Source organism: Camelus ferus, chromosome 11 (genome assembly GCF_009834535.1).
Source record: "Camelus ferus isolate YT-003-E chromosome 11, BCGSAC_Cfer_1.0, whole genome shotgun sequence".
Taxonomy (NCBI): domain Eukaryota; kingdom Metazoa; phylum Chordata; class Mammalia; order Artiodactyla; family Camelidae; genus Camelus; species Camelus ferus.
The window spans coordinates 64,967,658-65,030,553 of NC_045706.1; the positions used below are offsets into that span (position 1 = coordinate 64,967,658).

At 36.7% G+C, this 62,896-nt stretch overlaps 1 protein-coding gene across 1 annotated transcript; it reads right to left on the reverse strand.

The window, feature by feature from the left end:
• Window positions 1-10,602: 10,602 nt before the first annotated feature.
• Window positions 10,603-40,367, reverse strand: ZNF25 (zinc finger protein 25). Its single transcript, XM_032491787.1, has 7 exons — window positions 39,903-40,367; window positions 38,480-38,585; window positions 38,253-38,367; window positions 16,518-16,644; window positions 16,124-16,217; window positions 14,336-14,401; window positions 10,603-13,842 (listed from the first exon to the last, which is right to left on the reverse strand). Exons 3-7 carry the CDS (start codon window positions 38,265-38,267, stop codon window positions 12,792-12,794), a joined length of 1,353 nt encoding a protein of 450 aa, XP_032347678.1. The 5' UTR covers window positions 38,268-38,367; window positions 38,480-38,585; window positions 39,903-40,367; the 3' UTR covers window positions 10,603-12,791.
• Window positions 40,368-62,896: the final 22,529 nt, after the last annotated feature.

The following is a 62,896-nucleotide window of genomic DNA, read 5'->3' on the forward strand; positions in this document are numbered from 1 at the left end:
TCACATTTATTCTGATAGTTTTGAGTAGAGCTCACAAGGTAGATGGACCCTGTGGCAGGTGGAGAGTGCAGTGTAAGCTCTCCTGACACTCAGGCCACATAACCTGGCAGATTAAACAGTCCTGGAGTTGTCTATGGTAGATAACCATACTTTGTTGATTTCTTTGTTAACTGGGGGATTGGAGCTTATATCCCTAGGAACTTGTGGAAAGATAACTTCTGTGTCAGAAGACTTCTTGATATTTAAATATCAGTTCCTAGAGGGCTGCTAGGCGCTAGTCGAGATGGAGCATCTTACCATTAGATAGCAAATAATTCTTTGACTGGAGCTGTCCATTTAGAAGCTGAGTGTTGTCACATTGATTGTCATCCACTATATGAAATAATTGTACACTCAAAATCAGGCCTGAGCATGGTACATTTCCAAAACAGGTGGCTCATACCTTCATGTCACCTACCACTGTATTTTTCTTCAATTTATACCTGTGGCCCCATGGAGGGTGCCCTAAAACTAGGCCTAGTTATGGATGGATTGACATATAGGCCCACTTAAGGATAGCCTTAAAGAACAGTACTGGTGAAAAATCATTCTAGTGCACAGAGTTTCTATATTCCTACTTGGTTGTCAGCTTTGTATGGAAGAAGTATCTGAAGTAATTCATGGACTCTGGGGCCATAGCAAATGTCTTGCCTTGTTTATCAGATGCCCAAAAGAGCAAGACTGGAATATCAGAGAGAAGAGTGTTTGAGGAAATGGCATATTGAAAGACTTATGGGTATGAACATAAAGTGTGTGAAAGTTCACTCCTCTAATTGATACATGCAAGAGCATCCTTCACAGCCAGGCACTGAATAACCAGATAGGCAAGACAACTCGTCTAGTGCATGTCAGCCTGGATCTGTCCTTGGCCACTCTGGTGCTTCTGAAATGGGTCATGAATAGGGTTGTCAGTGGTAATAGGATGCAGGCTGTAGATGGGCCCAGAAGTATGGCTCCCTCTTATAAAGGATAGGCTAGCTATTGCCACTGTTGAATGTCTGATCTGACAGCAACTTATACAGTCACTGAGTCCTCAGTGTAATACCATGCTTTGGCCTCTCAGGAATGAAATTCTGGGTCATCACACCAAGCAAGCTGGAACAGTTGATATGTTGAATAAGGGTGATCAGAATGTAAGACAGTTTGTGTAAGAAAAAGAAAGTATATAAATGAAGGCCATGGGACTAGAATTGCATCTGTGGGAACTGTAGCTTGTTTCACTAACCCTCATTATTATGAGTGGTGCAGTTGGCCACCAGTAAGAGTTGGTGATAGAGAGGAACTAACATGGAACATGAGCAGATTTTAGACATGCAAAGCTTGGATTGCAATAGATCCAATTTTTGCCTCATGTTATAGCCCATCAGCCCACATTTCTTCAGCTTCAGATGTGGAGAACAGTTCCCATGCATGTTGTCTCTGTCACTTCAGGTTTTCACTGCTTTATGAATTCCTGCCTGGAGTTTTTTCCAGGGCCATGGAAGCTCATTCAATAGGTGTGCAGGGACAGCCCAGAAGCGTATGGTAATGTTGCAATGCAGTGCTCCGCTCTTAAGGGATAGGAGTTAGTGGACAAATGTCCCAGATTCCTTTCCTTTTGAAGTACAGTTCTGAGATTCATCCTGCATTGCTCCTTGGAGGGCCCCCTATAGGACTGCATTCCAGTTGTCCGCACTGGAAAGTAATATGTCAGCCTTTTTGGATTGCAGTCCTTCCACTTCTCACATTCCCTACTTCCTCTTCTTTATTTGAAATGAAAAGGGGCCAATCCTACTTCCATCTCTTGGTTCCTAGATCCATTCTGGCTACTAGGCACAAAGCACAATATAACAGCCATGGGACAAACGTATACGGGGTAAAGGAAAGCACTCAAATTTTATAGGATATCACTTCCAGCTGGTAACCATCTTAGTCAGTGGGGGCTGCTATAACAAATTACCATGGTCTCAGTGGCTTAAACAACAATTTATTTGTCACAGTTCTGGAGGCTGGGAAGTCTAAGATCAAGATGCTGGCGGATCTGGTGTGTGGCATCTGTCCCAGCTCTTGGTTTGTCTTCTCATTGTATCTTCACATGATGGACAGCAAAAAGAGAGAGCAAGGTCTCTTGTGTCTCTTCTATCATGAGCCCTCCACCCTCAGTGCATAATTACCCCCCAAAGATCCCATCTCCAAATATAACACTGGGGATTAGGGTTTCAACATGTAAATTTGGGATGGATACTTTTTGTCCATAGCAGTGACTTAGCTAAGGTTCGAAGAGATCATTCCAATCTTCTGTTATGAAACCATCTTCCAAGTGATGTAGTCATATGCCCATTGATGTACCTCCTTCACCTTGAAATGTGTTCATTGGTTTAAGAAAATGTAAGTGGGGTCCCAGGTCAGTGTATCAGATGTTTTGTGAGCCAGTTCTTCAACAGGGGTACTGGTAGAGGAACTGGTAGAGGAAAAAGAAGCTGATGCCTCAAATATTTATCAGCCCCAAGTAAAATGAACTGCTGTTCCTTCCAGGATGGAAGGGGTCCAATGTAACCAATTTGCTACCAATTGCTAGCTAATTGGACTCCTTGAAGTACGGTACTATGCTGAGAACCCAGCATGGGTTTCTGCTGTTAGCTAGGTCAGACGTTTGGCAGCAGCAGTCACTAAATCAGCTTTGGAAGAGGGAGTGCGTGTTGTTGGGCCCATGTACAGCCTCCACTTCTGCCACCATTACTGTTCCTTTAACAAGCTCATTGTGCAAACTCTGGGGAGGCTGAGGGCACAGGTTTTATGATACTTATTGGACGAGTCATTCTATTGAGCTGGTTGTTTAGTGTCTCCTTTCAGGTGGCAGTAGACACAAAACACAAAGAGCCATGTACCTGTGTGCACTCCTATAGGTCACCCAGATCACCTTGTCTCTAATTTTCTCATCTCACTTTTCCTGGTCTCCTAGTCAGCAAGGTATTTGCTCCCACTAAGGAATTCTTGTGTATTCATACTTCAGACCATGTTTCCTGTACCTAAAGTTGACGACAAGGTTTAGTGCTCAAAGCTCAAAGATATGCACACTGAAAGGATGTTCCCTCACCACAGGCAGGCACATACCTCAGGGGGATAGTGGTACAGCAAACAGTTCATTTTTAAACTTTCACTATCATTTTGAGCTAATACAGCCATAAGATAGGCCTAGTTTTTATCCTCCTCTGTCAGCTGGCCACAGGAAACTTCCACAAGGCCATATGTGTGAGTGAGGGGAGAGGCAACGGTGGTAGGTAACACACAGGTCTGGGCCACCTCTGTGTGTAATTCACTTGTGCTCTGTGGAAATTTTACACTTCTATCATACAATAAATTGCTGCTCCAGCTACAAGGCTTCTTATAAGGCTGGATATATCTGATGGCATCTTTATTTGCATAGTTACTTGCCTTGGTCAGACACTGTCTATAAGAGGGCATGGGGCATTCCGAGAGCTCCTTTGCAAATAGGGAAGTGCTCTTTACTGCAAAATGTATTGTCTAGCCACAGGAAGCCTAGGGGTTTTCACTGTGACTCTCCTATTGTGGCTCCCAGAGTTTGCACACAGTAGTCTTTATTTAGCAAAAGACATGGGCTCTGTCATATATGGCCTGAATGGTAGGGCAGCATATGCCATAGTCTGGTCCTTTCTGAAGAATCATCGCTTGCTCTAGGGCTTATTGCCTCAAATAGGCAATAAGTTGGTTGGAGCAGTGCTATATTCTGAATGTGTCCCCGTCAAATTCACATGTGATGGTATTGGGAGATGAAGGTCTTGGGGGGTGATCAGGTCGAGGGTGGAGCAAAAAGAGTCCCCAGAGAGTTCCCTTGCCCCTTCCACTATGTGAGGACACAGTAGAAAGATGGCAGTCGAGGAGGAAGCGGACCCTTCCCAGGTGTATAATCTGCTCTGCCTTGATTGTGGGTTTCCCAGCCTCCGGAACTGTAAGCAGTAGATTTCTGTTGTTTATAAGCTGCCCTGTCTTTGGTATTCTGTCTCAGCAGCCTTAATGGACTAGGCCAGGCAGTGTAGTCAAGTGCTACGTGTCAGCTCTAAAATCCAAAGAGGCTTACCTCTCCCCTTTATCTCGTTCTCAGAGTAGGGGCTGCAGGTGTAGTGATTTGTTCTTTGCCTTGGAGGAGATGTCTCATCACACCCCAGAACACTGTATCTCTACAAGCTTCACAAATGTGGTAAGTCCTTGCCTATATTTTGCATCTATGCCCCACTCTGTTTTGCTCATATTTCTTACCATACTGTCTAAGGTTCTTGCCATTTGCTATAGCTAATCTAATATTATCAAGAGTCTGGATCATGATGTCTCTAGAATTGCATGATAATTAAGGGGATGAAGAAATATATTGTGATGAGAAAAGGAAAATTAAGATAGCCATGGTGTAAGACACTCCATGTGAGGACTTACTGTCCCCCAAGTGAGGACAGTGTTGGTTTTTTTCAATTAAATAAGTCAAGTGGTATCCTCACTGGCTACTAACTGTCTCACGATGGTCTATAAGCCACTGTCACAGATCCCTGTGGATTGAGGCCTCCTACTTACCATTTTGGCCCGGTGCCCTTTATAGTATTTATACTCACTTTACTTTTGACTGTTAGTGCTGCCATGTGGCTTCTGCTGTTTCAAAATTCCATCATCTCCATCGACATTCGTGAGACTAATTCCATAGCAGCATCTCCTACCATTAATCTTGGTCTACAGAGGACAGTCACCATTAAGCTCATTGGTACCAATGCCCCCCTCACTAGTTCATTCCTTACCATCTGGACCCCAAAAAATGGCTATTGAGAGCACCAATCCTATGACCCAGCAGTCCCATACCTCTTTGTAACTAATGCAGATTTGATTTTAAAACTGTGAAGTAATACTTATTAATATGCTGTGAAACTCTTTCAGTGGATTTGGGTAAAATGTTTTCATATATAAGATTGGAATAGAATATAAAATGGAGTGCACTTTAAGTAGTGGGGGAATTCTTTCCAGAAACATTTTTAGGATATATGTTTTTTCGATTGTATTTGTATGTACTGTATTTTTTTCTTGTCTTTAATGCTTTTACTGCACATTTATCAACATTGCTCATTCCCTGTACCCCTCGAGTTTTTTCTCAAGTGTAACATCAGTGAGAACCTCCTTGACCACACACTGTATGAACACCTCCTCCACCACCCTCATCAATTCTCTAGCTTTCTTTCCTAGGTTTTCCTCCTAGAACTTATCACAATCCACCATATAACAAGTAGCTTACATTTTTACCCCTATCATGTCTTCCCCAACTAGAATAAAACCTCCATGAGGGCATGGAGTTTTCTTTTGTTCACTGCTATAAACTCTATGCCAGGAATAGTGCCTAATACCTTGTAAGTACTAAAAAGTTGTTGAATATATGACATATACCTTTATGTTTTTATTGTCATTGAAGAAAAGTACTCTGCTTAAGAGTGGACTGAAGTTAAAAAAAATAGAAAAAAACTTATCTAGAGAAACAATCTGTCTAAGACTTATAGAAGTGTTCATATCAATAAGAAAAAGGGTAAAACAGAACAGAATTGATTAGAAAATATTAAACGTATCATGGATAGAAATGGTATTTTTTCATGAAACACAAATGTTTCAGTTGGTATAAATATATTATTCATTTACTGGTAGATATGTAAATATTATATAAGTATATATAATTACATTATTGAATATAGCATATAGTCACATGTGATATATTCCCACATGTATCCAAAAGTTCACCACTTCATTCTTCAACTATTTGCTGGAATGTCATTTTTCAGTGAGACTTTCCCTGACTACCCTTTTGAATGCCCTCTTTATTATTCCCTTCTGTCTTTTTAAAAATAGCTCTGGCCACCTCATCTACTGTGTATTTTACTTTTTGGTGTTTCTTAGAGTCTGTTCTCCCCTCAGCCCCTGCCCACCACTACAATACAATCATCAATAGGGTAGAGATGTTTTTATTCACTACTATTTCCTCAGTGCCTAAAATAGTTTCTGATGAATGGTAGGTACTCAATAAAAATCTTCAAATTAATTAATTTAAGTGTTTGTGGATGTGTTGGGTCATGAAGTATAATAAATTATTTCTTATGGTGAGTTAGGAGTTTTGAAAAGAATGTTTCAAACACTCTATAAGGAAATTCTTACTCATTTGCAAAAGACATGAGCAAAAATTATATTTCACTATAATACTGATATATATCATCTTACTATATTTCACATAGTGAAATCATGTTTCATGATTTAAGTAATGAAAAATTGGAAAGTAAATGTTCAACTGAAAATATTGTAGTTTTATAGTTTTATAAGGTAGAGTATTATACAATGGAAAAATAATCAACTTAAGCTACACAGATCAACATGGGTTAATCTCAAAACTACAGAATTGAAGAAACATAGCAAGTTTTAGAAGAGCATACATGTTACCAAAATTGATAAAAAAAATTGCAAAGCAAAACATATGTATACTATTTATAGATAAAAACATATAGAGTAAAAGTATAAATAAATAGAGAAGACTGATAAAACACCAGATTTAGAATAGTTGTTGAGGCTGGAAAGAGCTAGAGGTCAGAAAATGATTTTGCAAAGACACGCATGGGCTGAGGTTTTTATAAATTTTTCCTTGTTAACAAGGGGAGGTCGTCGTGTTACTCTCTATTCTTTTCTGTTTGTATGAAATATTGTATTTTTAAAGTCACCAGTCTTCCTGTACCCTAAAAGGGTCTGTAGCTTAGAACCTTACACCTCCCCTGGCCCTAGTGCCTCCTGGGAATTGGACTGGTGGCACCAAGGATAGCAGTCATGGAGATTTCTAGAAATGGTGGTTCTCTAGCTCAATGTGCTCAGACATTTTGCTCCTAGAAGAGGCAGGGATGGCCTGAGGTACTAGGATCTCCCACCACTTCTGGTTGCTCTCATTCTCTGTTCTGGGGAAATTTTGGCCAAACTTAAGCTCCCATAAGGAGAATTCTAGGATGAAACAAACAGGCGAGCACTCTCTGAAAAGCTGAGGCCAGTCTTGTGACAAACATGTGAGATGGGAAGGTAACAATCTTGCAAGGACCGCCCCCACAGTGTGACAAGAGGCTGAGGGGAAGGGGCAGAATCTCAGGCCACGGGGATGATGAGATAAAGGCACGAGCTGTTGCTTATGATGTTGGAACCTCTGAATTTTTGTCTATGATTAGGGAGTAAATATTCTGTCAAAGAACTGCTTTAACAGAATTTTTTTTTTAGCTATTTAGCTTCCTGCATATAAATTTACTCATTCAGAAAGCTGTGCTAAGATACAGGATTTATAGGTGAGGACAAATGGGAAATCACAGATACAGTGGGAACAATGAATCTTATTTTTCTATTTTTTAGGTAAACTGAGTAGTTAGCAGCTAAGAGAGATCAGTCTGGAAAGTCTGTCTTTAGGCAAGCTAGGCAGGACATCCAAGAATATGAGTTAGTTTTGATGGAAACTCTGAAAAAACTTGAGAGTTTAACAACTGAGTACATGCAACAGGTTGTCTCTGTATAATACATGTGAGTGAGTGTCCTTTGATTAGAAATTCCATTAGACCAGATCTATAGCATTTCCCTCATTAGAATTTCTCAGTTTTCCTCATTTTGGTCAAACCAGTTTTCACCATGAAGCCTTTAGTCTTTTTAACACAGAATCATAGTTTAATGTCGGCTGATGTTACTGGCTGTGTAACATTTAAGCATCTGGAAACCAGACACGTGTTCTCTTTTCTGTGCAATATTCAACATCCATTTTATTTCTTAGTATTGCTCTAGCAAGTGAATTTTAGTTTGCAGGGCCTGTACAATTTAAGCTGTTTTGTTATTTGTTCCAAGGTCAGAAATAATGGATCCCACATTCTGGTAGTTTTAGCCATGGTTTTATTCTTGTAGCATTCATTTATAATTAAGAATACGAATATAGGAAATTGTCCTTTTTCGTGTGATTTGAAGTCTGACACTGATTAGTGTCTCTTTCAACATATTGAATCTCATTATATAAGTAGAGATGTTTCTGGTAACTTCACTTTTAGAAATACAGTTTTCACCTCTTGGGCATATGACTGTGTACATGACATTAGATATCTGATAATCTCAATTTGGAATCTCACACGTGAGGGGAAAATTCAAACCAAGTCTCAGATCGTTCGGTAACAATTTTATGAGAACTTATAGGGATTTTAAGGTATAATCTCATGGTCTTTATCATTAGGAATAGTTGTAGAACTTTAGGCTAGGAAATATTAAACTTTTTTCAAAGCATAGTATATTAATAATTTTTTAAATTTTTAGTATGTTTTATGATGTTTTGATCTTAAAAAGCTTGCTGGCCAGGGAGAGACTGCCTATCCCACTGCTAGCCAATTCTTAGAGATAGCAAAGGGCTAGAGACAGTCTTGGAGCATGTCTTTCAAATGCAAACCAACCAGTTCCAGCCCCAACCACCTCCTTAACTAACTCTCGCACCAACCTAATATTTCCCCTGCCCTATATCAGCTGAGGCCTTGCACCTCTCAGCTATACACACACCTTTACAGCCCAGAGCTATAATGAAAGAGGGTCCCAAGCCACATATAAACTTTACAGGTAAGGCAAGATCTGGTCACCTGTTGAATCTCTTGGGTAAAATCTTTATTGTTAAAAAAATAAATATATGGATAATCTTCCCCTGCCGTTGGGGTTTATTCTTTGCTATACTAAGTTTCAAGTTCTGGATATAGTTAGGGTGACACCATGCAGTATGAGATAGTCTAATTTAGCCAAGATTGCTTATCTGTCATGGGGACAGATTGTTGTTTTTGGATAAGTCTTTTTTAGAAATCAGATTAAACACTGTCATTGTAGTATTATTGGTGGCAAAACTTCTAAGGGCTACTTATGCTGCACAACTATTAATGTGAAGGAGGCTAACTATTCAACACCTGAAACAAAAGCTTGATTTATGCTTTTGTTTCCGTTATCTATTACTGTGTAACAGAACACCTAAAACTTAACAGCTTAAAACAACAATTTATTGTTTCCTTGTAGATAGAGTGAGTGGGTAGTTTTTCTGCTCCACTTGGCCTTAGCTTGGAGCCTCTCATTCAGCTAGCATTTAGCCGATGGGACTAGGCTGGAAGGTCTAAAACACCTTCACTCACATGTCTTGACATTGTGGGGTTTCACCCCCCCATAGTTTGAGTCTTTTCACAGCTTGATGATCTCAGACTAGTTGAACTTTTTTTTGTATGATGATTTGCTTCAAGAAGGAAAATGGAAGCTATCACACTTCCTAAAGGGTAGGAAGGCCTGGAACTTCTGCCACATGCTGATTTGCCAGAACAAGTCACAAGGCCAGTCCAGATACCAGAGGATGGGAAAATGAATCTGCATCTTATGAATAGCATGTGGGAAGGAATGGATATTGTCCATCTTTGACCATCAGATTAACCAAAGGAGGCCCATAGTTGTAAATCAAAGAAAGTAAGAAATGATACAAGGTTTTGGGAAATGGCGTATTCAGGGATTGGTGGACTTTGCAAAGCAGGAGTGTTCAGGCACTGACTGCCTGTCTTTCAGGTTGTAAAAGTGTAGTCACTGGAGTGAGGCTGTAGCTAACTGACTGACTTGCTGACTTTCCAGAGCATGGTCAGAGAGAAAGCTGCTGTTCATTGACTTTCAGAAATAGGGAGCTGTCGCAGATTGGCTGATCTTCATAAGCATGTGTACTGATGAGACATTTCCTCCAATTAATTGGTATCAATTCTGATCAACTGTCTCTGATCCAGCAGGTTTGTTGGTTACTAATTCATGGTTTGAGGCTATGGCCAAGAAACAGTATCCAGGCTCTCCTGAATTTGGAGACTAGGAACACTTTATTCTTATCAGAGGATTATTTTTTTAAAAGTATTTTCATTAGTACAGGCTTTACCCTTAATAGCAGATTTGCTACAGCTATTGAACTGTCCCCAGAAAGTACTAATTTTTATTTTTGATTGAGAAGCCAAGGAAGGATTGAGAAGTCCAATGTATTTGCTTTCACAACATGCTGAAATAAAGAACTATAAAGGGATTAAGATTCCTCTTAAACCTCCATCAAGATAGTATGCTCACGTCAGAACTGAATAGAATACTGGTATCAATATTTACCGTGGCATATTCAGAAGTTATATAAATATAAAGTATATTTAAGATATATGCAATCACTAAATATCATAATAGGTGCTCATTAGTTTTAAATATCAGACAAATCAGAAGAAGGCATGACTAGAAAGTTGAACAGCATGAAAGTCATCTTCATTGGGAAGGGGAAATGAGACGGCATGATGATATGAAGAGTGGGCAATAAAGTAATTTTACTAGTAATGTAGTAATACTAGTAATAGTAATGTAGCTGGTGGAGGTGGATACTATAAGTTTTGTCATTGCATTGCACTAATTAAGTATGACGTAAAGATGTATTTTACCTTGAGATAGTAAGAAAATTACAAAATGATACAGGAAAAATTGGCCACTGACTTGGAAGAAAATATAGGACTACTGTGGTTAGTGATCAATTAACAATTTAATTTAGACAATGTTTACTTCATACATTTACTGCTATATTTCATCAGGAAATTTGCTTTGATATGACAGAAGGTAAAACACATTTCTTTGGAAAAAAAATTCTAATGCTTAGGCTTGTATCCTATAAATATAATGCATATAATAAATATATTGCAAAAATACACCCACCCACAAATTGCTATTTGCATCATTTCTAAACAAATACCATACATAAAAGTATCTTGACATTGGTTGTGATGTTTTCAGTTCTGAGAAAAACTTGTAAAGCCCCAGAGAGTAACTAAGTTATGCTCTGTGGGCCGTACGGTTTTCTCTGAGGGCTACTGGGCTCTGCTATTGTAATGTGACAGGCAAAACAGAAACAAATGGGTTTTTTTTTTTTGGTGTTCTAATAAAACTTGTATTTATAGATAAATTTGAAAAATCATAGAATTTTCACATGTCACAAGATACAGTTTAAGTTTTTTTTTAACCATTTAGAAATGTAAAACCATTCTTAGCTTGCAGTGGGCCAGATCTGAATCACTTGTGGGAAAACGTACAACCAAACCAAACCAAGGCACCACAGCAATGAAGTGGGGGAATGAATGTTGGCAGCCAACCTTTTATTTTTTGCAGCATAATTCAAGGAGTACAAATGAAAATAATGATACTGTCTAACAGATAGCTCTTCTTGTGTCTCAGACACTATTCTAAGTGCTTTAAGAGAGTTAACTCATTTACACCTCAAAGCAATCCTAACATATTATTACTATCACTTCTCGTTTATAGAAAAGGAAACTGAGGCACAGAGAGGTAAGTGGAATGCCTCATGCTAGAAACTGAGCCTACGCAGGAGTCCAGAGTCCACACTCCTAACTTCCATGTCATGTTGCTACTTAAGAAGAAAAAAGTAGTGAAGAACATTTAGGACTCTCATATAAAATACAAATGCAGGTAACACTGCACCTTGCTAAAACATTGACATTAAGACAGATAATTTCTTTACATAGCATTATTTTTTCTTAATTGTGTAGTGTTTTCAGCGGTTTTAAAAAATAAACTCAGGTCTATCCTATAAATAAATGTATCCCTAATGTAAAATTTAGCTGACCATGAGACAGCTGAAAATGTTACAAAACATCTTTAGCTTTTTCTGAAGGATTAGTTCAGTAATGTCTACATCCATTTAAAACTGTCAGGAAATAGGAGAAAAAGATACATCATAATTTTAAAAGAATATAACACTTAAATACACATTATATTAACAACAGGAGTCACTGCTGAGACTAACGAGAGATATCTTCATATACACAAAAGTTACTGAACTAAGGTTACATACTTCCCTAGGTACGATTATGGATGGGTTCACATGCACAACACCCACAATTTGTGTCCTGTGGCACACTGACATTCACACAGAAGTCCTGCATATTAAAGGACTCTTCACGTGTGTTTAGTGATGTCACCTAGTTATTCAATTTATTTGTACTTTTTAAAAAGCTTTATATATTTAGACATTTGCAGGTTTCTTTAAAAGAAAAACCACCACCTTGTAATCACATCTCTGCACCATGACTTCTACTACAAATGTTTCCCTCAGTACAGATTCTCTTAGAATGTTTGTTAAAAAGCTTTCACATATTTAAAATATCTAGAAAGATTCTAGTACTTTGTATCAGCGATCTAACATTCACCAAAACATTTCTTGATAAAGCCTTCCATGTATGTTGCAATCTTTGTGATTATCCCCTCTGAGGGTTCTAGTATGAGTCCATCTGACATAAAAAGATTTCTGAATGCTCATGATACTGACAGGAATTTATCACTCCTGTGAGCTGTTGGATGTTTAAATGATGGCCACCCTGATAGGAAATTTCCTGACATACATTTTACTTACAGGATTTCTCTTTTGTGTGATTTCTGTGTTGTACAATAAAGTATGACTTCTGAAAGAAAGGTTTCCCTCATGTTTTGCTATTTGTAGTGTTTCTGCCGTCTGTGTTGTCTGATATTTAGTAAAGTCTGATGTATAGGTAACATTTCCTAACACTTATAGAATTTCCCTCTGTGAAGAAACATTGTGGCTGAAATTTTCCTGTATTGATATTCCATAAGATGCCTTATGTGAATTATCTGATTATTCTCAAGAACGAATTCAGACAGAATTTCCCAATTTATACTATTCATTAGCTTTCCCCTTCTGTGTGTGTCTTCTGATGTGCAGTGAGTTTTGATTTCTGGATAAAAGTTTTCCTGCACTCCTGACATTCGTAGGGTTTCTCTCCTGTGTGTTTTCTCTGATGTATGATAAAATGTGACTTCTGAGAGAAGGATTTCCCACAGTCCTTACATTCGTAGGGTTTCTCTCCTGTGTGAGTCCTCTGATGTAATCTGAGGACTGAATTCACAGAGAAAGATTTCCCACATTCGCTACATTCATAGGGCTTCTCCCCTGTGTGCTTTCTCTGATGTTTAGTGAGGTCTGATTTATAGTAGAAGTTTTTTCCACATTTGCTACATTCAAAGGGTTTCTCCCCTGTGTGAGTTCGCTGATGTACTGTTAGGGCTGACTTCTGGTAGAAGCATTTCCCACATTCCTTACATTCATAGGGTTTTTCTCCCGTGTGGGTTCTCTGATGAGTTTTGAGGTGAGAATTTCTAGAGAAGAATTTCCCACACTCCTTACATTTATAGGGTTTCTCCCCTGTATGTGTTCTCTGATGTACTGTGAGGTGTGACTTCTGGGAAAAGGATTTCCTACATTCCTTACATTCATAGGGTTTCTCCCCTGTGTGTGTTTTCTGATGCACCATGAGGTATGCCTTAACATAGAAGAACTTCCCACATTCAGTACATTCATAGGGTTTCTCTCCTGTGTGTGTTTTCTGATGTTCCATGAGGTGTGGCTTCTGGTAGAAGGACTTCTCACACTGATTACATTCATACGGTTTCTCCCCTGCATGGGTTCTCAGATGTCTACTGAGAGATGACAGGTGGTAGAAAGTTTTCTTACATTCTTTACATTCATAGGTTTTCTCTCTGGTTTGAGTTTTCTGTTGCCTCGTGAGGTCTCCATTCCTAGGGGCAGATTTGCCACATTCGCTGGGTTTGTCCTTTGAGTGAGTGTGCTGATGTACTATGAGAGCAGACTTCTGGCAGAAGGACTTTTCACATTCATTACATTTATAGGCTTTCTCTGTGGTATCAGTTTTCTGATGTTTTGTGAGTTCTCCATTCCTAGAGAGAAATTGCCATATTCATTAATGTATAAAGATTTTTTTTTTTGGTCTGCTGTATTTTTCAAGTAGCTCTGACAACTGATTTCTAGAGATTTTTCCCCCAGTGTTCATTAGATTCATAGGGTTTCTCCACTGTGAATATTCTATGTTGACATACATTCTGGTTTAACATTTGGTAGAAGGAACTTCACTTGCATTATATTCACAAGATCTCTCAACTGCCTCAGCTGCTCCCCTCTGTGTGATAAAGCCTCCCTCATTGTGTAAATCAGAAGAATCAAAAATTGTTTCAAAGTTTGATCCTGGTCCTGAATTATGAATAAAGTCTCCATTATGAGAAAGGGTAAACACGTGGATTATGTTCTTTGGAATGTGTTTCAGTGTCAGTTTTCTCGTATTTAGTGTTAACTAGTACTCCCCAACTTGTGGTACCCCCATCAGGACCCTTTCTTACAAAGCTTCTAATCTCAAAATTGAATTCTTGAACTTGCCTTGTATTTTCAGCTTGGCTTTCCTGATTTCTTGGTCCTTGATCATGAATATTCCATAGGTCTTCTACAAAAGAATCACAATTTAATACCGTATACATTTTAACACATTATTATGGTCATAGGGTGGATTCTTAGGCTTCAGGCCAATATCCTCAAAGGAAGGAGTTCTCAAATGCAAACTTCCTCTATCACATTGGTTGAGAAAAAAAAAACAAAACACACACTAATAACTGCTATAGCAGAGGGGAAGGGACCTGGTTATAAACCTAAGTACCTCTGAGACTACAAAATGACTTTGAAAACTTGAGGAGAAAGTTAAGAAAAACAAACAAACAAAGAACAGGGAGCAGAGAACAAAAGGTATTCAAAGTGCTGCTGAACAGGAATGTGGGGCTCACAGAGAATGCTGTGACCCCATTAAGGACAATGAACAGTAAAGAGGGTGATAGGAAAAATCAGTAGACAACTGTGTTCACTGAAAATATCACAGGAAAGATTAAACTGGATGAAGAAGCCAAAGTATAGGTTTTTACCCACTCAAACCTAGTCTACTGTGTTGGGATACCTAGTCGTCAGTAGACAACAAACTACTTCATTCCCTCCTCACCCATTCCACAACAATCCAGATGTCAACACTAACGTGCCTTTCCCAGAACATCCACTTCCTCATGCTTAGAGGGCTAGTCCTGCAGCTTGGGCTCTCACTCTCCATCTAGCTGCCTTAATTTTCACTGGTTCAGAAGACCCAGAAACACATACATCCAAAAGGAAAGACTTTAAAAAAGCAGAGTGCAAGCCATTCTTACAAGAGAATGAATTCCCACTCGTTGCACCAGAGATTTTCAATGCTGACCACCAATTCCGCACCTCCAAAATGGTGTTACCTATGGCTCAACACTAGTCTTATTCTGCTTAAATATCTTAGCTCCCACATCTTTGCTTCAATTTACTACTTGATCTTTAAAGAGTAAACTATTCAACATCATTCTAGAAACTTTACCCACCTTCATATTTATTCATCTTTAAATGCTTGAAAGAAAGTGAAAGATTATGAGCAGAGAATTTGGGTTAGAATTTCATGGCATTTGTGCGGAAAACATAAAAGTTATTTGATAGAGACATGTGCAAGGTTAACCTGGATACTCATGATAAAAGACCTTATGTAGGAAAGACACTTAAGAGAGCAGATGAGATGAAGATTAGCATGTGTTTGGAGGCCACAAGGCAGAATAAGATGCAGTAGGCAATAAAGGGCCAGACTAGTTCTTGACAGAAAATTAAGTGTATTTTGTATTAACTTTGAAATAATATAACTGATGAAAGGCATAATGATTTGTAATCTGATTTCAGAGTTTAAAGACAGAACAGGAAATTAAAACTGGTGCTGAAAAAAACTAAGGCATTTTGTTGTTAACAAAAGGAGGAAAATACATTTGAAAAAAATTTGTAAGGCAGATATATAAACACTTTAAGATTATAGTTGCACATTTCAATGGCAAGGAGTAAATGGGAATTCTAGACAGAAGACAAAATGAAAATTTAGGTTGAGGGTAGTATACAGAAAGAGAAGTAAATTTATTTTAAAAATGTCATACAAAAGAGGGAATTTAGATGGAGAGAATGAAACTTCGGGGTGTGATTTTTGCTGCCTACATATGCAAATCAAAGGTCCAAAATCATTTCCAAAAATACAGGGCATTTGAAAAAGAGATTCCTGAAAAACATATTTCAAAAGGCAGAGGCACCAACCCTCTCAAATAACATGGGCTATTATTTCTCACTTACCAGGGTAGTTCCTGACGTGGAAATTCTACTTCTAATATCCATGGCTCTTTTCCTTGCTTCAACTTGAAGACTGCATTTGGCCTATTCACACGATAACCTATTAACAGAGAAGATAAAGCAAATACTATAAATTGCTTGGAATACAGCAACTCTGAAGGATATGGAAGTGCTGCTTTCAGAGCAGAACAATGAAGTTCTCATGTAAGCTTGGCAAATTTAGATTCTATCAGTGGGGTAGGTGGGGACACCAGTATTTTTCTGGTACCCGAAATGGATTCATCAACTTTGACCCCTAAAACAAAGCCAATATTCAGCCCTGCAGGGGTCTTACAAGTTCCAGCAACTGGGAGAGGAAATGCAAACGGCTGGGAGTGACAGGTGGGGGAGAGCTCCTCACCCACTGAGATCAGGTGGCGGTAGTTCTCCTGCATCACTTCCCTGTACAGGGTCCTCTGAGCAGCATCCAGCAGCTGCCATTCCTCCCGGGTGAATTCCACAGTAATATCCTTGAATGTCACTGGCCCCTGAAACAACATGTTTCTGTTCAAACTGAAGTGATCAGAACAGAGTACCATCAAAAAGACATGTGTAAATTAGCTCTTCATGTGCCAACTATAGGGTTTACTCTAGAGAGTTAAGATACACTCTAACTCTGTACCCTGTTTTATACATACATAAAATATTTCTTCAGTACGTATTTACTGAAATATCACTCCATGCCTGGAACTCTGCTCAACATACAAAGGTGAATGAAAGCAACTATTCTTGTCATTGGGGAGCTTACATTCTGACAAGGAAGTAACTATTAAATTCTTAAATGCAGTATGCACAGCAGATACTTTAACAGAAGTATGTACAAGATAAAAGATGGTCACAAAGGGTGGCCAAGATGATAGAGAAGGAAGACCCTGAGCTCACCTCCTCCTATGGGCACACTGAAATTACAATTTACAGAGCAACTATTTCTGGAAATGACCTGAAGAGTAACAGAAAAGATTCCCCACACTAAATACATAAAGAAGGAACTACAATGAGACAGGTAGGAGGGGCAGAGACAGTACAGTCAAGACCCATACCCCAAGTAGGTGACCCACAAATGGGAAGATAATCAAAAGTAGAGGTTCTCCCCAAGGAGTGAGGGGTCTGAGCCCCACATTGGGCTCCCCTGCCTGGGGATCCTGCACTGGGAAGATGAACCCCCAGAGTATCTGGCCTTGAAGGCCAGTGGGCCTTGCTAACTAGAGAGCCAGAGGGCTGCAGGAAATAGATACTCCACTCTTAAAGGGCGCATGCGAAATCTCACATGCTCCAAATCACACTGCAGAGGAGGTAGTGATTTGAAAGACTGGCTCAGACCCACTTGCTGATCTTGAAGCACCTCCTGGAGAGGCAGAGGCAGCTGGGACTCCCCCTGGACACAGACACTGGCAGCAGCCACTCTGGGGAGCTCTTTCTACCGTGAGGTACTAATAAGCACCATTTTGGAGTCCTCCTTGTAGCCCATTAGTGCTGGAGGCTTATCTGCCCACCAGTGGGCCAATACCCAGGACACCCCAGGCCATGCAGCCAGCCACCCTGGGCCCCAGTCCAGGCATTCCACAGGCTGTGCAGCCAGCCACAGAGGGACCCAGTCCCTTCCAACAGTGGGCCAGCAGCCACTGCACGAGGTAGGGCCTGGCTTCCAACAGGGCTGGGGCCAGCCCTGCCTACAAGTGTCCCCACAACAGTCAGCCCTGAAACAACAGAAGGGCTCGTGCAGCCCATATAGGGGGATCTCCTGGAGCATACAGCTCTGGTGGCCAGAGAGGGGTGTGCTGCCTGGGCCTCATATGACACCTCCTACATAAGATTACTTCTCTATGATTGGGAAATGTAACCAACCTACCTAATGCATAGAAATAAAAACAGAATTAGGCAGAATGAGGATACAGAGGAATGTGTTCCAAATGAAAGAATAAGACAAACCTCAGAGAAAGCTTAGAGAAGTGGATACAGGCATTCTACCTGATAAAGAGGTAAAAGTCCTAAAGATGCTCACTGAACTCAGAAGAAGAATGGATGAACAGTGAGAATTTTAACAAAGTATTAGACACACAGAGCTGAAGGATACAATAAGTGAAACAAACAAAAGAGACACTAGAAGGAATCAACAGTAGATTAATGGATCAGTGAACTGGAAGACAGAGTAGTAGAAATCACGCAAGCCAAACAGAAAAAAGAAAAAAGAATTTTAAGACTGAAAATAATTTAAGAAACTTCTGGGACAACATCAAGCATTCACATTATAGGGGTCCCAGAAGGAGGAGAGAGAAAGAGAAGATAGCTGATAATTTATTTGAAGAAACAATAGCTAAAAACTTCCCTAACCTGGGAAAAGAAACATATATCCAGGTTTAGGAAACACAGAGTCCCAAGTAAGAGGAACTCAAACGAGATCCATACATTATAATTAAAATGGAAAAATTAAAGATAAAGAACCTTAAAAGCAGCAAGAGAAAAGCAACTAGTTATGAACAAGGGAATTCCCATAAGACCAGCAGCTGACTTTTCAGCAGAAACTTTGTAGGACAGAGGGAGTGGCATATATATTCAAAGTGATGAAAGACAAAAACCTACAAATAGGAATACTTTACCCAGAAAAGCTATCATTCAGATTTGAAGGAGAAATAACAATCTTTAAAGACAAACAAAAGCTAAACAAGTTCATCACCACAAAACCGGCCTTACAAGAAATGTTAAAGGGATTTCTCTAAGCAGAGAAGACCATAACTAGAAATAAGAAAATAAGAAAGAGAAAATATCTTACTGGTAAAGGCAAACATACACTAAAGGTAGTGGATAAACCACTTATAAATCTAACAGGAAATTTAAAAGACAAAAGTAGTAAAAATCATCTATATCCACAATAAGTAGTTAGGGGATACACAAAACAAAAAGATTTAAAATATGCAGTCAGAAACATAAAATGTGGATGGGGGAGTAATGCAGATTTGTTAGAATGTGTTTGAACTTGAGAAATCATCAACTTAAAATAATCATACACACACAAGTTCTTATATATATCATGGTAACACAAACCAAATAGCTATAATAGATACATTAAAAAAAGAGAAATCCAAACATAACACTAGAGACAGTCATCAAATCACAAGGGATGAGAACTAAGAAAAAGAAAGTATACAAAAGAATTACAAAACAATAAGAAAACAATTAATAAAATGGCATTATATATATACCTATCAATAATCATGTTAAATGTGAATGGACTAAATGCTCCAATCAAAAGATACAGAGTGGCTGAAAGCCTACAATGGACTCAAGATCTCAACACACAGACTGAAAGTGAGGGGATGGAAAAAAGTATTCCATGCAAATGGAAGTAAAGAGAAAGCTGGGTAGCAACACTTACATCACACAAAATAGACTTTAAAACAAAGACTGTAACAGTAGACAAAAGAGCACATTACATAATGATAAAGGGATCAATCCAAGGAGATACAACAATTATAAGTATATATGAACCCAATATAGGAGCACCTAAATACATAAAGCAAATATTAACAAGCATAAAGGGAGAAGTTGACAGTAACAGTAATAGGACAGGACTTAAACCCCCTACTTATATTAATGGACAGATCATCCAGACAAGAAATCAATAAGGAAGCACTGGCCTTAAAAGATACACTGCAGCAGCCTGACTTAATAGATATACAAAACATTCCACCTGAAAGCAGTAGAATACACATTATTTAAAAGCATACATGCAACATTCTTCAGGACAGATTACATGTGAGGCCACAAAAATGTCTCAATAATTTTGAGAAGGTTGAAATCTTATTAAGCATCTTTTCTTACCACAGCAGTATGAGACTAGAAATCAACTATAAGAAAAAACTGCAAAACCCACAAATGCCTGGAAGCTAAACAACATGCTACTAAACAACCAATGGCTTACTGAAGACATCAAATTGAAAGTTAAAAAAATACCTGGAGACAAAAGAAAGTGGAAACACAACATGCCAAAATCTATGGGACATAGCAAAAGCAGTTCTAAGAAGGATGTTTATAGTGATACAGGGCTACCTCAAGACACAAGAAAAATCTCAATTTAACCTTACACCTAAAGTGACTATAAAAAACTCTGAAGTTAGTGAAGGAAAGAAATAATAAAGATCAGAGAAGAAACAAACGAAAGAGAGACTGAAAAGACAATAGAAAAGATCAGTGAAACTAACAGGTTGTTTATAAATCAACCACACTTCAATAACAACAACAAAAAAAGGAAAATGCTAGAATTAAAAACACTAAAAACAAAGTACAATTTAAGAAAAACAACTAAGAGCTGGTTCTTTGAAAAGATAACCAAAATTGATAAACCTTTAGCCAGACTCATCAAGAAAAAAAAGAGAGCCCAAATCAATAAAATTAGAAATGAAAGAGAAGTTACAACTGACATCATAAAAATACAAAAGATTTTAAGAGATTACTATAAATAACTATATGCTAATAAAATGAGTAACGTGGAAGAAATGGATAAATTCCTAGAAACAATATTAGGAAGAAATAGAAAATCTGAACAGACAAATTCCAGTGATGAAATCTGAATTGGTAATTTTAAAAAGCTTCTAACAAACAAAACTCCAGGACCAGATGGCTTCACAGGTAAACTCTACAAAGACATTTAGAGAAGAGTTAACACCTCTCCCTCTTGGACTATTCTAAAAAACTGAAGAGGAAGGAATGTTTCTGAACTCATCCTACAAGGCCAGCATCACTCTGATATCAAAACCAGACACCACCAGAAAAAAAAAATCACAAGACAATATTACTGATGAATAGAGATGCAAAAAACCTCAACAAAATAGCAAACTGAATTCAACAATACATTAAAAAATTATACACCCCTTGTATGTATCTTTTTGAGTTAGTTCTTATTTTGTGGTTGGCTTTATTCCTTTGATAACTATGTAAGTTTAAAAAGCTAAAGCTCTAAACGTTCTTAGAAACAATGAACAGTAGATATATGTAAATTAAAAACATATGTGCAGTAAAAAAACCCATCTATCAAGCCATGAAAGACATGGAAGAAACTTAAAAGACATATTACTAAATGAAAGAAGCCAGTCTGAAAAGGCTACAAACTATACGATTCCAACCAAATGACATTCTGGAGAAGGCACAGCTACAGAAACAAGAAAAAGATCATGGTTTCCAGGGTTTGGGGAGAGGGAGGGAGAGAGGAATGAATAGATGGATCACATGGGATTTTTAGGACAATGAAATTATTCTGTATGATACTATAGTGGTGGCTACATGTCGTTATGTGTTTGTCAAAATCCATAGAATGTATAACATCAAGAGAGAACCCTAATGTAAACTATGGACTTTGGCTGGTAATAATGTGCCCATGTTGGTTCATCAATTGTACCAAACATGCCACACTGATGAGGGATGTTGAGGGTAGAGGAGTATACATGTGTGGGTGGGGAGAGCTATGTTTGAACTCTGTATTTTCTGCTCAATTCTGTTGTGAACCTGAAACTGCCCCAAAAGAATAGTCTATTAAAAAAAAAAAAGACATATGAATAAACTACCGATTTTAGTTAATAATAATATATCAATATCAGTTCATTAATTGTGAAAAATGTACCATACTAATGTAAGATAATAATAGGGAAAACCGGACACGGGGTATTTGGGGATTCTTTGTACTATCTTTGCAACTTTTCTGTAATTCTAAAACTATTCTAAAATAAAATTTATTTTTTAAAAAGCCATTCAAGTAGAGATTTAGAAATATAAAGCAATTTGTTAAATCGTTCTTTTCATAATATTAAATGACTTCACACAGTGAAAAACAAATTATACACCCTAATCAAGTGAGATTTATCACAGGGATGCAAGGATGGTTCAATATCTGCAAATCAATCAATGTGATATGCCACATTAACAAACTGAAGAATAAAAATCATATGATAATCTCAATAGATTAAAAAATTCAACATCCTTTTTAAAATTTTTGTATCTTTTCTTCCTTCCTTCCTTCCTTCCTTCCTCCCTTCCTTCCTTCCTTCCTCTCTCTCTCTCTTTTTCTCTTTCTTTTGACTGAAGTCCGGTCAGTTACTCTGTGTCAGTCTCTGGTGTACAGCACAATACCCTAGTCATGCATATACATGCATATATTTGTTTACATATTTTAAAATTTTTTATTTTTTATTGAAGTGTAGTTGAATTACAATGTTACTTTCAGGTGTACAACAAAGCATATATATATATATATACATACCACAAAAAGAACATGTAATCTTTAGAATAGTCAGAAGAATAGGACTTTAAAATAACCTTTGTAAATTAAAGCACAGTTGACAAAACTGTCTTAAGATAGTTTTAGTATAGCCAATCTAGTTACTGTGTTAAGTTTCAAATTGCAGCTAGTTGATAGAAAAATAACTTTAAATAATGGAATTGAATTCTATGGAAATTCTCTAAGGGGCAGCAGTACAAAATTCTCAGCTATATGTGCCTACAGATATTTGTCACCTTCCCAAAATTTCACAAAATACATTCATGTATGTATACATACATACATATATTTTCAGATTCTTTTCCATTATAGCTTATTACAAGAAACAGAATATAGTTCCCTGTGCTATACAGTAGGTCCTTGTTGTTTATCTTATAAATAATAGTGTGTATCTGTTAATTCCAAACTTCTAATTTATCCTTCTCCCCTCTTCCACTTTGGTAACCATAGTTTTTCTATGTCCACGAGTCTAATTCTGGTTTGTAAATAAAATTTATGTCTTTTATAGATTCTACATATAAGTGATATCATATGATATTTGTCTTTCTGTCTTACTTCACTTAATATGATAATCTTTAGGTCCACCCATGTTGCTGCAAATGACATTATTTCATTCTCTTTTATGGCTGAGTAATATTCCATCACATACACACACACACACACACACACACACACACACACACACACACACACACACACTCTCTCCCCACATTGTCTTTATCCAGCCATCTGTAAATGGACATTTAGGCTATTTCCATGTCTTGGCTATTGTAAATAGTGCTGCTATTAACACTGGGGTGCACATGTCTTTTCAAATTATAGTTTTCTCCAGATATATGCCCAGAAGTGGGATTGCTGGTAAGTCTATTTTCAGTTTTTAAAGGAATCTCCATACTGTCCTCCATAGTCACTGCACCAATTCCCACCAACAGTGTAGGAGGGTTCCTTTTTCTCCACAATTTCTCCAGCATTTATTTGTGGACTTTTTAATGTCAGACATTCTGACTGGTCGTGAGGTGATACCTCATGTTAGTTTTGATTTGCATTTCTTTAATTAGTGATATTGAGCATCTTTTCATGTGCCTGTTGGTCATTTGGATGTCATTTGTAAATATTTTTTCCCATACTGTAGGTTGTCTTTTCAATTTGTTTTCCTTTGCTGTGCAAAAGCTTTAAGTTTAATTAGGTCCCATTTGTTTATTTTTGCTTTTATTTCCATTACTCTAGGAGCTGGTTCAAAAAAAAAATATTGCTGTGATTTATATCAAAGAGTGTTCTGCCAATGTTTTCCTCTAGGAGTTTTATAGTATCCAGTCTTATATTTAGGTCTTTAATGCATTTTCAGTTTATTTTTGTATCTGGTGTTAGAGAATGTTCTAATTTCATTCTTTTACATGTAGCTGCCCAGTTTTCCCAGCACCACTTATTGAAGAGATTATCTGTTCTCTACTGTATATTCTTGCCTCCTTTGTTGTAGACTAATTGACCATAAGTGCATAGACTTCTTTCTGGAATTTCTATCCTGTTCCATTGGTCTGTGTGCCTATTTTTTGTGCTGGTACCATACTGTTTTGATTACTGATGCTTTGTAGTATAGTCTGAAGTCAGAAAGTGAGATTCCCTAGCTCTGTTCTTCTTTCTCAAGACTATTTTGGCTCTTTGTGGGTTTTTTGTGTTTCCATACAAATTTTAAATTTTTTGTTCCAGTTCTGTGAAAAAAGTCATTGGTAATTTGATAGGGATTGCATTAAATCTGTATATTGTCTTGGGTAGTATAGCCGTTTTAAAACATTGATTCTTACAATCCAAGAACATGGTATATCTTTCCCTCTTTGTATGTCATCTTCAATTTATTTCATCAGTGTCTCATTGTTTTTGGAGTACAGGTCCTTTGCCTCCTTAGATAGGTTTATTCCTAGGTGTTTTATTCTTTTTGATGGGATGGTACATGAGATTATTTCCTTAATTTCTTTTTCTGGTATTTTGTTGATAAGTGTTTAGATATGCAAATGAGTTTTGTATATTTATTTTGCATCCTGCACTTTACCAAACTCAGTGATGAACTCTAGTAGTTTTTTAGTTGCATCTTTAGGATTTTCTATGTATAGTATTGTGTCATCTGCACATAGTGACAGTTTTCTTCTTTTCCAATTTGGATTCCTTTTATTTCTTTTTCTTCTCTGATTGCTGTGGCTAGGACTTTCAAAACTATGCTGAATAAAAGTGGTGAGGGTGGCCATCCTTTCTGACAACATTCATTTCTGATTAAAACTCCAGCAGAGTGGGTATAGAGGGAACACACCTCAACATAATAAAGGCCATATACAGCAAGTCCACAGCTAACACACTCAATAGTGAAAAACTGAAAGCAATTCCTATAAACTCAGGACCAGACAAAGATATGAACTCTTGCTGCTTTTATTCAACATAGTACTAGCGGCCCTAGCCATAGCAATCAGATAAGAAAAAGAAAGAAAGAGAATTCAAATAAAAAAGAAAGTAAAATTGTCCCTGTTGCAGATGACATGATACTATACACAGAAAATTATAAAGACACCACCAAAAAAACTTTTAGAACTAATAAATGAATTCAATAAAGTTATAGGATATAAAATTAATGTACAGAAATCTGTTGTGTTTCTACACACTAACAATGAACTATCAGAAAGAGAAATTTCATTTACTATTGCATCAAAAAGAGTAAAAGGCCTAGGAATAAATCTAACCAAGAAGGTAAAACAGTTGCACTCAGAAAAATTAAGACACTGATGAAAGAAACTAAAGATAGCACATAAAAAAATGAAACAGTATTCTGTACTCATGGATTGGAAGAATTAATATTGTTTAAGTGACAATACTACCCAAGGCAATGTACAGATTAAATGCAATCTCTATCAAAATACCAAGGGCACATTTCATAGAACTAAAACAAATCATTCTAAAATCTGCATGGAAACACAAAAGACCCCAAACAGACAAAATAATCTTGAGGAAGAACAATAAAGCAGGAGGTATCATGCTCCCTAATGTCAACCCATACTACAGGGCTACAGTAATCAAAATGTATGACACTGGCACAAAAACAGATACATGGAGTAATGGAACAGAAAAGAGAGCTCAGAAACAAACCTACACTTAAATCGTTAACTAATCTATGACAAAAGAGTCAAGAATATACAATGAGGAAAAGACAACCTCTTCAATAAATGGTGTTGGGAAAACTGGACAGCTACATGCAACAGAATCAAACCAGACTACTTTCTCATACCATACAAAAATAAACTCAAAAATGGATTAAATACCTAAATGTAAGTCTTAAAACCATAAAACTCCTGGATGAAAACATAGGCAACATAGGCAGTATACTCTTTGTCATCCATCTTAGCAATTTTTTTTGGATTTGTTTCCTCAGGTTAAGTGTAACAAAAGCACAAATAAACAAATGAGACTACATCAAACTTAAAAGGTTTTGCACAGCAAAGGAAATTATCAACAAAATGAAAAGGCAGCCTACTGAATGGAGGAGATAACTGCAAACAATATATTCCCAAAGAGGTTAATATCTAAAATACACAAAGAACTCATACAACTCTATATCAAATAAACAAACCCAATTTTAAAAATGGGCAGAGAACATGAATAAACAAAGACCTATAGGTGGCCAACAGACAAATGAAACGATGCTCAACATCATTAATCATCAGGGAAATGCAAATAAGAACCATAATGAGGTCACCTTGCACCTGTCATAACAATTATCATCAAAGAGACAACAAAGAACAAGTGTTTGCCAGGATATAGAGAAAAGGGAACTGTTGTGCACTGCTGGTAAACTGAGGTAGCTGCTAGAAAAAAATTATGGAGGTTCCTCAAAATATTAAAAATACAACTGCCATATGATCTAGGAATTTCACTTCTGGGTAGTTGCCCAAAGAAAACAAAAACACTAATTTGAAAACATACATACACTTCAATGTTCATTGCATCATTATTTACAATGGCAAAGATATGGAAGCAACCTGAGTGTTCATGGAGAGATGAACAGATAAAGGAGACAAAGATATAGATATAGACACACATATATATGCACACACACAATGGAATCATAGTCTTAAAAAAAGAATGAAATCTTGCCATCTGCAACAACATGGATGGATAGAGTAGTAGCTTAGTGAAATAAGAGAAAGGACAAATACTACATAATTTCATTTATATGAGGAATCTAAAAAACAAAACAAACTTACAAAATGAAAACAAATTCATAGATACAGAGAACGAATGGTTATTTGCCAGAGGGAGGCTGTCTCAGGTGGGTGTGGTGGGCAAAATAGGTGAGGGAGATTAAGAGATACAAACCTCCAGTTAAATAATAAGTAAGTCATGGGATGTAATATACAGCATAAGGAATATGGTCAGTAATACTGTAATAACCTTGTATGGGGTCACATGGCACTAGACTTATTGTGGTGATCATTTCATAATGTATGCAATGTCAAATCATTATGTAGTACACCTAAAAGTAACAATATTGCACATCAACTATATTTTAATCAGAAAAAAGGTAGCCATAGATGGGGATAGTTATTTGCATTCTTTATTATCAAGTTAGATTTTATTAGGGATCAAACTGACTAATGTAAACTTTAGGAATAAAGAAAATAGAATGGGCAAAGGCATAGATGTATGAAAAAAGTGACAATTTAGGAAACTACATATAAGACAGTATGAGAATAGGGTATAGGACCAAGAGTAATTAGAAGGTGATAGTCAAGTCAGGTTACAGAACATGAAGTAAGTCTGAATTTGTCTTTTAAATATATTTTGTATACTCACTAAATTGATATCTGCTTATTAATTTATCATACATTTACATATATTAGTTCATTAAAAACTGACAAGTTTTCATTTATTTTTGTATTTATGTAAAAGAAAAATATGAATAGATATTCTTCTATTTCATACTATGTGGACTTCTCTTATACACAATAGAAGAGGCAAATAGCACATCAGAAAGATGTTAGAAAATTAGAATACATATATGAGTGACTTACATTAAAGTGACAGCAGTGTGGGACAGAAGCATAATAACCTGGTAATTAATTGGAAATTCATCGATTAACTACTGGGAGAAAGTGGGAGGCTAACCACCCCAGTGTCTGTATGGTTTGGTAATGGCTATAGCCATAATGCTAATTATTTTCATTCTTTCACTTTTATCGACAGAACTATTTAAGGCTATAAAATTTCCTCCAATCACTGCTTTATTTATATTTCATAGAATCTGAAATGTAGTTTTTTCATTTGAAGAACATCTTGGCTGCATATAAATTCTTGCTTCACACTTTCTTAAGAAAAAATACTCAGTTCTACTACCCTTGTTTTATGTATTTATATGTTGCTTACAAGGATTACGTCAACTTAATGTTCTCCCCTTGCCAAGTAATTTAGATATTTTTCCCTGAGACCCAGAGGACTTTTTCTTTTTTTAACTTTTAAATAAGTCTAGTGATTTTATTAGAATCTCTCTTGGTGTTTCCCACTCTAGGTCAATTCTCTTTGGCACACAGAGCCTTTTCAATATGTAAATTCAGTTTTCCTTTTCTTTATGGGAAGTTTCCTTGGATTATAGTTTTAAGTATTAGTTATCTTCCACTACTTAGTTTTTGTTATTTAGGGATTCTACTTTTTCTTACTCTCTTCCTCATCCTTGTCCAATCTTATTTTCCCCCACCACCATGGTCTCTTCCCATTCCTCTCCTGTATGCCATTTATTGTACTTTGGCTCATCTTTCTTCCCCCTTAGGTACACTGTAATTTAACCTTTTTATCTGAGATGTTCTCTGCTCTACTATTTCTTTCCTGAGTTAACTCATCTACTAACATTCACTTTTTCCCAATTTCTATCATACATCTTCAATCTCTGGTTTTTAAAGTTCCTTCCTATCTGAAATTACTTAATACTGAAGAGTTGTGTGTTCCTCTACTTTGTGTTTATATGGGGAAAGAATATACCAACTAAAAACTTGTTAATTCACATTTTCTGCTTTCTTCTTATGTTAGTATTATATGGATCTGAGCAGCTTTTTTTGTTCATGAATCAAATGTAGATAAACATTGATAGAGGGAAGAAATGAAAGGGTTACTCTAGTTCTTAACTCAAAAGCTCTCTCTTCTGTTGGTATAATATTTTCACAGCCTTTAAGAAACTAGCACATTGGGAATGGTTTGTAGATTCTGTGATACTGTATTCTTTGTTTTTAGGTCACCAGATTTCAGTTATTTATTTTCTTACTTGCCTTTACTACCAAGCAAGCAAGCGATTCCTTCTTTTCCTCTGAGTTATTGCCTGTTCCAAGCTGCCACCGGTGTTCCTGCATACACTTTAAGTCCCTTCTTTTCTACTTCTAGTGCTAGTGCTTGGGTCCCACGGGTTTCAAACCTCTTCCACATCTTTCTCCAGTCAGAGTAAGAGCCTCTGCTTCTGGCAGTATGCCTACTTGATCTTACATTCCTTTAGAGCTATGGCATCACCATCTCTTTTCTCCCATCAATTCCCTCCTGACTTACTGCTCTGGAATGAGCTCACAAGCTGTTTCTGCTATTCTGACAATGATCTCCCAACTTACACATAAATTAGTTTCCTGTCTCCTAGCTACTCAGTAAGAGCAGGTTATGGTGTATGGAGATATTTGTTACCAACTAACATTATTCTCTGGCAACTAGGAAATCCATAAAACAAGTTGGGAAAACAAGAAAAAAAGTAAGTTGGGCAAAAGGAGGCAATCAGGTGAATTTATTCATTCTGTGTCTGACATGATTGTGGAACATATAGCTGGAACTGTCCATTCTGGAAGATATGCATGTAAGTAAATTTACGTAAATTATATTTTCACATATATGAAAAATAGGGTTCTAGAAGAGTCCCCCCCCCAAAGGATATGCAGAAGCAGCAATATTTGAGATGGTGGCAACAGAAACTAGGCCAAGACCACAAAGCCTGATAAAACTTAGCTAAATCTAAGGAGGCCAGGAGAATGTTTAGAAAACCAAAGAAAGAAGAGTGTCACAAATAAAGGCCAGTTCTAGCTCAAAATTCAAATGTAAAAAGTCCAAGTAGAATAACTATAAAAGCACAGCAAAGGAGTGAAAGCTGTAATTAGTAAATAAGACAACTTGAGACATTTTTGGAAGATAAAGAACTCACAAGGTGAGATAAGAGAAGCCATCTTTTGGATACACATCCTAACAGAGAACTCAGGAAAGCTTCTCTCTGCTCAGAGTTGAAGGGCTACAATTTGACAAGGACAGCAGAGAGACAGGTTTGGCTAGGAAACTGAAATTAATGTCAAGCTTATGTGATTCCTCACTTAAAAAAAAAAAGCAAAGATTATCCAGCATAAAGCAAAAGCTGATGAGAAGAGCTCACCACATAAAGAAGAGGAACTAATAAAGGCCACTGAATATGGGCACAAGACAGCAAAAGAGAAAAACACAAAACTGTATTACACAGAGAGATGATTTATTCTTTTGTAATATATATGGGTTTTAAAAAAAATAACACTTCTGATGAAGTAATTACAATTACTATTTTCTTACCATATAGCAATATCACATAAGCAATTAACAGGATATGAATAAAACTGGCATGTGACTTCTTGTATATAGAACCAAACGCTAAAAGGCAAAGAAGGGATACACATATATTTTTAATGGAAAAAGTTTTGAATCTAAAATTCCATGCCCTGCCAAATTTTAATTCAAGGATTAAGAAAAGATGTTTTCATTAACATAAGGATTTCAAAAGCATACAAATGATGCACCTATTCTGCACAGCCCTAGATTACACTTCAAAGAAACCAAGAAGGAAAAGAACATGGCAAACTAGAAATAATAGCCAACAGATAAAAGAAACTAATGAGAACTTATTTCTGGAATAGCCATAACAGGAAACTATGGAAGTTAAAATGGATTGTTTACAGACACAGTGAAAAGGAAAGACTATTCTATATACTAAACAACCACACTGTCCTTCCAAGATACTAAAAAATATGGTAACAAAGTGCTCACATCTTTTCATGGGATACTCATTCAGATACTCATTGAAAGACCATTTTCTGGCCAGATGACAAATCTCAAGCTCAAAATAATTGAAATTATTCAAATAAATTCTCTGACTATAGCCAATTTAAACTGAAAATCAGTAACAGAAAGATACCTGAAAAAGTTACTTGGAAACAACAGCTGAGCATTTGGTTTATGTTATTGGAAAATAACAATGATAAATGTTGGTTCTCTTAGAGATCAAGAAAATTGAAAAAGCTGTATCTAGAATGACCAAGAAAACAGAAACTAAAAGTTAACAATGTCAAAAGTGAAAAGGAGGACAGTTATTACATACCTCATAAACATTAAAAGGATAATAAGGGCACACTGAACAATTCTATGCATATAAATTTGGTATCTTATGATGAAAGATGAAATGGACCAATTTCTTGAAAGAAACAAACTACCAAAACTCACTCAGGAGAAATACCTAAGCTGAATAGTCCCATATCTATTAAATAAACTGGATTTGTAGTTAAAAACCTTTGAACATGAGTGATGTCATAAGAAATGGTAAAGTGGAGAGCTTCAAGAATTGGTCCCTCCAATGAGGCAACCATTAAGGTGGAAAAAACTGACAGAAATCAACGTTTTTCAGAACTCTAGAATCTAAGAAAAAGGTGTGTCCATTTAACATGCCCACATCACTTTGTTTTTGAGCACTTCCTTACTCTCTGATACTACGGAATGCTCTGTGCTTATCTTGTATACCCTTGCCTTAGACCTACAATCAATCAATCTCTCCATGGAATTCTGGTTCCTGTTACTGTAGAATGATATTTTAAAACCAAGATCTGTGTGCTAGGTTTGCTACCGAGGTGTCACTGCTTACAGGCCCTCTCAGCAGACAGTAAATGTATGTTTGTATATTAACTCATGCATATACACATATCTATAATTATTTCTGTATCTATCATATACACAGTAAGTTAATACGTATTAAGATAACATATATACATTTGCTTTTCAATAAATGGCACTGTAAAAAATGGGCATCTGTATACAAAAATGAACCTCAGCCAATAAGTTATACTTTATACAAAAATCAACTCAAAATGAATTATAGACCTAAGTATAAAATGTAAAACTACAAAATTTTTTAGAAGATAGGAAAAGTCTTTGTGACTCTGAGATAAGCAAAAACTTTTTAGAGATGACACCAAAAGACACTAAGAAGAAAAATTTGTTTGGAGTTCATCAAATTTTTGTGAAAGACACTTTTTGGTGAGTAAAAAGAATAGCCACAGATAGTGAGGAAAATATTTGAAAATCACAAATCTAACAAAGCACTTGTATCCAGAACATATAAAGAACTCTCAAAATCATTAACAAAACAACCCAATTTAAAAATGAACAGAAAATTTGAATAGACACTCACAAAAGAAGATATATGGATAGCAAATAAGCACACCAAAAGATATTTTCAACATCATTAGTCATTAGAGAAATGCAAATTAAAGCAATAATGGCATACCACTGCACACCTATCAGAATGACTTAAAAAAAAAAAACCCTGAAATACCAAGTGCTGACAAGAATGGGAAGCAAGTGGAACTCTGATACATTGCAGTAAGAATACACAGTAGTCAGGAAAAGTCTGGCATTTTCTTATAAAGTTAATTATATATTTACCATGTGACCCAGTAGTCACATGCCTAGGTATTTACCCAAGAGAAATGAAAATCTGTGTACACCCAAATATCTGAATGCAAATGTTTGTAACAGCTCTTTTCATAATTGCCAAAAAAACCAGAAACCCAAATATTTTGAACTGATGAATAGATAAATAAATGAGCTAGACACATATAACTGAATACTATTTAGCAATAAAAAAGAACTAACTATTGATACATCCAACAGCATGATCAAATCTCAAATGCACCATGCTAAATGAAAGTAGGTAGTCTCAAAAAACCACATACTATATGATTCAATTTATATGACACTGGGGAAAGGCAGAACATTAGGGATGAAGAATAAATTGGTGATTTCTAGGAATTAGTGATGGGAAAACTACACAGAGGGAACCAAGGAAATTTTGAGGTGATTAAACTGTCCCGTATCTTGGCTGTGGTGATGATTACATGTCTTATGCACGTGTCAAAAGTCACTGAAATTTACATCCAAAAAGAGTGAATTCTGCTGTAAGTTAAAAAGCAAATAAAATAAAAATAGAGCACAAACCACTTCACACCCATTAGGTGGCTACTCTCAAAAAAAAACACACACACACACACACAATGTAAAAGAGAAAATATCAAATATTGGCAAGGATGTGAAGAAATCGGAACCCTTGAGCATTGTCAGTGGGAATGTTAAATGGTGCAGCCACTATGAAATACAGTATAGCAGTTCCTCAAAAAAAATTAAACACAGAATTACCATATGATCCAGAAATTCCACTCCCAGTTATGTATCCAAAAGAATTCAAAGCAAGGACTCAAACAAATATTTGTAAGCCAATGTTCATGATAACAGCTACAAAGTCTAAGCAACCCAGGTGTCCATCAAGAAAGGACTGCATAAAGAAAACGTAGTACATCCACACAATGGAATATTATTCAGCCTCTAAAAGGAAGGAAACCCTGTCATGTGCTACAACATGGATGAACCTTGAAGACACTGTTCTGAGTGAAATAAGCCAGGATGAACACTGTATGATTCTACTTATATGAGGTACCTAGAGTAGTCAAATTCATAGAGACAGAAAGTAGAATGGTTTTTCCCAAGGTGTGGGGTGAGGGATATTGGGAAGTTAGTGTTTAATGTGTGGAGTTTCAGTCTGGGATGTTGAAGAGTTATGGAGGTAGGTGGCGGTGATGACTGCACAACAATGTGAATGTGCTTAATGTCACAGAACTACACACTTAAAATGGCTTACGATGGTAAATTTTTATGTATATTTTACTACAATTGAAAAGTAAATAAGTCAAACTTCAATTTACAAAAAGAAAAATAAAAGCAAAAACAAAATCCCCCTAACACATGAAAAATAGATGTACAGAAACATTAAATATTGAACTAAGCACCAGAATTTAAGGGACCAAGATCTAAGAAAAAAGTGAAATTAACTGGGATGAGTCCTACATATCTGCTTAGAATTTTCAGGGCATTTTCAAATTTCATAGCCAGGGCAAAACTATAGAGCAGAAAGCAGTTCAGAGGTAGCATCTCTAGAGTAAGGATAAAAAACAAGTTTTGAATAGAATGTAGAGAAGCAAAAGGGAAGTTGATCTCATCTTAACAACGAGAACAAGCCCCTAAACTAGAAAGTTATGTTTTCTAAAAGCAGAGATCTGAGAATCCAAAGGTGAACAAAGGAAAAAATTCAGAAGAGACAAATATTTCAAAAGAGAAAAGAAAATCACAACTTACAGAAACAAGTCCAACTTTCAACAACTTTTAATGTTTGCTTGTGGGCTTGTGTGATGTATTAAAAGTCCCAAGTGCCCTAGTCACAAAGCAAGTCAACAGCTTGCCTTTTGATACTACCTGGTGACTGACTGGTGATTTCATATTCAAGAGGCCCCCAAACAGAAGCTTAGTTTCTGTAGGACTTCTTTTATGTCCCATTAAATGTCTCAAAAGTAGTAAGTTTATTTTAAGCTGGGGAAGCAGTTTCTGGAACCAAACAGAAGGCTGCATAATTTACATAGCTGCTCTGAAATATGAACATGCAACCATTTTTTTCGCCATGGGCCTTCACTGAGTGTGTGGCAACAACCCTCCGAAGGCTGGGAGCAGAGCACCAGGGCAGGGAGGGATGTGTCGGGCAGTGAAATCGCTACAGGGCAGGAACCCCTCAGTCGCCCCAAAGAAACGCCGGTTGCAAGCTGCAAGCACATCAGTGGAGCTCTGGTGTGTTCACAACCGAAGCCCTGCTGAAGGCAAAGCCTTGACCCTGCCCTCAAATCATCTGAAGCCAGTGGTGAACTGTATCTAGAATAAAGCTCGGGGCCAGCTCAACGACACACTGACGGACTTAGCAAACAGAGGAAGGGATGTGCCTTTTTCTGCAGGTATTATGTACTTCAATCTCTACTGTACTTTTATACATAATGTCTAACACACAATAAAGAATTATGAGACATGCAAAGAAGTAGAAAATTTTGATTCATACTAAAGAATGAAGCCTATTGAAGCAGATCCACAGATAACCTAGATGTTGATTAGCAGATAAGGACTTTAAAGTAATTACAATAAAACTTTTAAATGACCTAGTAATAAAAAATTGGAGAATATAAATGAAATGATGGGGAATCTTAGCAGAGAAAGAAAAACAAAAAGAAAAAAACAAGAATTTTTAGAATTGAAAGATACAATGTCAGAAGTGGATTCTGTGGGCTTATGAATGAAGAGAACTAACAGAACAAAAGAAGAAAGCCATGAACTTGGAAAAAAGTCATCTCAATAGAAATATCCAAACTAAAAGACCAAACACAAAAAAACCCCAAACTAAATACAGAATCTTAACATTTGGGACAATATATATGTAGTTCAACATTTGTATAATTGGGATTTTAGAAAGAAAAAAAGAGAGAACGAAGCAAAGAAAATATCTGAAGAGTGTCCAAGAATTTTCCAAAATGATAAAAGGCCCATAAAACTCTATTATCCTTCAAAAGGGATAAATGCAAAATAAACTCTACCTACACACATCACAGTCTATTGAAAACTAAAGATAAAATGAAAATCTTAAGCACAGAGGAAAAAGACACATTATATTTAGGTGGCTAACAGTAAGATGAAGACTAGCTTCTCAACAGGAACAACAGAAACCAGAAGAAAAAGATATCCTAAAACTACAGAAACAAAGAAAATTCTTGACATAAAGTTCTATATCTGGCAAAATATCCTTCAAAAACCAAGGTGAAATAAAGACATTTTAAGAAAGGCAAGCCAAGTTAATTTGTCACCATCAGTGCTAAGCGACATGAAATGGTAAAGTGAGTTGCTTAGGCTGCAGGGAATAGGTATTAGAGAGCATCCCAGACTGAGCAGGAAGGAATAGAGAGTGCCCAAAGCAGATAAGTACATAAACATAGAAGACCATCTTATCTGCGCACGCACACACGCACGCACACGCACCCACACACACACACACACACACACACACACCTATTTCCTTTAAAATATTAATATTGTTTAAAGTAGAAATAAAAATATTTGGGGTTAAAAATATATGTACAAGTGAGATATAAGACAAGGACCACAGGATGGGAAGGGTGTAAATACAATTATACGTATGAGTTTATTACATTATTCATGAGTAAATATAGTATTATTTGAAGACACCGTCATGTTACTGGTGCTTGTTGTAATCTCTAAACTAAGCAGTAAACAAAATAAAGCAAAAAAAAAAAAGTCAATAAAGGAGGTCCAATGTAATACTCAAAACACTTAAATTCTCAACCCAAAGGAAGTACAATAAATCTCATTAAGATAAAAAGAAATACACATATAAACATATTAGAATAAAAGATATCTTAAAAAGCAGCTAGCTCAAAACAGACAGATTTATTTCAAAGGTCTGATAAACTAACAGATGAATTTTCAACAGCATCAGTAGTAGAAGACAGTGAATGCTTTTCAATGTTTTGAAAGGAAAGAACTGTCAACCAAGATTTCTATGAACAGTGAAAAATTTCATGAATATTTCGTATAAAGAAAACTAAGAATTTTCTGCCAGCAGACCCTCACTAAAGCAAACAAGCAGAATGAAAACATTAACTGTAAAGAATGTTTTCAAACAGAAGAAATTTATGCCAGTAGAGCTAAAGAGATTCGGGAAGGAATAAAAAAAGGGATCTTCTTCTAATCAGGCCAAATGCCTAAGAACAAACCAAAAATCCAATTATCTGCATAAAATAAACTTTTCCAAGAGTTGGTAGTGATGACTACACTCAAAATTGCTTCAAAAAACAAAAAGGCTCATTAGTCATTTCTGCTGTCCCCGACTGGCCATTCAGAGACCAGTTACAGAGCATAAGGTAAGGAAAACATGCGGCGCCCCTGAATGAATCCTGGATCAGGAAATTCCCACATAAAACATACAAACGTGTTCAAGACTGACTGAAGAAGAACTGTAGAATAGGTTAAAGTAGGAGAAAGCTCAAAAAATTTAACTTTATTTCTCCCTCTTTCTAGAGTCTCTCTCCACCATCATGTCCAAAGGTTATGACACTTAATTAGAAACAGATAATGTCCACACTGAAAATTTATGGTATAGTAGTAACACTTCAAAAGGTGGCTGTAAGGATTATGTTAGACAGCCTATGGCAAGTGCTTAACAAAGGGCTGGGCATTTAATTACTTGCCAAATACACTGTTTCATTTTGAAAAATTAAGTTTAAAAAGCAAAGAAATGGTTACCACAGAATTTAGGGTTCCTTTTCTCTGGGAGATGGTGGGATGAGATTAAGGAAGGGCACTTGGGCTTCAAAGGTACAAGTAATTTCTATTGCTTAACCCAGATAGAGGATACACTGGGGTTTACATATCAATGCTCCCTAAATTATACATATACATTATATACATTCCTTTGCTTGCATAAAGTATGATTTTTAAAATTTTTAACTAATCAATACATAAAATCTCTCTAGTTTCGGTGTCCTAAATACTGTTTCTGAACATGCCTCAGGATGTATGTGTTTGCCGTTCCTTTTATGTAGAATGCTCTTTCTCCAGGGATCTACTTGGTTGTCTCTAATCTACTAGACATTCCTCAAATATTACCTTTTAGAGTGGCATTCCGTAACCGACTTATTCCCTGTTCCTTACTTCTACCGCTCTGTCCTCTTAAACAGTTTGAGTTTGCCTCTGAGCACATACATCAGAAATGTTACTCAAATGTTGACATATTTAATTTAATATTGAAAAAATCGCATTTGTTAATAACCTCTCCAATTTCATCAGAAAAGTCTTTAAGTATTAGATTTTGTCAACTTCACAGTGGTAGACATTCTCATTTTCACTTGAAAGCTGAACTTTTAACACCAGCAACAAATCCTAACAGTTATTTTCCTTGAAACGACAGGCTCACTTCACTCATTTTTAAGAAAATGTTTGAATACTCTCTAAATAACCATAGTTGGTCCGCCAGTTGCTCTTTCAAGTAAAAATGGTATTCCATGAAAAAAGTGGCTAGGTGAGCTCACAAATCAAACAATTGCACACATGCTTTTTCCTCAAGGCAACCAACCATCATACTTCAGTACACAGCAGAAGTGCTTTCTGTGAATTTCCCATTTCATCACACTGAATATTAAAAAGATGTGTACTCAGGGGTCAAGATTTAATAAAATTAATAACTTTTACTGTTTCATCAAGGATATCCTTAAGTAAAGGTGGCAATTTTTTACTATGTGTACATTGCAGAGGAATACAGTGTCACTGGTGTCACTGTCCTGATTCATGCAAAACAGGCGGCAATCTGTTGCTTTTACACCATCAGTGCAAATGTCATCAGTGTGAAAGGCAATCTGCATCTTGGTATTATGTTTTGACGTCACAGACCCATTGAATGGGTCTTGGGGTTCCCAGGGGTTTGCAGACCATACCTTGGAAATGCTGTAGTATTCAATCAGTATTTTCCCTAAGGGTGATTTTTAACTATTTCCACTTCTCTAATTTAATATAATGGCTCTCTTCCATAAAAGTTTCTAAACACACACACACACGTGCACACACAGTGAAAAAAAAGTAAGAGCTAAAAAAACGACTCACCCGGAATTTGTTCATTTTCTCCTGCTATTGGGAAAGTATAGAACTATGAAGCCAGAACAGGGAAAGACGGAAGACAGAAGTCATAAGAGACCTTATCTTGCAGCTCAGGAATCACCTGGGAGAAATTTACATACAACATTTTAGTAAAAGATAAACCTCTGGGAAAATGTCCCTTTGAGTCTTGAGAAGGAATAGGAAGGACCGTGATAAGATAAGGGAGTACCCACCTGTCCACTGGTGACTCTGATATAATCTTGATGAAACTGGGACATTTTTGAGTGAACATAAACCTTTCTTTCCTATTGGCCGTTTTGCAAATTATGTGTCCATTTACTAAATAACACAAAAAAATTGAAAACTTAAATGGCCAATAATAGCAGATTAGGTTAATCAAGGCAAATAATACATACCCACAGTGTGGAGCTCTATGCTGGCAAGTGATGTTGAAGAGAAATATCTATTGATATGGAAAAGTTTTTAAGTTACATGTTATAACGATTTATTCTATTAATATTATAAACCCCACAAGGTTATGACGTCTTCAGAGCTGTCAAAAATAAGATGTTTCTTCTCCCTAAATTTCAGTTTTTTCAAAATCACTTCTCTAGGAACCTTGTTTTGACTAAAATAATGGTATAGTGGACCAGGAGACCAATTCTATGCTAAGCCCTGCTACTAACAAACTTGGTGACTGTCTTAGTTTCAATGCTATTATCTTAAACATGAAAAGGAATTAGGGAATTTCGAACAATCATGTACAATTCTGATTCTACAGGGCTTCAATTCAGCACCACAAATCCAACAGTACCCTGGAATTCACTGTCCTCTCCTAGGGCAAAATTTAATTAGGCTTTGATGAATTCTGACTTGGCCATCTAATCTGCTGACAATGACACAAATCTAACTTCTAAAATAGCTATTCAGCACCATTATCCCAAAACAGGCACTTCATGTACAGAGCAAAAGGTAACTAGATGCCATAATGCCTAGGTCCTTCTCATACACAGAAGAAACCACTTCCAGTGCTGCCCTGATGCTTACAAAATGCCCACTTAATTTGCCGAGATACACCAGCCAATAAGGCATTATGTATGACATCACTTTCATAACATGGAGCACAGATGAAACAGCAGTTTTCTGTTTTAAAAAAGTCTGTCCCGTTTCTTCTCTCTAGAAACTAGTCTCTGGCCTGAATAAGATGCTCAGCTTCTCCAGTAAAACTTAAAATTCAGCGTTTCAACTATGGTTTAAATTTACATGTTTAACAATCGTCTGAAAATAGAAAAGGTTAGAGAACACAGGAAGGGCCTTACTTAACCTTTTACCCAGGAGTTCTGAGGAAGCCTCAAGAATATTTGGAAATAGAATACTACATGGTAAGATTAGGTCCACTCCACTCCGGTGATACTCAAGAGACAATCACTGCACTAAATACAACTTAAGACTGTGGATTTTAGGGTGGGAAACAGCATGAACTACAGAGCAAAACAAGTGAGAGTTGAATCCCACCTACTAATTCAAGGCAAGCTAATTTCTCTTTGAACCTTTAGTATTCGTATTTATTAAAATGGAGGTGGTTAATACCGATTCAAGGGATGGTTACGATGATTAAGATGATTAAATGAGCCAATAATGAAAAGAACAGCATACCTTGTAATGATAAAAGCAGCTCACCTTTATTGAGTCCTTAACATGCTTTGTATAAACACTACCCTATTCAATACAAAAAGCGACCCTAACGGTTATCATAATTATGCAGATGAGTATCCGAAGTCGTACCGAGGTTAACCGGCCCTATTTACTGGCGGGCGCTGGAGCAGAGCCCAGGTCCCCCAGGCTTGACAACGCCACGTCTCCCGCAGCCCGCGCCGCCGCCACGCCAGCCCGGACGTGACGGGCTTGGCACCCACGTCACAAGCGGCCGTCCCCTCCGCGCGGCCGTCCCCGCTATGCCCGGCGCCCCGGGCCTCCTCGAGCCGCCCCTCGCGCGCAGGGCGAGAAACGTGGCTTCTTGGGAAGGATCCCGACTGCGGACGACCAGCCTCCCCGCCGGGCCGCCGGCCTGGCTCCCTCCCCAGTCCTCCTCCGCGGCCAGGCCGGCGCTCATAGAGGGGCGGCGGCTTCCAGGTTCTCCGACTCGGCGCAGCCGCGGAGACCCGGCTTCCCCCCGTCCCCGGCCTCGCGCCCGCGGAGAGGCCTGCGACACACCTGCAGGGGCTCGGCCTCGGCTCAGGCCCGCGCAGGTTCCGGGCCCCGCCCTCTGCGGCGCCGCGCAGACCTGGAGGCTCCTGATCCTCTCCCCCCTGGGGTGTGAGACGGAGAAAATGGCGGCGGCGGGAAGGAGCTGGGACTGCTCATGCGCGGCAGGCGCCCCGGCGCCGCGCGCGGGAGCTCCGCTTCCCAGGAGCCTCCGCTGCGGCAGCCTGGCGGCTGACGTCGTGAGGTTCGGCCTCGTCCGGCGGTCTGAGTGTTTGCTGCTGGACAGGTCCTTTCGTTGCTCACAGTGGTAGCTGACTAGAACTGGCAATCCTCAGCCTGGGGCCTTGAAAACAGAAAACTATCTTGAGTTGGTGCGATGAATAGCGATAGTAATTTAAAGAAAGCCCTTGGAACCAAGTACAGTAGTGCAAAGAATAAGGCCCTGTAACAGCTGACTTTATCTTTGAAATACAAGCTTGCAAAATTATGCAACTGATACACGAAACATGCAAGGAAGAGAAAACATATAAACTGAAACGGAAGAGGAATCCCACTCATATCATCTTTACAAAAGAAAAAGAAAGCTTAATGTTAGGTGCGCACTCGCATGAGATTTTTACTCTAATATTATGCTAATGGTATAAAATATTTTGACTGTTCACTAAGGAATAATACTGAATGTATGCTGATTTCCTGGTCAGCAATTTTATGACATCAGTTTACTCTTGTGCCAACTATTGAGTTTTCACTCAAAGTAATTAAAAAATACTAAATTTTTATACTAGAACTATAGTCAGGCTCTTTATTACAATTCATCCCCGAGGTTTGATAAATGTGCTGTGTTTTATTTAATTGATTTCAAAGTTGTTTTAGTAAGCTGTTACATTCTGTGAAGCCTGCAGCTTGAAAATGGTAAGAGAGATGCGGCTTCTATAGAATGCCTCATTTAAGTCATGACTGTACAGTGGAGAAAAATGCCTGGTTGAGATTCAACCAACAATCACAAGGTAGAATCCAGGATCCTAGTGTCTGTTACAATTTATGTCAGAGTTGAGACACACAATTCAATTTTAGGCACACAGATAGGTCTGGGCCAAAACCCATGACCCGAACACATGATCCAGAGAAGGACCCTTGTTCCACACTCCTGTCCCTGAACACCAATTACACTCAATTCAGTGCTATTTCCAGCTTTGGTCAGTTAAATCTGTGGCAGAGGCAGAGGCAGAGGCTCAGGCCAGACCCAGCAAGTGCGGCATAAAACAGCAGAGCTCAAAGCACATGCTTCCCATCAGGCAACAAAACCAGTTAGCTAGACAAAAACAAGAAAGAAAGACCTCAAGGTCGTGGTGGTCATTCTCTAGATTATTCTGCTCCCAGGATGGAAGTGGCCCCACAGAGGACAGATTAAAACCACTCAACCCCAAATTTGGTTTGGGTGTCAAGACACACATGCACCAAGAGAATGTAAAAAGATTTTTTACTCACATCATGGGACTCTCTGGGCAGAGCAGGGTAGCACCCAAGCTGATCCAGAACTTACCTGAGTGATTTGAAAAAGTGTGGGAAGGAGTGGCCTGGTTTTTATTGCAGTTAGGGGCTAGGGTTGAGAAAGAGAACATGCATATGGCTTTTCTTGTCAGTTTGCCTGGATGTGGGGCAGAAGAGAAAGGTAAAAGTTGGTTTGAAGACTACCATAGTCAAAATTTAAAAATGGAGTCAGACTCTTTATTACAGTGTGGATATACCACCTTTTGTTTATCCAATCCTCAGTTGATGGACATTTGGATTTTTTCCTTTTTTTTTTTTTTTTGGCCACAATGAATAATCCTGCTATGAAATATTGTATATAACTTGTTAGAAGAAAATAGAGACCAGGCTTGAAAATCCCCTGAGCAGACAAAACCAGTTAGGCCACATAAGTAGATCTTAACATAGGTTATTTCTTGTAATGCCTCTGATCATCATAAACAAACTTAAGTCATATTCCTAAAGTGGTGTAAAATAATCACTTTTAACTAATATCCTGTTGTCTGGAAAACCCCATTGTAATAATTAATTGTTATAAAGGCATGTAAGGACATGCCTCCATGCTTCTTGTCACTGTCAGTTTGAAGTCTCCCAGTTCACGGTCTGTTCTTTTGAATGCACAAGAAACTTAAAATTTTAGCTTGCTCTGAAACTCTTTGTGTGGATATATATATGTTTTCCTTTCACTTGGGTAGATACCTAGGGGTGGCACTGCTGAGTCATTTGGTAACTCTGTGTTTAACATTTTGAGAAAAATGACAAACTTTTCCAGTGAATATGAACCATTTTACATTCCCTAAAAGTGGTTTTCCCATTTTTATTAATTTTCATTGGATTGTCTTGGCACTTCTGTTGAAAATCAATTGAGCATAAATAGGACGGCTTGGTTTTTTTCTGGACCTTTAGTTCTATTGCATTGACCTAGATGTCTTCTATTATGCCAGGGCCACACTGTCATGATTGCCATAGCTTTGTTGTAAATATTGGGATTCCCTTAAACTCGTTTTCAAATTTGCATGGGTATTCTGGGTACCTTGCACTTTCATGTCAATTTCAGAATTGGCTTGTAAATTTCTGCAAAAAAAAGGCAGGTGAGATTTTGATAGGATTGTGATAAATCTGTAGATAATTTGGAGAGTAGTATCATCTTAATAATATTGAATCTTCTCATTCATGAATGTGAGCTGTCTTTCCATCTATTTTTATTTAATTTTTAAAATAATGTTTTCTAAATTTCAGTGTACAAGTCTTGCATTTCTTTTGTTAAATCTGTTCCTAAGTATTCTTTTTTTATGCTTTTGTGAATGGAATTGTTTTTCAGATTGTTCAGTACTAGTGTATATAGAGAAATATATATTTTTCATATTGACCTTGTGTCCTGCAACCTTGCTCCACTAGTTTAGGTAGTTTTAAATATGGATTTCTTAGGATTTTCTATGAATAAGATCACATCACCCACAGATAAAAGTAGTGTTATTTCTCCTTCTCTAATATGGATGCCTTTTACCCCTCCCTCTTACCTAATTGCCTTAGCTGATGCTCAGTGTTGAACAATGTTGAACACATTGCTGAACAGTACAATACATTATTGAGATGCTGAGGGAAAGTGGTGAGATTGGATGTTTTGTCTTAATCCTGATCTAAGGTGGAATGGGTTTAATTTTTCACCATTAAATATGTCTCAGATCTTCTACTTCTTCTCAAGGCACTTTTCAGTAATTTGTGCCTTTCTAGGACTGTGCATTTCTTCTGATTTATCTAATGTGTTGGTATATAGTTGTTCATATATTCCTTCATAATAATTTTAATTTCTATAATATTGACAGTGATGTCTTCTTTTTGATTCCTGCTCTTGATAATTTGTTTTTCCTCTCTTTTTTTAATGGTCACTGTGGATAAAATTTTATTAGTTCTGTTGATAGTTTCAAAGAATCACTTTAATTTTATTAATTTCCTCTTTTTTTGATTTCATTTGTTTCTGCTTTTTATTATTTACTTCCTTCTCTTGCTTTGGGTGTAATTTGTTCTTCTTTTTCCAGTTTTCTAAGGTGAGTGGTTAGGTTGTTGATTTAAGATTATTCTTTTTTAAAAATAGATGTTTACATATATTTACCTCTAAGCACATACTTGTGAATTTCTCAAATTTCTTCTGTTACTGATTTCTAATTCCTTTGTGGTCAGAGAACATTTTTTCTGTGATTTAAATCCTGTAAAATTTATTGAGACTTGTTTTATGGCCTAGTATATTGTCTGTCCTGGAGAATGTTCCCTGTACACTTGAAAAGTGTGTATTCTGCTGTTGGGAGTATGGTTCTAAAGATGTCTTAGGTCTAGCTAATGTACAGTGTTTAGGTTTTCTATATGACAATTTTCTGCCTAGTTATCCTATCGAATATTGAGACTTGGGTGTTGAAGTATCCAACTCTTATTGTTGAATTATCTCTTTCTCCCTTCAATTCTATCAATTAGCTTCATGTTTTATGAGACGTTTTTGGTCAAGTGTATGTATTTAAAACATTCGTTATATCTGTCTGATGGACTGATCATTAAAATGTTCTCTGTAAGAAACAGTTACACCTTTGTGTTAAAGTCTATTTTATCTGTTATTAGTATAATCTCTCTAGCTTTCTTATGATTGCACTTGCACGTTGCGTATTTTCCCATCCTTTTGGGTTCAGCTTATTTGTACTTTTGAATCTAAATTTTGTCTCTGGTAGACAGCATATAGTTCAGGCTTCTCTTTAATCCCATATGACAATTTGCCCATTGCTTGTAATGTGTAATCCATTTCACATTTAATGCTTTTGTTGATTTGGTTAGATTTATGCCTGGCATTTTGCTGTTTCCCGCCTCCCCCCCCCCCCCCCCGTATATATCATGCTTTTTTGTTGTTGTTGTTCTCTTGTTTCTCCTTTACTGCCTTCTTTGGTATTAAGTGGATATTTTTTACTATACCATTTTATTTTAAAGAGTTTTTAAATAAATTATGGTAGACTAGTTTCTAGACTTACAGAATTATTGTGACTATAATGGATAGATTCTTGTATAGTCTGCATTAATTTCCTTTATTTTTAACATCTTACATTAGTGTGGTACATTTGTCCAAATTAACAAACCAACATTGATACATTATTATTAACTAAAGTCTCTAGTTTTTCCGATTTCCTCAGTTTTTCTGTAATCTTTTTCTGTTCTATGACCCTTTCCAGGACACTGTGTTACATTAAGTAGTTATGTCTGCTTAGGCTCCTCTTATCTGTGATCATATTAAAAACTCATCACTTCCTAATTAATTTCCTTAAGTTTACTCATATCTGTGCTCTTGAGGCTATTTCTTTTTCTACTTTATCAGTGTGTTGGAAATACTATATAATGGTGTACTATTGAACATCTCTTCCCAACTCTGTTCCAATGGTATCATGTTAGTAATTTGAAATTGATCATGACAGGATTATTTATACCTTGGAAATTGGCAACTACAACTCAGGGCTTTTTTTTTTTTTTTTTTGAGAGCCTATCATTAAATATTTTATTCTATTGATTCTACATTCCTTCTCTTTTTAGGAACCAACAGGAAGGCATTGGCTACCAGGAAGGCATTTTACCCACTAGTATGCAGAATTTTTACTAAGGTAAATCCAGGAGCTATGGAGGAGGCCAGATATTTTATAATTCATTTCTTTTTCCTTGTGTCTCAGTTACATCTTCACAGGTCTCTATGCTTTTTAAAGAAAATAGAAAATGAACAAATCCCATGTGAGTTTCTTTTTAAATTTCCTGTTTTCTTTTGCATTGAATTTTACAAGATTTATAAGATATAACCATTAAAATGTAAATGTAGAAACAGATAAATGTCAACTTTGGGGGAAATATGGAGTAGCGGATTAGTAGTAAGGCAAAAGTCGGTGACCCTCAAGTCCTTAATGTTTAAGGTACCGATGCTAAGTTGTACATTTGTTTCTGATAGCGATAGCAGACATTGTTATGGAAAGTGCTTTGAAAATAAGAATAAACCAAACTGATTCTTCATGGGATGTAAAGACTTTCCTGACATAGACGTCTAGAATAGCTTTCTTGTTTATTAGTTATCAAAATGTTGATGTTGTGAACAATGTTCTAATAACAACCTTGAAATAAATGAAGGCTGTTGCCTCTAATGGAAGAGGATATGGTAGAAACAGAGGGCATAATGCCAGAGCGTAAGTGGTATAAATTATCAAGAGACCATAATACCGGGTCTTAAATAGAGAGCTGCACCATGGTCCAGCTTAAATCCGTGATAAAACCTAGTATTTTGAGGACAGCAGCATGTAAATCAATGAAGCTAGAACATTCCCTTACACCATACACAAAAATAAACTCAAAATGGATCAAAGACTTAAACATAAGACAAGATACAATAAACTTCCTAGAAGAAAATATAGGCAAAACATGATCTCCCATACATCTCAAAAATGTTCTCCTAGGGCAGTCTACCCAAGCAATAGAAATAAAAGCAACAATAAACAAATGGGACCTAATTAAACCTACAAACTTCTGCACAGCAAAGGAAACCATAAGTAAAACAAAAAGACAGCCTACAGAGTGGGAGAAAATTTGTGCAAATGAAACCGACAAAGGCTTGATCTCCAGAATATACAGCAGCTCATAAGACATAATATGAAAAAAACAAACAACCCAATCCAAAAATGGGCCAAAGACCTAAACAAGCAATTTTCCAAGGAAGAAATACAAATGATCAATAGACACATGAATAAATGCTCAATATCACCAATTATCAGAGAAATGCAAATCAAAACTGGCAATGAGATATCACCTCACACCAGCCATCGTTCAAAAGTCCACAAATGACAAATACTGGAGAGGCTGTGAAGAAAAGGGAACCCTCCTACACTGCTGGTGGGAATGCAGTTTGGTGCAGCCACTGTGGAAAACAGTATGGAGATTCCTCAAAAGACTAGGAATAGACTTACCATATGACCCAGGAATCCCGCTCCTAGGCATATATCTAGAAGGAGCCCTACCTCAAAATGACACTTGCACCCCAATGTTCACAGCAGCACTATTTACAATAGCCAAGACATGGAAACAGCCTAAATGTCCATCAACAGATGACTGGATAAAGAAGAGGTGGTATATTTATACAATTGAATACTATTCAGCCATAAAAACCGACAACATAATGCCATTTGCAGCAACATGGATGTTCCTGGAGAATGTCATTCTAAGTGAAGTAAGCCAGAAAGAGAAAGGAAAATACCATATGAGATCACTCATATGTGGAATCTAAACAAAAGAAAAGAAAAGAAAACAAAACATAAATACAAAACAGAAACAGATTCATAGACATAGAATACAAACTTGTGGTTGCCAAGGGGGTGGGGGGGTGGGAAGGGACAGACTGGGATTTCAAAATGTAGAATGAATAAACAAGATTATACTGTATAGCACAGAGAAATACATACAAGATCTTGTGGTAGCTCACAGTGAAAAGAAATGTGACAATGAATATATGTATGTTCACGTATAACTGAAAAATTGTGCTCTACACTGGAATTTGACACAACATTGTAAAATGACTATAACTCAATAAAAAATGTTAAAAAAAAAAACCTAGTATGTTGAGGAGTGATACATGGACAGTATAAAATAATTTACTGTAACTTCTCCATAGGAAGCTCTTTTGGTTTTGTTTAAGTCTTCATATGCTGGTTTTCAGTAGAAATTTCAATTTATGTTTTGGAGCATATTTCTGAACATTATGTTTCCATTTTAACCCATTGCCTGTAAGTTTGGTTCTTTCCCACCACTTGCCTGAAATTTGTTTTGGTGAGTCACCAGTGAATGTGATCTTATTGATCAGCAACATTTCTTCTTTTCTAATAAAGTATTTAATACCAAGTGTCCATCTAAGCAATACTTTAGTTGCATCCCACAAATTTGGGTAAGTTGTATTTTCATTTTCCTCCTGTGTGAAGTTTTTCTTGAAACTTCTGTTCAATCTATGGGTTATGTAGAAGTATGTTGTTTAATTTACAAATAGTTGGAGATTGCCAGGTATCTTTCTGGTATTGATTTCTAGTTTGGCCAGCGAACATAATGTCTATGATTTATTTTCTTATAAATTTGTTGAGATTTGTTTTATGGCCCAGAATACAGTCTATTTTGATGAATGTCCCATGTACATTTAAAAAGAAAGTTTATTCTGCAGTTGTGGAATGGCATGTTTTGTAAATGTCACTTAGGTTTAGTTCAATGATAGTGTTGTTTGGGTATTCTATATTCTATCCAAATTTATTTTTACTTCTATCAATTAAACAAACATTGAAGTCTCCAACTGTATTTTTTTCCCTATTTTTCCTTTCAGTCCTCTTGGTTTTTACCTCATATTTTGGGGTTTTTTTAAATTTTTTTTATTGAGTTATAGTCATTTTACAATGTTGTGTCTAATTCCAGTGTAGAGCACAATTTTTCAGTTATACATGAACATACATATATTCATTGTCACATGTTTTTTCACTGTGAGCTACCACAAGATCTTGTATACTTCCCTGTGCTATACAGTATAATCTTGTTTATCTATTCTGCATATGCCTGTCAGTATCTACAAATTTTGAAATCCCAGTCTGTCTCTTCCCAGCCCCCACCCCCTTGGCAACCACAAGTTTGTATTCTATGTCTATGAGTCTGTTTCTGTTTTGTATTTACGTTCTTTTTTTTTTTTTTTTTTTTTTTTTTTTAGAATCCACATATGAGTGATCTTATACTGGTATTTTCCTTTCTCTTTCTGGCTTACTTCACTTAGAATGACATTCTCCAGGAACATCCATGTTGCTGCAAATAGTGTTATGTTGTCATTTTTTTATGGCTGAATAGTATTCAATTGTATAAACATACCACCTCTTCTTTATCCAGTCATCTGTTGATGGACATTTAGGCTGTTTCCATGTCTTGGCTATTGTAAATAGTGCTGCTATGAACATTGGGGTGCAGGTGTCTTTTTGAAATAAAGTTCCTCCTGGTTATATGCCCAGGAGCGGGATTACTGGATCATATGGTAAGTCTATTCCTCATATATTTTGAAAGGTGCATACACATTTACTTTTACCTTGGAGAACTGACCCTTTATCATTACATAATGTTCCTTTCTATTTTTGATAATAGCCCATGTTATACAGTCTATTTTGTCTGATGTCAGTACAGCTGCTCCAGCTTTCTTTGGATTATTGTTTGTATGGTATTTCTTTCTTTATCCTTTTACCTTTAATTTTTTATGTTTTTATAGTTAATGGAAGTTTATTAGTCAGTCCTTTTTTTTTAACCCAATCTAACAATCTGGCTTGATTAAGATATTCACATTTAACTTAATTATCAATATAGTGAATTAAGATCTTCCATTTCCTACCTATTTTCTATTTGTTATATATATAATTTTGTCTTTTCTTTCTCTTGGATTAGCTGCATATTTTTATTATTCCATTTTATCTTTGCTATTGACTTATTATTAAACCTATTAAGTTTTTAAATAGTTTCCCTAGGGCTTATAACATACATTTTTGGTTAATCAGAATCTCCTTTCAAATATTAAACTACCTGGTGTTTAGTGTAATGACCTCACAGCTGTATATTTCCAACTCTTCCCTCCTGTCCTTTGTGCTTCTATTGCCTCATACATTTTACTTTAACATATGCTCTATGCACACGATATAGTGCTACTCTATTTGCTTTAGACAGTCAGTAATCCTTTAGAGCAAGGATCTCAGTCTAGGGCCCATAGGTGAAATTCAGCTCACTACCTGCTTTTGTAAATAAAGTTTATTGGGAACACAACCACACGATTTTTTAATGTATTGTCAATGTGTACTTTCACACTATAATGGTAGAGTTGAGTAATTGCTATATGTAATGTATGACCCACAAAGCCCAAAATATTTACTGTCTAGCTCTTTAAAGAAAAAATTTTCTGACCTTTGCTTTAGAGAAAGGAAGGATTAATTTAATTTTCCCCTTATTTATTCCATTTCTATCACTTTTCTTTTTGTGTGTGTGTGTAGATTCAATTTTCATTCTGACATTGTATTCCTTTAACATTTCTTGTGCTTGTGAAGAATTCCTTAAATTTTTGTTTTTCTGCAGAAGTAGTTTTTCAATTATTATTGAAGATATTTTTGATAAATATAGAATTCCTGATTGACAGGTATTTTCTGTCAGCACTTTACGTATATCACTTCATTGTGTTCTAGTTTTCATGGCTTCTGGCAAAAATTCTGCTTTAATTGTTATCTTTATTCCTCTTTTGTAATATTTCTTTGTTTACTGGCTACCTTTAAGATTTTCTCTCTTTTTTTTAAGGGAATCTAATATGTTGTGCCTAACTGCACCTAACTGCTGCTTGGTATTTTTGATTTTCTTGGATCTTTGGTTTGTTTTCTATAATTAATTGGGGTAAATTTTGAAATAATGCCATTTGCAGCAACATGGACGGGCCTAGAGATTATCGTATTAAGTAAAGTAAGTCGGACAGAGAAAGACAAATACCATGATATCATTTATATGTGGAATCTTAAAAAAAAATGATACAAATGAACTTATTTACCCACCAGAAATAACTCACTGACTTAGAAAACAAACTATGGTTACCAGAGGGAAGAGGGGTGGAGGGGAGGGGTAAATTAGGAGTTTGGGATTAACATATATACACTACTATATATGAAATAGATAAACAGCAAGAACTTACTGTATAGCACAGGGAACCACATTCAATATCTTGTAATCTATGGTGAAGAAGAATATGTATGTTCCTATGTGACTGAAGTATTGTGCTGTACACCAGAAATTGACACAGCATTGTAAACTGACTGTACTTCAATAAAAATATATGAAATAAGTAAATAAAATTTAAAAAGAATATGTATCTACATGTATAACTGAATCAGTTTGCTGTACATCTGAAACTAACACAACATTGTAAATCAACTATACTTCAATTTTTTAAAAATTGGGATAAATTTTAAGCCACTGTTTCTTACATTATTTCCTAGAAATGGGCCTGACTTTCCTTCCAGTCCAGGGGTTTAAATTAATCTAGTTAGGACTTGGCAGGATTTGAGATGTGTTGTTTGTGTTAGTACCTTCAGTGCAGTATAGGCTTCAAATTTCTGTTAAGATACCTTGTGTTTTAGGATAGGGGTTAGTTTACCATAGTTATGTCTGTCCTCTGAGTTTTTAGGATTTCTCTTTGTTTTGTGCCTCAGAGAGAGTCTCTTTGCAGGCTTTTTATTTACCTCCAGTCCATCTGTCAGCAGTGTTCTATTGGCACATGTAATTCTAAGCTCGTTAGCTTGGTGGTGGGAAGTGGTGAGCAGTGTGTTCTCTCTTTTTCCAATACAGCCTCGGTCTTGGGGATGCTCTGTGTCCCTGAATCTCCAAGATGTGGCTTGCTTGATTTTCTTGCTCCTTCCCTGCTGTAGTTGTAGGCTCAGTGCATAATCCTTTCTTTTACCCAGGTACAAAGTAAGTGCCCAGTGGTGTCCGTCATGGAGAAAAAGCCTGTGAGAAGGTGCAAGGTCCTTTAATATCTGTGACCCCCAGGGGTTTCACACTATTGTGCCTGCTCACACTCAGTCTTTGTCAATTAATATGCCACTGATTCTGGTTGAATTTTCTTACCTGCGGTCCAACTGGGGTAGGCAAGAACATACATGTCCCCTCGCCCTGCAGATACTATCTCTTCCGAGGTTTGGGGCACTTGGATGCCTTGTGTCCTTGGCTGTCCCATAAGTTAGAAAAAAAGTTGTGAATTTGAAGTTACTAGGCCCATTGTCATTGTATGAATGACAGTGATTCTTCTTCTCGCTTTCTGTATCCTAGGGCAGAAGCTGAAGTCAATCCATGAATTTTTAATGCATCCAATATTTTGTTTGTGACATGTTGCCTCATAATTATAAAGAATATATATCCATCTCATTTAAGGCCTTAAAGCTTTTCCTCTCCAATTAATCATAAACTGTTGACACAGAATAGTTAACTTTCCTTTTCTTTACTGACCCCAGTATACTTTTCACATTTTCTAACATATTCCAGTAACACCTTCTTTTTGGAGTTTTTGAGTGCATTGTGTTTGTGTAGTACTTAACCTGCTGGAGAACAAGAAGAATGTTTTATTCTTCCTACTATTCCCAACAGCCAGGACATTTCAAGGCACAGGGCATTAATAAATTAAAACAAAAGCAGGAATTTAAAAATTATTTTTCTTTTATAAAATCTATTATGAAATAATGTACATAGTAGGCATATTATAAGATATAAACCCTCCACAGTGAACCTGGTAAGAATTAATTTCCATATATCTTTTCTGTGCCACTACAATTCTGATCATTTTAGGCTGACCAGAAACATATTTTTACAGGAATCAGTGTCAGTCAGGGATGTGACTGTGGGCTTCATCCAGGAGGAGTGGCGGCACCTGAACCCTGTCAGAGTGTTACCAAGTCCAAACTCGTCTGCTCACCACACGACAGGGCAATAAATTGGGAGATGAGGTGTTGGGGCAAGGAATAGCGACTTTATTCAGAAAGTTGGCAGACCAAGAAGATGGCAGACTAATGTCTTAGAGAACCATCTTACCCAAGCCAGAATTCCAGCTCCTTTTATACTAAAAAGGGAAGGGGGTGTGGTTCGTTGCTGCAAACTTCATGGTGTCAGAATTTTTTGTTCTTGGAATCCTTTGTTCTTGCAGCTGTCCACGTGGGTCAGGTCATGGTGCCCCTGTGAAACCTCTAACAAAACAAGTGTTATTTTCTATTCTGCAGCTTGTTATCCTTATATAAGTGCAAAAGTGTTAATATCCTTAAAGGTCAGTCTTGAGAATAGGCTGTCCTGTATATTTCAGGCTAAAGGCAGAATTCTTGTACAAACGGTGCAGAACCAGCAAGACTAAGCCTAGAAAGCAGGGCACAGGGTTAAAGCCAAAGGAACAGATCTAATATGGAGTCAGGTTTGTTCTTTTCTGTTACAAGAGGATGCTGTGCAGGGACGTGATACTGGAGAACACTACAACCTTGTCTCGGTGGAAGCAAAGTTTCCATATCAAAACATGAATAGAATGCATTTTATTTCTTAGATACCAAAACTTGTGATCTTTTGTGGTTAATGTTGAGGCTTTTGGTTCAGGAATCTGAGATTGCTAATTTCTTTTAAACACCAGGAAGAATGTTTGTATTTTTGCATCCCGTGAAAGGTTTAAATGAGCCCATCAAGGTGCAGCTCCAGAAACTCTACCTACTTCCTCCTTTAGAGTTGCTGTAGCACAGACAGCCCGGCCCCAATTCTGTCATTTTTCCTTTTACAGGGTATTTCATTACCAAGCCAGAGCAAGGAGAGGATCCATGGGCATTAGAGGAAAAACTTCTATCCCAAAGCTACCCAGGTGAGTTAGTGAATACTAGGCAAGAGGAAGCCTTGGGAAATTATATTCTGGGTGGTCAGTTTAGGAGTTGAACATGTAAATGTTTTCTAAGAATCTCTTCTTAGTGGCACCTACTTTGGAAGTGTAGAAAGGATATATATGTGATAAAATTGGAAGAGGAAAGGGTAATGTCTGAGAAGGAATGTAAGCTGATTTTCTGGTTATTAAAAGCTTGGGGTCCAAAGATACCATTTATGCGGACAGGTCAAGTAATACAGACATTTGTATGTTCAATAGCACAAAGATAAAAACTAAGAAAGGTAATAAAATCTACTAAAATTTAGTTTGTGAGGAGAAGGGAGGAAACGCTAATTTCACTGTTACATGTAGTGGAGTATTACTTGATACTATCTACATAAATAGGTAATTTATTCATAGAATCACAAATCCAGACTTGTAAGATTAAGTACTATAACAAGATTATAGCCTCCCTAATTTTATAAGGTTATATTTTTGTCTGTAGCTAAAAGCGATGAAAAAACACCTTTTAATGTGCCTAAAGAGCATGTGCAAACAAGCGGGAAGATATCATGCTCACAGAAAACTCTCAAAAATCCCGCAAAGTAGAAATATGACATTCCCTAATCATAGTCTGATAAAATCAGAAATTGGTAACGAAATTGTCAAGCCTACAAGACAAGTTCTTTCTTTTATTTTCTCTTTTGTATTCTTGAATATTTTTTCTTTTTAAACTTCTAATATTTCTCATATTCTCACTTTCTACTGATATCAGTAAGAACCATATTCCCTCATACTTTTATTTTCTCCAGTTCCTAATTGTAGTTAGTGAGGTGTGTTGGTGGTGGTGATGGAAGAGGTGGTAGTGCTTTGTGTTTTTGTTTCACCTAGAACATCGTTTTCTTTCAGTAGCCTGACAAGATAAATTTATGTTTCCCCTATTATTTATTTCATGAAATTTAATTACTTGCCTGCCATTGACTATCACTTCATGGTCTGATTTGGCTTCCTTAATTTTATTTTTCTGTTGCCTGTACTGTCGCTAAACATTATTTTATCCCCTCTCCTCAAATGCCACTTAGGTGTAGCACATATTTTTCTTTTCTTTTCTTTTTCTTTTCTTTTCTTTTCTTTTCTTTTTTTTTCTTTTTGAAGTATAGTCAGTTTACAATGTTGTGTCAATTGCTGATGTACAGCATAATGTTTCAGTCACACATATACATACATTTTGGATATTTTTCTATGTCACACCTTTCTTCATTATTTTCTTTCCTTGGCTAGATACTAAATGAATTAATAAATGAAAAGTGCTCAGTATATAATAAAACATGATTTTTACTGTTACTATATTGCATATCCTTAAAGTGTAGGTTAAGTTTGTCATCTTCCAAGAAACAGTTCTTGAATGTTTGACCCCCCAGCATCTCTTCTTTATCTTGACACTCAGCGTGTGCTGGGTCTTTCACACAAAACTAAACAAAAGTCATAGAATCTGTTATCTAATAGTATCAAGCTTTTTTCATATCTGGTTTATGATCTAGGAAAGAAAATTCCTATGCTGGTACTCTTTCTTACTTAGGTATATAACCAGAAATAGACTTTTGGTAAACCCATGTTGACTGGAACGAGGTAGAGGAAGAACTTCATATTCTGAAAACACTTTGAGGGGACTCTTTCTGAATACACGCTCAGGTTATAAGCCTATAATTCTGATGCATCAGACATAAAATGGCACAGTGTCTAAACACTTGTGTTTAGAAAAAGCTTTCCAGTTAATGCTGATACACAGAGCTTATTGAAGTCTATTGATTTAAAATCACTCAACTTCAGAGGAAATAAGAGAGTTAACAACATCTGCTGTGAGCATTGGGTATTGTTAGAGCAAAGCAAACTATGGCTGGAAACCTGCCACATATTTTTATGAATAAATTTTTTTTTGCAGCACAACCAAGCTCATTTGTCTACACATGGTTTCTGGCTGATTTCATGCTTAATAACAGAGTTCAATATTGTGACAGGTAGTATAGACTGCAAAGCCTGAAATATGTACTATTTTGCCCTTTAAGGAAAAGTTTGCCATCCTTTGGTTATAAGAATGAGAATAAAATTGCACAAAGCACTTTAAATTTGGCACTTAATTAAGAATAACTTGTCATCTTCCCTCAAATCCAAGAAACCATAGTTTATTACTGGACCATTATTTGATGAACAACTAAGGAAAAGTTATTCTGCCCACTATACTGTGACCTGCTGATCACAGGTCTGTGATCAACTATAAGATGCATCCCGATTTTAGAATGTTAAGTATATGTACCTTACAGTAGATGAAATACAGTAAGTTAGAAAGCAGTGCTCAGGTTGTGTTAAAACAACAGGTCTAGATAGGAACTACTTTTACATTTAGAGTAAATATAAATTTGAGTGTTTATAAAGCAGGTAGATTTGAAAAGGCATTCTTGGAGATTTGGTGTAATAATATTATGTCATTTTTTCTAGATATTAAGTAGAGCCAAGGCTAGAACATAGGCTGAGTGTGAGAAAACACTTTCAACTTGCTGTGGAGGACAAGCAATTCAATGAGACAAGGAACTTACTAAGCTGGGGCAGAGGATATTAATTGTGGGGTTGTAGAATGGTAGGTTGAAAATCTGATGTGCGTTTAGTTGACGAAAATTTGCCAGAATGATGACTTGTAACAGTTTTCTATGTGGTACTTGGCTCAGGTCAGTGGTTTCTCAGCTTGGGATAGATTTTGTTGCAGTGGATAACAAATATACACAGGACTTTTTAAATGGTAAATAAACATAGTTGTTGCCCATTTTCTGGGACTGGACTGAAAAATATAGTCCTTAAATTCTAATAGTAAGTAGAAGCCTAAAATGTGAAAATGTGAGATGTGAAATATAAAGCAAAATTGAGACATTTTCTGTGAAACAGGCAAGGTTTTACGGAAAAGTAAGTAAACGTAAATGTGATTATTATGATGTGACAGTTCACCTGTTGAACAACCATGACAGAGCAACGTTAAGGTGTCACAGCCAAAACAGAGCAATACATCAGATCTAGATTGCCATGGGGCCCCTTAGTCTGTCATTGTTCTGTACTTTTGTATGTTCCTGTGAATCACAGCTAGAAGAGGGGATTAGAGTTCAAGCTAACAATTCTTCCCTGAAACATGAAGCAGTTGGTGCATTCAGGAATTTACTTTGCCATTATGTGTAGAATGGGAATAAGGGAAGTTCAACCGAAAGCATGAAAACTTGTCACGATGTTATTAAAACAATGCAGGTTTGAACGTATTAGATTTACTCTGTAGTCTGTCTCTTCAGTTTCTCATATTTCTCCCATTAACACCTTTACCTACTGGTTTACCTTGTCATCCCAGTTACTCTTCATTAGCTCAGCTAGACCCACCCCAGTCACTGTGATTTTCTTCCTACCTGAATCTGCCACTCCTATAAAATCTTCCATTCTCTGTTCACTGTTTCTTGAGTTTATATCTTCATCTCTATCCATTTTGAAAGTTTTAGTTGTAAAATGCTGGATGATTACATGTCGGCTTATTTTTTAATTTTGCTCTCTCTATTCCACATTTGTTTTCACAAACAAACTAAATGAGGAAAAGGCACTTTGATCTTGAGAGACTGCTGAAACCAAAAGTTAAATATATAATAGGACACTAGTATCTTTTTTAAAGTTTTTGTTTGTTTTTTGGGGGGAGGGGCAGAGGTTTATTTAAACCTATATTTACTAATAAAATTACCTAATATATCTATTTATTTATTTACTTAATGGAGGTACTGGGGATAGAACCCAGGACTTCATGCATGCTAGGCACATACTCTAACACTGAGCTATATCCTCCCCTCAGGACACTTGTATCTTAGTCCAATTCTATTAGGAATATGTTCAAATTCTTATGGTATGTTTAATATTTTTATTTCTAGAAGACTGCAAAGCTCATAGACTAACAGAGAGAATCCAGGAAAACCAAGACAAATATTTTCCACAAGTTGCTTTCAACAACACAACACAGACTTCAAAGAAAGTTAATCCTTTAGGAAAATTATCTAATATGAGCACAAACTTTATTTCTTTAAGAAAAATGCCATACAAGTATGATTTAGGTGGAATATACTTGAAAAATATTGCAATATCAATTGATAGTAATAGAAACTCTTTAAGAAGGAACCCTGATATATTAAATGTACATAAGAAATTACTTGATATTAAGCAGGAGAAAGCTCATACTCGAGAGAATTCTTATGAAAATAATCAAAATGAAAAAAACCATTGGTTATAATAATGGTATTATTCAGCACCTAAATATTCTAACTTCAGAGAAGACTTTTGAATATGATAATGGTGGAAAAGCCATAAAAAAGACCATAATAATTCCACATAGGCAAATTCACACAGGAGAGAAACTCTGTGAATATAATGGCATGAAGAAACCTGTGAGAAATCCTCAGTTTTGAAATGTCATGGAATCTAAATGGAAATGAAACAATATGAAAGCAATCAAATTGAAAATAATTTCAGCAGAATGTCACACTTCACTCAACTTCAGGGAAATCAGAATAGAGAGAGGCTATTCAAATATAATGAATGTGGGAAAAAATTCAATCACACATCAAACCTCACAGTGCATCAGAGAACACATACAGGTGAGAAACCCCATGAATGTGCTGAGTATGGGAAATCCTTCCAGCAGAAGTCTACCCACATGGTCCATCAAAGTTCATACAAGAGAGAAACCCTATGAATGTGATTTATGTGAGAAGACCTTCAGTCACAAATCAGCCCTCACAGAGCATCAGAAAACACAGATTGGAGAAAAAGCCTACAGAAGCAGTGAATGTGGGAAAACTTTCTGCCAGAAGTCAGCCCTCATTCAACATCAGAGAGTTTACCCATTTTTGGATTGGGTTGTTTGGCTGTTTCTTATTAAGTCATATGAGCTGCTTTTATATTCTGGAGATCAAGCCTTTGTTGGTTTCATTTGCAAAAATTTTCTCCCATTCCATAGGTTGTCTTTTTGTTTTACTTATGGTTTCCTTTGCTGTGCAGAATATTGTAAGCTTCATTAGGTCCCATTTGTTTATTGTTGCTTTTACTTCTATTGCTTGGGTAGACTGCCCTAAGAGAACATTTTTGAGATGTATGTGAGATAATGCTGTGGAGAAAGGGGAACCCTCCTACACTGCTGGTGGGAATGCAGTTTGGTGCAGCCACTGTGGAAAACAGTATGGAGATTCCTCAAAGGATTAAGAATAGACTTACTGTATGACCCAGGAATCCCACTCCTGGGCATATATCCAAAAGGAACCCTACTTCAAAATGACACCTCAACTGCAATGTTCAAAGCAGCACTGTTTACAATAGCCAAGACATGGAGACAGCCTAAATGTCCATCAACGGATGACTAGATAAAGAAGAGGTGGTATATTTATACAATGGAATACTACTCAGCCATAAAAACTGACATCCTAGACTTCAGACAATACTATAGAGCTACAGTCATCAAGACAGCATGGTATTGGTACAAAAACAGACATATGGAACAGAATAGAGAGCCCAGAAATGAACCCACAAACTTTTGGTCAGCTCATCTTCGACAAAGGAGGCAAGAATATACAATGGAATAAAGACAGTCTCTTCAGCAAATGGTGCTGGGAAAACTGGACAGCAGCATGTAAAACAATGAAGATAGAACACTCCCTTACACCATATACAAAAATCAACTCAAAATGGATCAAAGACTCAAACATAAGACAAGTTACAATAAACCTCCTAGAGGAAAACATAGGCAAAACATTATCTGACATACATCTCAAAAATTTTCTCCTAGAAGAAATAGAAGCAAGAATAAACAAATGGGACCTAATGAAACTTACAAGCTTCTGCACAGCAAAGGAAACCATAAGTAAAACAAAAAACAACCTATGGAATGGGAGAACATTTTTGCAAATGAAATCAACAAAGGCTTGATCTCCAGAATATATAAGCAGCTCATACAACTCAATAAGAAAAAAATAAGCAACCCAATCCAAAAATGGGCAGAAGATCTAAACAAGCAATTCTCCAAGGAAGACATACAAATGATCAAAAGGCACATGAAAAAATGCTCAATATCACTAATTATCAGAGAAATGCAAATCAAAACTACAATGAGGTATCACCTCACACCAGTCAGAATGGCTGTCATTCAGAAATCCACAAATGACAAATGCTGGAGAGGCTGTGGAGAAAGGGGAACCCTCCTACACTGCTGGTGGGAATGCAGTTTGGTGCAGCCACTATGGAACACAGTGTGGAGATTCCTCAAAAGACTAGGAATAGACTTACCGTGTGACCCAGGAATCCCACTCCTGGGCTTATATCCAGAAAGAACCCTACTGCAGGATGACACCTGCACCCCAATGTTCATAGCAGCAGTTTACAATAGCCAAAACATGGAAACAGCCTAAATGTCCATCAACAGGTGACTGGATAAAGAAGAAGTGGTATATTTATACAATGGAATGCTACTCAGCCATAAAAACCGACAACATAAAGCCATTTGCAGCAACATGGATGCTCCTGGAGAATGTCATTCTAAGTGAAGTAAGCCAGAAAGAGAAAGAAAAATACCATATGAGATCGCTCATATGTGGAATCTAAAAAAAAACCCACACAAACAAAGCATAAATACCAAAGAGAAATAGACTCATAGACATAGAATACAAACTTGTGGTTGCCAAGGGACAGGGGGTGGGAAGGGATAGACTGGGATTTCAAAATTGTAGAGTAGGTAAACAAGATTATACTGTATAGTACAGGGAAATATATACAAGATCTTATTGTAGCCCATGGAGAAAAAAATGTGACAATGAATATATATATGTTCACACATAACTGAAAAACTGTGTTCTACACTGGAATTTGATACAACATTATAAAATGATTATAAATCAATAAAAAATGTTAAAAAGAAAAAAACATCAGAGATTTTACACAGGAGAGAAACCCTTTCAGTGTAATGAATATGGTAAAACTTTCCATTAGAAGTCAGCATTGATATATATCAGACAACTCACACAGGAGAGAAACCATTTCAGTGTAATGAACGTGGGAAATCTTTTCATATGAGGTCAACTTTGACTAAACATCAGAGAACTCACACAGGGGAAAAACACTATGAATGTAATGAATGTGGGAAGAATTTCTGTCAATAATCTACCCTCATTAATCATTTGAAAACTCACTTGGGATAAACCTTATAAATGAGATGAGTGTGGAAAAACTTTCTGCCAGAAATCCAACCTTACTAATCATCTGGGAATTCACATACGGTAGAAACCATATGTGGCAGAAACTGGCTATGTTTTTCCCAGTCCTCACAACTTGTCCAGATTTTCTAGCCTTTCTTCTAACCACATGAGGTTATGTGATCAAGCTCTGACCCAAAATGTTGGTATATTTGGTATGTATTTTTCCAAGCTTGTAAAGGACCTTATTTGAACTCTTTCCTGCCTCCCACTTCTTTCCCTATCAAAGAGCAATGGAGATTATCCTCAGGACAGCTTGGGAGCTAGTCATTAGAGATGAGAGATTCACAAGTTGGAAGAAACCAGAGTCGTTGCATGACTTCCCGAGCAGAGCCCTCCCTTCTCTACCTGCATCCTGAAGTCTTTTCATGAACAAGAAGTAAACTTGTGTTGAGCAATTACATGTTTAGATCTGTGTGTTGCCATAGCATATCTTAGCCATCCCTTATCTCATATACCCTGTGAATCTAATGGAGTTGTGAGAAACATTGTATGTCAGAGAGTTCAGTATGGGAGAACCCTTGTCAATATCCTGCATTTTATTAAACCTTCATCAGCAAGTGAAAAATTTTGTAAGTCAGATATTTACAATGGAAAAACCCCAAAATGAGATGAATGTAGGAAAATTTTCACAGACACATCTTATTGAACATCAGATAACTGAGTGTAGAATAAAACTTTATAATCTTGAAAAACATTTCAAAATTTATATATCAGAGAATACATATCGGAAATTGTCAGTTTAAGAATTGTTGGGGGAAATCTTCATCTGGAAATAATCTAATTCTAGAAGCAAAATTTTGAATGCAGTACTGAATATCTTATTAGTAATATAACAGTATGTTTACTTAATCATGGTCACCATGGAATATGTAGCTTTGAAAAAGACACAAATGGGTTGAATCATCAGAGTAGCAGTTTTAAATGTATATGCAAATAACCTCTGAGCTATGTCAGTCTTATGTATATGAGTATGCTCTTTAATAGCTATTTCATGTATGTTTGATTTTTGTTTTAGACCTTAAAATAAGAATAGTGGAATGCCGCAACCTTGCCTGAATAACTTTTGTAACATATACCAGCGTTGCTTACACTAAATATTGTTGTTTCATCATATATTTACACCACAACAGAGTAGGCATCCCTCAGAACTGAAAAGGGGACCCTAGCCCACTGATGTGATTATCTCTGGGCCCAGAAGAGGGGCTTCATGGAATTGGGATCTGTATTAGCTAGAGAGAGGGCTGGCTGACTGACACTGGTATCGCTCATGAGGCATGAAGAGGCTGGTTTGCAAATGTTAAGAAAAACTAAACTGGATTTAACCGTGCTCTGAGAAGGCACCTTACACCTTGGTGAAGAAGCATTCCTGGGGTGGTGCTGACTGCACAGGAAGCAGATGGGAAGTTCACAGGAAGCAAACAGGAAGGAGCATGTGCTTTTTCCCTCCTCCAGCCTTGCAGTTGCTCAAGCATATACTATTAACAAAGCATGACAGGGAACAGCTGGTAAAGCAGAAACGTGGTTACAATGGGAAAAAGTAGCTTGACAAAGTTGGCTGACCCAACCTAGTCAAGCGGTTAAAGTTAACATAAATAGCGTTGAAACGAATTGAGTTTGTGCACCATCTAACAGAATGCAGTGAGAGGAACACAGCCAAAAATGCATAACCTGAATCTATTCAGGAGAAAACACCAAACAAACCCAAACTGAGAAGCACTGTTCAAAATAAATGGCTCATAATCTTCAAAGGTCTCAAGATCATGCAAGTCAAGAAAAAAAACTGAGGAAGTGTTTGTAGGAGACTAAAGAGAAGTGAAGTCACAATATGTGAACCTGGATTGAATTATTTTGCTCTACAGGCAATTATTCAGCAAGTGGGTGTAACTCAAATGGGTGTGAGTATTAGGCGGTAGGCAACAGTGTTAAGTTCCTGGTTTTGAATGGTTGAAATGTGATTATGTAGAGTATTCTTATTACTAAAGTATTTGGGAGTGAAGAGGGCATCATGGTGGCAACCTACTTTCAATGGTTCAGGATAAAAAGGTTATTTGTACTATTCTTACAAATTATCTCTTAGTTTAAACCCATTTCCAAAGAATAGTTTGTACTTAACAAATAAATCATATAGTTTTTACTGCTTTGATTTAGCTAATAATGTTAAGCTATAAATGAAAACA

Excerpts from the sequence above, each read along its gene's own strand:
- ZNF25 (XM_032491787.1), bottom strand. Across the intron at positions 14,402-16,123 it reads TTTCCACGTCAGGAACTACC|AGAAGACCTATGGAATATTC; the intron begins CTGGTAAGTGAG and ends TGATTCTTTTGT. Across the intron at positions 13,843-14,335 it reads AGCCAAGCTGAAAATACAAG|GAATGGAGAACTCACAAAAC; the intron begins GCAAGTTCAAGA and ends ATTTCTCTCTAG.